General features: G+C 37.0%; 4 protein-coding genes and 1 long non-coding RNA gene across 13 annotated transcripts; 1 reads left to right on the forward strand and 4 right to left on the reverse strand.

Moving 5' to 3' along the window:
* Positions 1 to 7,683: 7,683 nt before the first annotated feature.
* Positions 7,684 to 11,912, forward strand: LOC107826606 (protein trichome berefringence-like 7). The gene is made up of 4 exons (XM_016653599.2): positions 7,684 to 9,270; positions 10,008 to 10,166; positions 10,397 to 10,705; positions 11,612 to 11,912. Exons 1-4 carry the CDS (start codon positions 8,441 to 8,443, stop codon positions 11,628 to 11,630), a joined length of 1,317 nt encoding a protein of 438 aa, XP_016509085.1. The 5' UTR covers positions 7,684 to 8,440; the 3' UTR covers positions 11,631 to 11,912.
* A 583-nt stretch (positions 11,913 to 12,495) lies between these two features.
* On the reverse strand, positions 12,496 to 24,644 carry LOC107826605 (chromatin assembly factor 1 subunit FAS2). Of its 2 annotated transcripts, XM_016653597.2 has the most exons (12): positions 24,299 to 24,644; positions 22,523 to 22,634; positions 21,481 to 21,507; positions 21,276 to 21,348; positions 15,595 to 15,698; positions 15,297 to 15,508; positions 15,119 to 15,215; positions 13,635 to 13,707; positions 13,428 to 13,516; positions 13,204 to 13,342; positions 12,960 to 13,060; positions 12,496 to 12,863 (listed from the first exon to the last, which is right to left on the reverse strand). In XM_016653597.2, the coding sequence occupies exons 1-12, from the start codon at positions 24,410 to 24,412 to the stop codon at positions 12,658 to 12,660; spliced, it is 1,347 nt and encodes a 448-aa protein (XP_016509083.1). In that variant the 5' UTR covers positions 24,413 to 24,644; the 3' UTR covers positions 12,496 to 12,657. The 2 variants fall into 2 exon arrangements, with proteins under 2 accessions (XP_016509083.1, XP_016509084.1); XM_016653598.2 differs by lacking the exons at positions 22,523 to 22,634; positions 24,299 to 24,644 and adding an exon at positions 20,249 to 20,832.
* Positions 24,645 to 25,258: 614 nt separating this feature from the next.
* LOC107826607 (uncharacterized) lies at positions 25,259 to 31,242 on the reverse strand. 8 transcript variants are annotated; one of them, XM_075228345.1, is made up of 6 exons: positions 30,928 to 31,068; positions 29,655 to 29,738; positions 27,919 to 28,001; positions 27,037 to 27,231; positions 26,850 to 26,954; positions 25,259 to 26,333 (listed from the first exon to the last, which is right to left on the reverse strand). In XM_075228345.1, exons 4-6 carry the CDS (start codon positions 27,218 to 27,220, stop codon positions 25,588 to 25,590), a joined length of 1,035 nt encoding a protein of 344 aa, XP_075084446.1. In that variant the 5' UTR covers positions 27,221 to 27,231; positions 27,919 to 28,001; positions 29,655 to 29,738; positions 30,928 to 31,068; the 3' UTR covers positions 25,259 to 25,587. The 8 variants fall into 8 exon arrangements, with proteins under 8 accessions (XP_075084446.1, XP_075084448.1, XP_075084444.1 ...); XM_075228347.1 differs by having other exon boundaries at positions 27,037 to 27,252; XM_075228343.1 differs by having other exon boundaries at positions 27,037 to 27,273.
* Positions 31,243 to 33,050: 1,808 nt separating this feature from the next.
* On the reverse strand, positions 33,051 to 43,030 carry LOC142167900 (uncharacterized). The gene is made up of 2 exons (XR_012698150.1): positions 33,484 to 43,030; positions 33,051 to 33,318 (listed from the first exon to the last, which is right to left on the reverse strand). It is a non-coding gene; the product is annotated as an uncharacterized LOC142167900 (long non-coding RNA).
* A 4,736-nt stretch (positions 43,031 to 47,766) lies between these two features.
* LOC107826608 (cell wall / vacuolar inhibitor of fructosidase 2) lies at positions 47,767 to 48,632 on the reverse strand. Its single transcript, XM_016653606.2, has one exon. The coding sequence runs from the start codon at positions 48,488 to 48,490 to the stop codon at positions 47,930 to 47,932; it is 561 nt and encodes a 186-aa protein (XP_016509092.1). The 5' UTR covers positions 48,491 to 48,632; the 3' UTR covers positions 47,767 to 47,929.
* Positions 48,633 to 72,089: the final 23,457 nt, after the last annotated feature.

A 72,089-nucleotide genomic window follows, 5' to 3' on the forward strand; every position in this document is an offset into this window, starting at 1 on the left:
ACATTCCAAATGTACCCAATCGTAATAATGACCCAAACAGGAGAACCATTCTGCAAGCTCGACAAGTACCACCCCGACGCAATGCTAAGAACCCATCACACACCGCAGAACCATAACATACGAATCTTACACAAGGGATCATATTTCCACATAACTCTGCTACAATACGCGACCCTATCCAAATACTGGTCCATATGAAACACCTCAAGCCACCCTGCTAAAATCAATAACCATGTGCAATTCGACATCAAGTACCCAAAGTGCATTACTATAACCACAGAGAAGCAAACGACACCATGCCACATAAAATCTGAAAGAACGTGACCAATACGTCATCAACCAAGCAATATCCAATACTATTCTCGCTCAAATTCCGCTATAAGGCCATAATAGAACCGCACCATATGTGCATATAACCAACGAATCACAACTCTTCGTAGCATAGAAGAGTAACTCACAGATTATTCCAGAACACGAATAAGCTTCACATCAACCGAATGGCACATCCTTCAACAATAGTAGTATGGAGCCAATCAATCCGGCTCGGTGTAGAATACACGTCCTAATTGGGCCTACCAATGGGCCCCGAATCAACTATGGTTAGCCACCAATAGATAAACAACCTCCGAAAGTCCACAATGACGGAATCATAACACCTTCTATCATCTGGCTAGCTCCGGCCACAACTTCACAGTCCACACCCATGAAACAATCTGCTAATGAGAACTCCCAATCTTCAATTCCATAGAACACATGAATCACCCTATTTGATTCCACCTCCACCACCCGAATGCCTAACACCTCTTTTATACACAATCCTCCCACGAGAAATACTTTGAAACTTCTTCCGTGCCACCTGGCAAAAATTTGAATATCAACAGTCGATCAATCAGGAGAGTGCCGCAATACCAGCGAAGTACCCATAAATCAAAACACACTGCCCCTTTTGAAATGTACAGTCTCATCAAGCTATACCAGATAGTAATATCATTTACCTAGTCATCGGAAACCATTCATGCTGCCTAAGAATTTATGTCCTTCCCTTCAAAACTGAACTGTGACCTTGTACATGTAAATCCTATTCCCGCACAACACACCACATATGTTATGCCATCATGTGACAAGCATAAGAATTCCATTATCAACTCTGAGTCACTAGCAAACTACATACCTTATTAGCCAGAAACCTCTTTCTTGCTTCTTTCTAGGAGAAAATCATAACACACAACACGCTCCGTACATCGGTAGAAATTATCCGGTTTAAACCATGGTAGAACCCATCATGAACACTTTGAAATCCATTTGCACATAATCAAGCTATCTGAACCGAATTCCTCTAACTTCACCAAGCCACACAGGTTTCCAAATCCGGGAGCATTGCCACGAAACACCTGTAGATACTAGCCACGTCATAAGTACACAAATAACCGATCATACCCATTACTGTGCTACCCCAACCTACTTCCAAACTGTCCTATTTCCCCAAGTCCTTTCCAAATTGCCTTCAAATTGCTATTTTTATTTCCTTATTAGAACACTACTATCCTTAACTAAAACTGGCCCCACGAACTCTAGCATAGAACCACACCGCCCTAAGGCTTATAAGCCGCCAAATACCCTTTTTATGTATTCCAAAGGTTCCACAACCAAACATGCTTACTCCGAAGAGACTTTATAGGAACCTAAAACTGTTTCCTTCACCTTCTTGATATTGAGATGCATAATTCACAATGATATGAGATGCAACGAGTCTCAACACCGTTCAATGCAACTCCCAGTTTTCTAGCCATATTTATAAATCTTGAATCCATTGTAACAATTCTCGAATTAACCGACCAAACAGACCGAAATGACATGTGCCCCATTAGCACATTAACACCCAAGGGAATAAAGAGTAACCCTCACTCCTACGCAACCGAGAAAATTCCCGCTCCATGTATTCTACATTCTCTGTGAATAAACACTCAATTATTTTTATGGTCCTCCCATAACCATAGAGTGTAATACAACTTGTATCCAGAAATTCCTTTACCCGAGTCATCCTCGATCTCGACCTCTGCAAGTCATAACTGATTCACCGATATACCCTGAACCGAAACTAATACGACCCATAACTGTGCAATCAACTCGTCGATAGCAGACTCCCCCACTTAGCCTTAAGCTGCAATTATATAAAAATAGAACCCGTAAGGATTTCTCCTTCTCAATTACCAAGGTCTCGCACCGTTAACCTGCCAGACTTCTCGAAGTCTTTTATTAAGCCTTTCATGAACATTCTGAATCTCCAGCTAAAATTACACACGCGACCTCCCACCGGGTAGCTAGTAATATTCCTCACAAAAGCTTCATCAACATCACGCCACCGCTAGCTGCACACATGAGATAACCCACATGTGGAATTCCTTACCGACATCTCCCAATGGCACTGCACTGAGTGCAACGACCATGAAATTCGTAAATTCTCCTGAGTTCATGCTCACCCACCATTTATATAAGTCTGCACTTTCCCTATTGACATCAATTGTACGTCAACAATACTTTCCGAACTCAAGTCATATTGCACCTGACACAATAATCAGATCTTCACGCCTCTATTCATTTCAAACACACTCATTTCTGCCTTCTTTTTTTTTGTACACTAACCATCACTCCAAATAGAGTATGCAGGTTGATTCACATATTAACACGATTCCAAACCATTCTACACTTTCTCAAGGCGCACGACTACCCTACTAGTGAATTCATATGCTAATCTGCCACTCTTACTTCGGTTAAATCATCTCCTTTAAGAAACTTCTCAACCTCTACTTCTTCTTCTTGACCTGCTAGTACTTCAACCACCACGAAACACTTCCCTTCATGTCTTCCCTCATACTTTGCTACCCAACTGCTGCATCAAATCGAAATGTATTTATGTCGCACCGGAACTAATAAAATGTTACCGACTCTAAGTCTCTTCAAAGATTATCTTTCCCGAGTCATCAACATCAAAATACCCATTCGCAACCACCATTACTACACAACCACTTACTCTTCTTGAGTTCAACTCATTGACAGACATGAGAATTTAATTTACCCCAAAATTTAACAACATGAAAGATCCTTCAAAACATTCACACTCGAGACGGTACGTCGCATCAAAACGAAAATCAAGCACCCAATACATTTAAAGAAAACACTTCTCATCAAGTTCACATAGTCTTAATACTTCCCGCAGTTACGTCATACTCACCACAAAGCCATTCCACTGCTCATCGAGCCACAATTGAACTCGTAGGGACATTATCGGACATATGAGTTCAAATGTATAGGTTACAACTTAAGCTACCGAGCCAAAACTATGGTTTAAACCTGGCCTCAAGTCCTCCAGACTAGCCCATCACCAAAACACATAATACACATCTCAAACCTCGTTCATAGAATCACAAACCGACGATGCAAAACAGATACCGAGCGCTCATGTGCGCATACGAGATGCGTGGAAGGAATTCAAAGAGTTATGTCTCAAGCTGAATCATTTTTGCGCGATAGAATACAAGAAAGTAAAATTTTCCTAATGGTTCTGCAGCTTCCTGAAGATAAGTACAGACGTCTCCGTACCGATCCACAAGACTCTACTAAACCCGCTCATGACTCATGAGACCTATGTAACCTAGGCTCTGATACCAATCTGTCACGACCCAAACTAACCTCTGTCGTGATGGCGCCTATCGTGGGACTAGGCAAGCCGACTCATTTCCAAAACAAACCGATATTTTCATTTTTAAAGATAATTCCAAGATTATTTAACATAAAACCTCCATTTAAAGGGTTCAAATCAAAGAAAAATAGAAGTGCGGAAAAGAAAAGCCCGACATCGGGGTGTCACTAGTCATGAGCATCTGCTACAATCTGTCTATCAATATCAAGGCTAACTCAGCCTGAAAAATAGCTAAATACAACTAGAGGAAGATAAGAGGGAGAAGAGCAGGGGCTGCGATCGCCAAACAGCTACCTTGTTATCTCCAAGAAAATCTGCAACCAGAATACTCAATAACCGCTATCGTGTTCGGCTATACCTGAATCTGCACACAAGGTGCAAGGAGTAACGTGAGTACGCCAACTCAGTAAGTAACAACAATAAATAAAGGCTGAGCAGTAGTGACGAGCAATAAAGCATAAGACGTTCATATCAGGAAATCTCAGTAAAATACCACATGTTTTTAAAAATCAGGATTTGAATCAAACATCTCGTTTAAACCTAGTTCCAGTAAAAATCATTTAAAGATATTTTTCCAACAGTTTTTCAAACGAAGGCTCAATGCAAAAGTGAGCAAAAATGATGAAATCATAAACAGCCCCTCGGGCAAACCTCACAGTCACTCGTGCCACTCGGGCATACCTCACAATCACTCTTGCCACTCGAGCATACCTCACAATCACTCTTGCCTCCCAGTCACTCAGCACTCGGCACTCGGGTGTGTACAGACTCCGGACGAGCTCCTTCAGCCCAAGCGCTATAATCTGCACGGACAACTCACGTGCAATAATAATAAAGTATACTACAGGCGGGCAGCCCCGATCCACACTCATCCTCACAAATCAGGCCCTCGGCCTCACTCAGTCATAAAGTATGCTGCAGGCGGGCAGCCCCGATACACACTCATCCTCACCAATAAGGCCTTCGGCCTCACTCAGTCATAAGTAACTTAAGCCTCTCGGGCATTTCAATAAAACAGGGCATTCGGCCCAAAATATTTATATGCATCAAAATAGAGTCATAAAACTGAGTTATGCGGTAAACAAGTATAAACATGACTGAGTATAGATTTTCACTCGAAAACAATGAGAGGATGGTAAGAAACAGCCCCTAAGGGTCCAAACAGCTTTGGCGCAAGGCCCAAACATGGCATTCAGCCCAATTTACAGAAATTCTTTCTAAAACATATAAGTATCAAATGATTTCAACAAAGTATGCAACTTTACAGTTGCTACGGGACGAACCAAGTCACAAATCCCCAATAGTGCATGCCCATACGCCCGTCACCTAGCATGTGCATCACTTCAAAATAGTAGAATGATACGAAAATCTGGAGTTTCATACCCTCAGGACTAGATTTACAATCGTTACTTATCTTAAACTGGTCAAATCTCTATCCCGCAATGATCTTGCCTATGGACTCGGCCTCCAAATGCTCCGAATCTATTCATAATCAGTACAATACCATCAATACGCGCTAATGGAATGAATTCCACAAGAAAAACTACAAAATTAGACCAAAACCCGAAATTGGTTCAAAAATTGCTTGTGGGGCCCACGTCTCGGAACCCGACAAAAGTTACAAAATCCAAAAGCCCATTCAATCACGAGTCTACCCATACCAATTTTACCAAAATCCGACCTCAACTCGACCCTCAAATCTACAAATCTTATTTCCAAATTTCTAAGTTCCAATCTCCGATTTACACCTCAAAATCATGTAATTTAGTCAGATTATTCGATGATAATTCAATATTATGGAGTAGAAATTATTACAAGGGACTTACCTCAAGTTTTCCTTGAAAATATATCTAAAACATCGCCTCTCCTCAAGCTCCAATTTGTCAAAAATGGCAAATGGGACGAAATCCCTATTTTTTATAATTCTGCTCAGACATCCTCGGTTCTGCCTCGATCTTGGCCTTCGATCGTGACCCTCGACCCTGAGCTTGATCATGGCTTTGATCGTGGCCCTTGACCCTGGGCTCGATCTGGGCTCGATTTCTGAGAGATTTCTGGGCTCGAATCTGGCAGAAGAAATTTCTAACAGAAGAAAATTGCAGTAGCTGTTCTAGTTCAATTTTTGATCCGTTAACCATCTGAAACTCACCCGAGGCCCTAGGGACCTCAACCAAATATACCAACAAGTCCTAAAACATCATACGAACTTAGTCGAATCCTCAAATCACCTCAAACAATGCTAAAACCATGAATTACACCCCCAATTCAAGCCTAATGAACTTTGAAATTTTTAATTTCTACAAACAACTCCGGAACCTATCAAATCACGTCCGATTGCCCTCAAATTTTGCACACAAGTCCTAAATGACATAACAGAGGTATTTCAATTTTCAGAATCGGATTCCGACCCCTATATCAAAAATTCAACCACTCCCCCCGGTCAAACTTCTCAAAAATAAAATTTTCGGCATTTCAAGCCTAATTCCTCTACGGACTTCCAAATAATATTTCGGACACGCTTCTAAGCCCAAAATTACCATACGGAGCTATTGAAATCATCAAAATTTAAATCCGAGATCGTTTACACATAGGTCCATATCCGGTCCACTTTTCTAACTCAATATTTTTTCAATTATGACACTAAATGTCTCATTTCACTCTGAGTTCCTTCTGGACTCGAACCAACTAACCCGATATAACATAATATAGCTGAATAACACAAAAAAAAGTAGGAATGGGGAAAACGGTATTATAACTCTCGAAACGATCGGTCGGGTTGTTACATTTCGGATACGGCGACTGTTAGATCTTAGAGTGCTATCAGTTGGAGACTATCACGGTAATTGCATGGCGTCTGCTGACCTGACTCTCTTTCCTTCAGTTATTGTAATGTTCTATACTTCCAGATAGTGTTTTATCATTCAGACTTTGTATTCATATTAGATGCCCATGTACTCAGTGACACCGGATTTTGGGAGTGTTTATATCTATATTTGTGAGATTTCTTCCGCTGAATTTAATATTATATTTTTAAATTTAAAAGATATGGTATTTTATTGAGATTGTTGGCTTGTCTAGTATTGAGATAGGCGCCATCACAACAGGTGAGATTTTGGGTCGTGACAAGTTTTGACTTTTCTTCTTACCAAAAATACCCTTAACAAAATATAGTATATACTAAAATAACCGTTAAACTTAATACTTAGGATATTAATATATAAATATTTCTTATTATTTTTAGGATAGCTTTCTAATATACAGTGACTTTAGGGGTGAATACTTTTATATTTGTTGAATTATTTTTAATATATTTAACTTATATTAAAAGAGTTAAGTACTTTTAAATTTTATTTTCATATTTTACTTAAATAAAATGAAAAGATTTAATTATTGCCTGTAATAATAATTTTTTGAGATTATTTATTTACTTATAATATTAACTATTAAGTAAATCTATTTATGACATTATTTGTAATTTGATACTTAAAAGCACTTTCTGAAAAGTTTGGCCAAATACGAATTATTGCCCAATAGTTATTTTCAGAGTGATTAGTCAAACACAAACTGCTTCTCTCCAAAAGTACTTTTTTCAAAAGCACTTTTCAAAATAAGCTGATTTCTCTAACTTGACAAACAGGCTATAAGTGCCCCAATTCAATCTGAAACTCACTCGAAAATCAAACCAACCACACCGACAAGTCACATAACCACACTTGAACATAGAGGAGGCAATAAATAGGGGAACGGGGCTAAAATACTCAAAAAGGTCGGCCGGGTCGTTACAATAATATTTGAGATTTTACTCGATATACATTTGTTAGTGTATGATTTTTTTTTTTGTCATTTTTTTTAAACAAATAAACGATCTAAATCAATTAGTACACGTCCCAAATCAGATAAGAAATTCCCAAATTATAAAACAAAACAAAAAAAAAAAAAAAAAGAATAAGGAAATTGGGAAAAAGAAAATTGAACAATGGGGGGAAAGAAGAAAAAGAAAAGAAGGCCACCCGCTCTGTGTTCTGTTCGATAGTCTGCATCCCACGTACCAAATCTGCAACTAATCTCTCTTTCTTTATTCATTCAGGTGCTTCTTTCCTAAAATCACAAAAATATTGCAATTTCGATCTATACCATTTCAAGATTTGCATTCCCACTATCAAAAAAGCCGCTGTAAGTTGTCTGAATCATTTGCCAAATCTCTTCATTTGGCAAAAATATTTTGAGCGTATATCTTTGTAAATGCTCGTTTGTCATTAGATTTATTCAAGATTTTGTAAAGGTTTTTTTTTGGCCTTTGGTACACAATAAATGCTTGTTTATATGGTTCTTGATAGCATGGTTGATGCAGTATTGAAAAAGTTTTGAGTTTTTAGTAATAAAGTGAATCAAGATTCTTAAGGGGTTCTATTGGTTTTGGTAAAATGGTAGTTGGGCTAATTGTTTCTTGGATATTTACTGATGCATTATTTTCGGCTTTGAGGGATCAATGGTACTGAGAAAAATGTGTTTTGGAGGTGATTACATTGGTTCATGTAGAGTTTTATATGTTAAAGTTTGAGTTTTTATTGAAGTGAATCAAGATTCAAAGGGGTTCTACTTGTTTTGGTAAAATTGTAGTTGGGCTAATGGTTTCTTGGATATTTGCTGTTCGATTATCTTGGCCTGTGAGGGACGAATGGTACTGACTAGAATGTGTTTTCAAGGTGATTACATTGGTTATTGGAAGTAGTGGAACCAATGTCTGGAACAATAAGTACTTTCGGTAGAAGTCTCTCTCATAAACAAAGGGCATTGACAGTTAGCAGCCCTAGATTGTTCGATAAGTCCGTTAGTAGCCCTAGATTTAGTAGGAAAAGCGAGGTTTCAAGACTTTTTTGTGTACTTATAGCATTAGGATCTGTTGTTTCCTTTTTCCTGGCAATTGGAGGAGGGTATTTATATGTTCTGCCCAATCTTACAAAAGCATCTCATGAGGAGGATGTCGGCCTTAGTGTTAATGGTTCGGATAGTCTTTGTGACATATTTGATGGAAAATGGGTAGTCGATAACAGCTATCCCTTGTACAATGCCTCAGAATGCCCCTTTGTAGAGAAAGGATTCAACTGTTTGACTAACGGTAGAACCAATGGTGATTATCTGAAGTGGAGGTGGAAGCCGAGGAACTGTGAAATACCGAGGTTTGATGTGCATAATCTGTTGGAAATTCTCCGAAACAAAAGAATTGTTTTTGTTGGAGATTCAATGAGTAGGACTCAATGGGAATCCTTGATATGCCTGCTAATGACCGGGGTGCAAGATAAGGAAAGTGTATATGAAGTAAATGGGAATAAGATCACTAAAGTAATTCGCTTTTTGGGAGTGAGGTTTAGTTCCTTCAATTTCACAGTTGAGTTTTATCGATCAGTATTCCTTGTCCAACACAACTGGTCTTCCAAATATGGAATAAAGAGAGTTAGATCAACCCTTAAGTTGGACAAGCTTGACGATATCAGCAACGAGTGGATTAATGCAGATGTCCTCATATTCAATTCTGGACAGTGGTGGGTACCCGGGAAGCTTTTTGGAGTGTAAGTGCGCTTTCTTCTTTTACTGGCACAAGCTCCTTTCCTTTTACGAGTATATCTCATATAATTGCAAACTATCATTGAACTAAAATATCCTTAATATATGGATGGGCCTTTCATATATGGATTCCCCCTTTTGATTTTCTTTATTCTTTTCCCCCTGTTCTTTCTCTTTCTTCTCACATGTCTCGATTTTGTTTTGTCACTCCTACATTTGTAAATATATGCTTTTTTTCTTCCTAAAAAGTAGAAAGCCTCCTTCTTTGTATGTGCACACAGGGGCGTCGGCTGGATTTTCTGCAAGTGGTGTCAATATGTAAAGAAGTAAACAAAGAACATATCATACTAACGACATCATATGAGATGAACATTATGATGCTGAACTTGTTTTGACGGTTTGGTGTCCTTTAAGAAAAAAATCCATTCATTTCCTAAAAAATAGGAGGTAGAAGTGTAAAACCAATAAATATTTCCTTTCCGATTCATCCTTGACTTATTCAAATATTGTTTTTAATCCGATGTGCAACAAAACACTATGGAAAGATAGTGGTTCAATTTCATATTGTTTAAGGAGTTGATATGAAAAAAAAAATCAAATTGCTAACATAGAAAACAAAAATCCAGGAACTTTCATGAGCTGGATATTGTGATTGTGATTCCTTCTTAGTTTTCATCCAGAAGCAGCTGTTTTTTTTGTGTGTCGGTTGTTCTCACAATGTTCCTAAATCGTTCTTTTACAGGGGATGCTATTTCCAACTAAATAATACACTCAAGCTTGGAATGTCAATTCCCACAGCATTCAGAACTGCCCTTGACACTTGGGCATCCTGGATAGATACCAAAATTAACCCTAACAGGACACGTGTTTTTTTCAGAACATTTGAACCATCTCACTGGAGGTACTTGTTGTTGATAGCTATGCATTCTATACAGCTGGATGCTTTAAGCTCTGCATTAATAATATCAGCGAATGTTTTTTCTTTCACCGTCAAACAAACGTCGTTTATTAGTCATAGAGCTTGCTGCTTCTCCTGTTGTCCTGTTTCTCAGAGTGCATTACTTTTATTGGTTTTAGATCGAACATAGTATGTTTTTGCAACTAATGAAATACATATTGGTTTTGCATCAGCAATCTAACTCTGCGGTTGTGCAATGTAACAAATCAACCTCTTTCAGAGACTAAGGGTCAGAAGAGTAACTCATTTTCAGACGCAGCACTAGAGGTGGCGCGCGGAATGAAAGTTCCAGTTACTGTGCTACACATAACTCCCATGTCTGCGTTCAGGAAAGATGCACATGTCGGTATTTGGAGTGATAATCCATCTCTCTCTGATTGCAGTCACTGGTGTCTGCCTGGAGTTCCTGATCTTTGGAATGAAATGGTCTTTTCATACCTGCATGCTAGCTATCACCATACGCCTTTGCATCAACAAAGAGAGTAAGTTTTGATACTTGCATATAACATTTATAAAACCTGTGAGCATGTGAGGCATCTGTCCTTGATGTGTCGAACTCATGTCCTTAACCAATTGGTTGTAGCACCGTAATACTGCAAATGGTGTTATATCCTTTGTACATAGTCCAAATCACTAGTTTCTCGGCACATGCATTGCGCATGTATGCCGAGTCATGAATTAAAATTATTTGTAAAATAATATCAATAAAAAGCGTTATCCACATTTTACATGAACATTTTTCAAGATAAATGCTTGGTTCTATCTTCCTTGACTCCTCGCTTATATACCTTTCTATAAGTTTTACTTCTAAGATGGTCTCGGTAGTTTCCTTGCTGAAACCAAAAGTCTCCATTTTGACATGAGTATTTGGGTACATCATTGGTTCTCTTTATTTTTGCTTTGACGGTAGGGTGTCACAAAGGGTTGAAATGGGGCATCACTCTGCTCATGCAGGTTTCTTCGTCTCTAGATCATAGTGTAATATCTTAGGACCAGTGACAACTCGAGTTCTTTTGGGCCATTAAATTGCCTACCTATAAACATGACGGAGCTGTATAATATTGGATGAGATCAACTCAGTTTCAACCCACAATTTTGTTCGCGTCTTCAGCCCTGGCTGAATTTGGCAAGTTTTGTTGGATTGAGACTTGAGAGCAAACTGACCTTTCTAGATAAATAGCCTGGTGCTTAAGTTCTGCTTTTGCCACAATCTTCAACCATTCAACCTAGTGTTGTTTACAGTAAAGGTCAAAATTGCATTCACTTAGGTGGAAATCTGGCTTATAAAATTATCATTAGCTAAAGCGTGCCTGTAAAGCAAATGCTTTATATATCCAGATGGGCCAAAGTCACTTTCCTATTAAGTGGGGTCATTTTGTTTGATGCAGGTTCAACAACATGGACTGATGTATGATAAACAGGAACTCATACCAGCTTATGTTTTTCTATGAAGGTCAATCATTTTGCAATTCCAGCAACAACAAAAAATAAACAATTTTGAACAGAAATGTATAGTTACATGGTGAGAAGAAACTCTTGTACCGGGAAATTGATTTCTTTTTCATCTTTTTTTTTGTTCGCTAAATTCATTTTGTAAGAGAGAAGGAGAAAAAATGTATATCATTCAGAATGTTTGTCTTGTACCGTATAATATTTGAAAATTAATATGCAGTTTTCAAAAATTTACTACATTGATGAGAAGTGTTGCATCTGAAGTTTGACATCTCTTGAGCTTTATTGTGTTCATTTTATTCTTGTTAAACCAGAAAAGAGGAAATTTAACACTTCGCTTTCAATCTTGTCCGGTTTGATGTGGTTCGATGTTATTTTTGAATTGTAAGGTCTGAATTGTTTGAATTTTGTAAACTCTTAAAACGATAGAATTTTTTTTTTTTATTTCATTTTATTGTCCAAACTTAATCCTTAAGAGATAGAAGATATACAAATTCAACATTTATAGCTTGGGAATGCTTTTCCCATTTGTATCGGAAAAGTGTGCTTAATACTGAATTTCCACTAATAGAATAGTCTCTAACCAAATTATGTTTATGGCGCAAAGACAACTTTGTCATTTTTCATTTTTTGGCCATTAATATACTTTTAACAGATTTGTTACACCAAAAATTAGTCAGTATCCGTAATATTTGAAACGTTCTGAGATTATTCAACTTGGTAAATATATAAATCTTCATCTATAGCTTATAGAAGACAAACTTGTCTAATTTAACTTAGAAAATAGGTCAAAGTGACTGTATTTATATAACTGGTAGTAAACAATAAGCAAATGATTTGGCTGACAATATTACTGGTATACATATATACATGAGAAGTTGTCCAAATTTTCCCCAACACTTCCGAGCCCCTCAAAAAAAAAAAAAAAAAAAAAGGAAATGGAACAAAAAGAGCAAACAAGAATTTCAGAGAACTACCAAAATCAATCAATGGCCATTGGTGTGATCCTTTTTCTGGTAGGTTTATTAGGAATTTGTGGAGTTGATATTATTGGTTCTTGTTTCAGTTCTGTTTTCTCTTCTGCTTTTCCACTATCTATATCCATGGACTTATCACTGCTAATAGTTTGTGGAACATTTGCCTCCTGTTTCTGCTCAATATTTCTATCACCTCCAGCAATTTCTTTCTCTGCAAACAATTTCCAACAGAAACAAAATTGTTAGTCAGGATGAGGAAGATAACATGGATAAAACATTAACCATTAGTTGGAGAAACATAGCAAACCTGGGCTACATAAAGTGGATCCTAGTTCTTCATTCTCGAATTCTAGCAGAGTGCAGTAACCATCTTGGGAGGATAAAGCCAGATATTTCCCATTAGCCGACCTTGACAGAGTCATAGAAATACATCATTGCATTGTTATTTAGGTCAAAAGAAAGAACGAATTAAATAATTTCTACAATGCTGCATGGGAGAGAATGGGAGTGCTGACTGCATTTGGAAAAGAATACGGAAGCTAGGAATATACCATGCTATGTCTGTTACAGCAGCGTAATGAAGACCGGCTACGATTGCTATTGGTTGTACGCTTTCCGTGTCATAGACGTACAAAGAATTCAATGTAGCCACAGCAAAAATAAGACGATAAGGGAGCTTGAAGAATGAGGCTGCAGTCATTAAAAAGGATCGTGGTGGTATCAGAAAATAACACAGCACAATCAACTAAAAAAGGAATCCAGTAGGAGAACCTACAATTGCTTGATCCTCTCAAACTAAAAGTCATGGGGCAAAAGCGTACAGCAACAACAGGTTTGCTGGCACCTGGGAGCATTAAAGCTGGCCTGTGAATATCCAAGGAAGTTGAGACGACAGTATTAGACTGTTGTGATCTAGCTTCTAGAGCGAATATAATGGAGTCACCCTAGTAAATAATATAGTACCAAAGAGAAGAATCCTTGCCTTGAGAGATCTTTTCTGGAAAACACATAAGCAGTGTTCGATGGTTCTGAAGCAGGTGTAAACTTGTAAGAACCTGAAATAGCAGAACACGTCTATATCCTTTCAATGCAGTGCTTTTAAAAGCGTAAAAAGAGATGAGGCCCATGTGGCTTGAAACGAAAAGTGAGAAGTAGAGTTCTCGTCCACCCCCCAAAAATGATAATCATAACGATAAAAGTAAACAAAAAAAGAATACAGGTAGAACGCCTTTGATCTACCACATTAGCACTATCACATGAAGAAACAGATCCGAAGAAGTCCAAGTTTCTTTCTCTAGAAGCTCTATCTCGAGTATAGTTCTACCTTCCATTGGCAGTAAATTGCAAGAAATGCAAATGAAGAGTCCAAAGATATGTAGCTTAAATGGGAATTATATAGCTTAAATGGGAATTACAACAGCTGTCATGTGGAGATTAACCTGACACTACAAAAATGTCAAGACAGTCATAGAGAGCCATGGGATGATTTTAGTCTGAATATTTGGGTGTACTAGTATTATTTTTTGACCAGCAAATGAGGTCCCAATGCTGCATTATTGGCTCACTCTGAAATGTCCGAAATTTTGAAAATTTGAAAATAAAGAAAAACTTTTTGGATATATATATATATATATATATATATATATATATATATATATATATATATATATATTAGAATAAATATTGCACAACGGTGACTGAACAGACAACAAAAGGGGTGTTCGTCGGTCGGTACGGTATTTAGACATTTCGGTTCGGTATTCGCTTTCGTAAAATGCTATACCAATACCGTACCTAATTAAATTCGGTATGGTTCGGTTTTTCTCCTTTCGGTTTCGGTTTATTCGGTTCGGTAACTTCGGTTTATTCAGTTTGAATACTAACTAGTGCATAGAGTTATAGACGGTAATATTCTTAATTAAAGTACTCAAAAATACAAAACTAAAAACGTTTGTTGACAAAAGTTTTGTCCAAAACCAGCATATACCAACCTAGAGAGAGAAAACTTAGAGAAATGTCCTGTTACTTGCTTAGAGTTAATTGATGAATTTAAAGAATAAAGTAAAATTTTAGATTTCTTATACTTATGTTATAATTAATAAAATGTGCATTGTGTAATATAATATATATTTCGGTACGGTATCGGTTTTTCATTTTAAAATACCAAATACCATACCGAATACCAAAATTTTCGGTTTCGATACAGTAATTCGGTATTTACCAAATTATGCACATCCCTAGTCACCAATGTCACGTCATTGCAAGAACGAAGAAATATGTTAAGTCTTCAAGATAAAAAGAACACATGAAGGCTTGATAGATCTTTTTCTTTTTGTCTCTGAGGATGGTTTTCTTTTTCTCTCTTTTTTTTTTTTTTTGGTTGGGAGCAGGGGAGAAGATGTAGAAAGAGATGAGATAACTTTAGGGAAACAAGTCAAAAGAATGATCAAAATGTCAAGGTTGTACCTGCAGGCACAAGCAGAAAGGAACCATCAGGGGACCAAGATAATCTTCTGAAGAAAGATGGTAGTGTCTCATCAAGAAAGAGATGATTTTTAGTAGACTGCACACATTTGCATGAGCAAAAGTTATTATGTATGTAACATTAACTTATACTGAATAAGGAACTGATATGATATATGACCTTGGACTCATCCGGCTGTTGTGGTTCAACCTTCATAATGACATGTTGACACACAAAATTCAACTTCTCAACTCCTTTTGTTTTAGATGGTCTGTTGATGTAAATCCGGCAAGATCTATCTGAACTGAGTGAGGCAGCATACTTGGACAATGGATCCCACGTCACACCTTGCACGTAGTGCAAATGAGCATCCAATATCTGATGAACTGAACCTGATGAGGAAATGGCAGACTGTCAGTATAAAGTTTATTTATCTCTACTTAAAAATCCTTCAGTTAGATCCTCATTTATTTCTTACCTTTGTTGACATCCCATATGATGCATGAATTATCAACAGAACCAGAAATTAGAAAAGAACCATCAGTAGACCACTCCAAGTCCAATACATCCTTACGATGAAATCTGAGAAAGATCAAGTCTTGAGTACTTGTATCGAATAAGAAATAATTTCATTAAAACAATGATTATGCTCCTTTTGTTACAGCAACTCAAAGGCAATAGGTGAAATATCTTATCCATGACTATCGCAGTTGACAGTTTAAGCACTTCCTCGAAGAAAAACTAAGCTGGAAAGTTATGACCAACATTCGGGAAGTCTGTTTAATATGGACTATCAGAATATTATGGATTATTTATATTGGGATTACTTATTATTTAGGGTAGACGTTAGCAAAATAAATTAATATATATATATATATATACAATAACATTCTTGTTAAAGTTTGATTAGCACATAAATCCGATTCTTTTCCTGTAAAATCAGTGATTATATAGTGCATATGCTGGTTGATTGCAACATTCTGCATAAACCAAAAAGGTAGCCCGGTGCACAAATAATCTTGCAGTCACGCAGGGTCCGGGGAAGGGCCGCACCCAAGGGATGTGATGTAGACAGCCTACCCTAATGCAAGTATTAGTGGCTAATTCCACGGCTTGAACCCGTGACCTATAGGTCACGCAGAAATAACTTTACCGTTACTCCAAGGGTCAATTCATTTGGATAATATTTTGGTTTAAGCAGAATAAAGGGGAGCCTACATTTGAGATGAATTTAACCCTTCACCCGCCATTCACAAATGGTTCACCTCTAGAGTCTAGATGGAAAGTAACGGCTGGACTCACAATTACACCCATGGACCATAATCTCTCTCTTTGAGTTCCCCTCAAGACAAGAGGCAATGAGAATCCTAGCAGGTGATTGGTTTTGGAATGATCGCCATTTAACTTTAGAATGGTGGTCACCGGCAACTGGTTCAACCTTAACGAACCATAATCTCTCTCTTTGAGTTCCCCTCAAGACAGGAGGCAATGAGAATCCTAGCAGGTGATTGGTTTTGGAATGATCGCCATTTAACTTTAGAATGGTGGTCACCGGCAACTGGTTCAACCTTAACGAACGATCAGCCACACTGGGTTAAAGCCTTTGGTATTCCTCTTCATGCATGGTGCTCGAGTACTTTCTGCACCATAGGAGAACTCTATGGTGGGTTTGTCGATACAGACCTGGACACCAAGTATAGAACGCACCTTCTCTGGGCTAGAATTTGTGTGAAGGATCCTATAGGCCAACAACCTGAGAAAGTAAATATTGAGGTTGGTGACTGGAATTATGAAATCACTATTCTGCCAGATAAGTCGGTAAAGCTCAGTCCAATCGGGAAAAGTGATGCCGGCGAAAGCTCCTTGGGCTTATCGGAGAAGAAGGTATTGTCGACGAATGGGGTTGGTACATCGAGCCAACAAAAAATGACTCCTACTGCTTCAGGGAGTAGGCATGTGGGAGAGCAGGTGACTTCTTTTAATCCATCGGTTAAAGCCAACTTAAGTTTTAATCAACTGAGCCAGAATGTGGATCAAAGCTACTATATGGTCGACCTAAAGCATAAAGCCCAAGAGCAAAATACCAAGTCTTATTGGAAAAGGGTGGACCTAATTAACACTACCCATTGCTCCAATCAATTCAGTGTATTATCAAAGGAGCCCATATCCAAAGCGGCAGCTGGCGATATAAACTCTAATAGAAATATTAGAGTCCCTCCACCAGCTAACTCTCGTCTCTCTACTATCTCTGATGCGGATGACGAAGCCGACCCAGAGGCAGTGTTTGAGAAAACTACTAAGTGTGGTTCCAACACCAGAGAGGTCTCTCACTAGTCAATCCGACTCTGACTTCTCTTCTCCTTCTGATTTTCTATCTCTCCCATGGCATGAGGAAGGGCCGATTCCTCAATTTATATAAAACCCAGTTGTGGCCGAGACATCACGATGGACCAAAATGGTGATGGTGAAGGCTAGCAAAGTCTTCGGAGTCAACATGGCTAGATTCGAACATGAGTTTTTGGACATTATTCCGGAGGAAAAACGGCAATTGCAAATACAACAGAAAAAATTATTAAAGAAACCAACAAAGAAGAAAAAGTCAAAGGAGACAGAACTAGAGAAGCTAAAACTTTTGGTGAATTATGAGGGTGGAGAAAGTTCAGAAAGAGGGAGCACTAGTATTGAAAGGGGCAGGATTCACAAACTCCATTCAAAATGAAATTACGAATTCTGAGTTAGAATGTACGGGAGCTCAATGAAAGGGAAAATAGGGGAACTTTGAAGTCTTTAATTCAAAGTTGGAGAGCTGATATTGTATGTATTCAGGAGACCAATGAATGGCCAGATTGTCTTTCATAACATTTGATGGGGTCTAGATGGGCAGAGATGCAAGCCATTGACAACAAGGGTGGGGTGGTAAATTTATGGGGTAAAAGGAATTGGAATTGCATAGACATTCATCAGGGATCCTATACAACTTCTAATATGTTAGAAAGTGCCCATGAAAACTTCAGGTAGTGTTTTACAGGGATCTATGGCCCACACACAAACCCTGAAAGAAGGTATTTTGGGATGAACTTGCAGCAATCCGAGGGTTATGGAATAATCATTGGGCGATTGGGGGTGATTTTAATGTATGCAGATACGAGCATGAAAGGCTCAATTGCAATAAACGATCAAAGGCAATGAAAAACTTCTTTGATACAATTAAAGATCTTTGCCTTATTGATTTGCCTCTTCATGGTGCTACTTATACTTGGACCAAGGGTGAGAACATACATCAGGCTTCTAGAATTGACAGGTTCCTCATAGCTAATGACTTGAGTGACACCTTCAAGAAGGTAACTCAGATGGTGCTCCCTAATGTTATTTCAGATCATAAGCCTATAATCCTGGAAAGTGGAGACTGGAAGGTTAACCCCTCATACTTTAAATTTGAGAACATGTGGTTACAAACCGAGATATTGCAATGCATCATTCATCGCTCTAATTCCAAAGAAGAAAGGGGCTATGGAACTCGGAGATTTTAGACCAATAAGTCAAATAGGAAGTGTGTATAAAATAGTTGCAAAGCTGTTTGCTGAAAGATTGAAAAAAGTCATTTGGAAACTTATTTCTGGGAAGAAAAATGCTTTCATTAAAGGAAGGCAGATTACAGATGCATCTCTAGTTGCTAATGAGATTTTGGATTGGAAACTTAAATCAGGGGAAGCAGTTCTCTTATGCAAACTGGATATAGAGAAAGCTTTTGACCAGCTAAACTGGAATTTTCTCTTTATGATGCTGAGGAAAATGGGTTCTGGAAACAAATGGATTAAAAGGATAAGTTATGCACTACCATAATTCAAGCTCAACCGGCTTCTTCTCTCCTCAAAAGGGTCTTAGGCAGGGGATCCTCTCTCACCTTTTCTCTTCATCATTGGCATGAAAGGTCTCAGTAACATGCTAAATAAAGCCAAGAATTTACAATGATTCAAAGGCTTTGAAGTTGGTAGCAGGTCCGGGAATAGAGTGATTGTCTCACATCTGCTATATGCAGATGACACCCTAATTTTCTGTGGGGCTGAAGAATCTCAAGTGCTGCATTTAAATCTGGCCTTGCTTATTTTTGAAGCTCTTTCAGGTTTACACATTAATATGATAAGAGTGTCTTTTGTCATGTCAATGATGTTTTTAATCTGGAGGGCCTGGCTTACATTCTATGTTGTAGTACTGGCACACTACCAACTACATATCTGGAGCTTCCACTAGGAGCAAAGTTCAAGTCATCTAATATATGGAGTGGAGTCACTGAAAAAATTGAAAGAAGACCAGCTAACTGGCAAATGCAATACCTTTCCATGGGAGGGAGACACACACTCATCAACATCTTGGATAACCTTCCCACCTATCTTATGTCTCTATTTCCCATCCTAAGAAAGGTGCTGAAGCACATAGACAAATACAGGAGGAATTTTCTATGGGAAGGATAAGGAAGCAGCAAACTCATAAATTCCACTAGGTTAATTGGAAAAAAGTAACACTACCAAAGTGACAAGGTGGCCTAGGAATTAGAGATCTCACAGTCCATAAAAAGAGCATGCTTATGAAATGGCTGTGGAGATATTCACAAGAGGATCAAGCCCTTTGGAAGGAGGTGGTAACTGCAAAACATGGCAATAAAAATCACTGGAGTACCAAGGTTGGTAGATCACCATATGGAGTAGGACCTTGGAAGTATATCAACAAGCTAGGGGAAGAGTTTTATCACCAATGCAAATTTAAGGTAGGCAATGGAGCAAAAATAAGGTTCTGGGAAGATAAATGGCTGGGGGACTCAACATTGCAAGCTGATTTTCTGAACCTTTATTCAATATCCACAAGAAAACAGTCAACTATTTCACAAAACAGAGTTGATTATTCCTGGAACCCTTTATTCAGGAGGAACATACAAGATTGGGAGCTGCAAGATCTTCTCAACCTACTGGAAAGACTAGGGACAGTCTTAATTAATGATCAGGCATCAGACAGACTCATTTGGGGGAATAAAGCCGATGGTAAGTACTCTGTGAAGGCAGGCTACTACACGCAATTTACTCAAAATGAAATGTTAATCAATTGGCCATGGAAATTAATTTGGAAAACTAAGCTACCTCCAAAGGTGATTTGCTTTAGTTGGATAGCCCTCTATGAAGCCTTGCTCACTCAAGTCAATCTTAGCAGAAGAAGCATCCCCACAGTCAACAGATGCTACATGTGTCAACATGCCTTAGAGACCAATAGACATCTTTTTTTACATTGTACAGCTGTTGCAGATGTATGGAACATGCTCATCTCAGCTTTTGGTCTTGACTGGGTTATTCCTGAGAGTGTTAAAGATGTCCTGGTTAGCTGGAGCTCATGGAAGGTTGGGAAATCCATCAGGAAAGTTTGGAAGATGATCCCTGCACCCTGCTTGTATTTTCTGGTGTGTCTGGACAGAAAGAAACACCAGATGCTTTGAAGGAATTACTACTCCAAATTACGTTCTTAAGGCTAGATGTTTAACAAGTTTTTGTAGTTGGAGTAATCTCTCCCCTGTCAATTCCCCTGAATCTTTTTTGGACTTTGTTAGCTCCTTAACTTTAGATTAGACCTTTTGTAATAGAGCTAACATTGTCTTCTATTTTTCTCTATTCCTTTGCTCTGTAAATTCTGAATTCTGCATCTTCTTGATGCCTTCTATGAAATACATTAACTGATCAAAAAAAAAGAAAAAACATTACTTGTTATCTCACACTGCAACTGTTTCATGTGGTTAAAATATCCTATAATCCCAAAAGCAAAACCCTCGTCTACCTACCTGCATCCACTAAACAAAGTCAGGCTACTCAAATGCCAAATAGAACTATTACTTTCTTCGAACATCAGGCTAAAAATTTATTTGACAAGCATAAAAGATAAGGATCAGAATACGAAAATGCAGGACAAGAACCAAACAGCATTTTCCGATAAATCCCTGGATAAACCATAAAACTCAAACCAGAAAAACAGTAGCTAATGTTTCATTTTCGAGCCAGTGCTCTCAAATGTATTATTTTCCAGTTCCTTTCAGCATTTAAAAAGCAGCAAGCACTCTATAGCTATCCCTAAGAGTGCTTAGAAATTCAATATGACAATTGGACCAAATCAAAGGCTTACGATAACGTCTTCAGGACTTTCCATGTTTTACTGTCATCTGAAGAATGAAGCTTCCAGATGATGAGCTCACCACCTACATCAGTAGTAGTACTCTTAAAATACAAAGAGACATAAATAAAAAGTGGAAAAGAAGAAAATGCAGCAGAGGAAAGTTAAATCATTTGATCTTAGGCTAAATGGAGAGATTTATAGGACAAGTCTATACCATCTGCACCAGAGGCCAAATGCTCTCCTGCATATTACAGAAAATGGTATTCAGTTTTTTGACTAACTAGATAGTACAAGTATATTATCTAACAGATTAATAAATCAGACAGAGGCATGCATCAAAAGGTCAGTTATAGTAAAAACTTATGGTAACTACAAAAGTTGCTAAAATGAAGTACCCACAGTCACACAGTTAGCAGAAACTTTAACTTTTTCAACAAAATGATCAATCCAGAGAGGCAAGATAGGCTTGTAATATGAATTGACTTTGAAGTAAGTCAAATAAAACTACATTTGTTTCATTCGTAGCAAGAGCAACCTTCTCTCTCTACACAGTCCAAGGTAATTGATGATTTCGTGAACCTCATCACAACTCAGTATCCAACACGTCTGACTGCAAAAGAAGTTCCACACTCCACTCTGTATTTCCAGTTCTCAAATTAACGAGATCTCAACTGGATATCCAGCAAAAAGATTCTCACTACAGGAATTTCTGAATTTATAGCAAAAATTCCAGAAAAATCATCTAATAATATCTAATAGCTGATAATCTAACTTTCTAGTATTAATCTTCTAAGCACCACAGAGGTCACCTGGATAAAAATACATTTTGCAGAAATTAGTTCAAGAATCTGGCTAACAAGCCATCAGCTTGCTGAAATTAAAGGAGATGAAAACCTACAAGACTAATTCAACGATAGCAATATTTGAAAAAAAAAAAAGCTAAAAGAAAAAAGAAAGAACCAAGTTCACAGCCCAGTGCAGCTTAAGTAGAGTCAGCAGATAACTATATCAAATGCCGACCCTCTAGAAAACCAATATTACATTTTGCCTCACTAAAGTATACAGAAACATAGAGAAGAAAGTCAGTCATTCAAACACCAACATACACATAAATTGCATGAAACAACCTACAGCTTCAGAGGAAACTCCAACAACCCACAGAAGATAACCATGTATGAATTCTTGCCTCGTAATAATGCTTTAATCAATGTAAAATTCAAAAATAGATACCACAACCTTTTAACAAAGCCAATTACCTGAAGGAGAGAACCGAAGTGCATTAACAGCAGAACTATGGTAAGAAAGGCTAGTCTGGTATGAAACTGAAGGCGCTTTCTTCTCATTTTCCCCAGAATCAATCACCCACATCTGTTGAAAATTTTATGAACCCAATGATGTCATATTCCATTCCACATAAAAATGGTATCAATAAAGTAAATATGTTAGTGCTTTATATATCAGCTAATTAGAAACTAGTGGTTAATACATCAACATGGTACAAGAAATGTGTCCTTAATACTCCTTGTGGTATGATTGAAGGTGCTAATTGTGCCTTTAGGAATTAAGGAACGTGGAATGCAGTATTGATTTTTTGTGCTCAACACAAGCACATTAGGAAACCAGGGGATCAAAATTATGCTTCACTGGTGGACTTTCTTGACCAAGCTGGGTAACTACAAGAGGCAGTGAAAGTCGTTGAATAATGCCAATGCAACAAATTCAATTAGCTTTGAATTGAAGAAAATAAATTTTCAGCTTATGTGGGTGAAAAGGCTTATTAGTTAGGATCTGTTAGCCCAGGCGTAGTGCGACTGCTTATAAATATCACGAAGCTACCAAACCTAGGAAAATGCTTACACACCAACATGTTGAGGTAAAGATATTTCACAACTAATACCAGACAGAGGAGAAGCCAGATGTAGCAACCTCTGTGAGCATTCATCTGCTGTAACAACAGAAAGATAGCTGGAGGCCTATTCATTCAGGAAGAGTGAAATTTTTATTCTTATAGTTGTTGGAAATTCGCACTAGCATAACTGATGGAATTGTCACTCCTGTTACATCATTTCTTTCAACTTTTAGTAGCATAAAGGTGGACCAACCTAAGATAAGCACGGTGAAAATAGTAAGGTCTGTTGCTGTCATTCTTTTAGTTGGATTATTTTGTCTGCATTGGACAATAAACAGATTTGGTTGGACGTTTGCATTAGTTGTGATGTTCCTTTTAATAGGAGTTATCCTGCAGCTGCAAATAAAAAAGTCGTTAAAAGGAGCATATCCACACTGCGGTTATTCAATTAAGGCTGTGTTTTTATTTATGGTCTGTTGCTCCTCCTCTCAATGGTTATGAATTAGTCAACAAAGTAAAGAGTTTTTCGAGCCAGTGCAAGGGATCATAAACTCCCTGAAGAGAAACATTGTAGTTGCTTGGTTAACTGGATGAGTACATCTGGGCAGTTAGATATTACTCTAAAATTCATGAACAAGTTTTCTAATTAGACTAATGTGGGCATTCATCGAAATGATACTCAATTGGTAAGAATATCACATGCTAGGAATATTGCATCAAATGCCTATCCCCAACTCTTGCATGATGCTGCAAAGAAGACGATACCCTTGCTGACCTTTCAGAGCCAATTTTTGCACTTTCATTTTTCGATATTGTCTTTTTAACATGGATCATTCTACACGACATTAGAGATGTGACGCACCAGAAGTAACTGACCATGATTAATGATGCATGGCCTTGCCGCCTTGGAGATGGTGTTTACTGTATTTTCATTTCCTTTGAACTTTAAAGGTTGTTGTAGCTCGAATTTTACAATATCATAAATATACTTTGACGGATTGAGAAAATCAAGATAGAAACTGTAAACTAGTGAATGAAAATGCAAAAGAGAATTCCGATATCTCAGAGGAACCAACTAAAATAATTACTAAAAGCAAAATTCACCATGCAAGAAAAATCAAAGCAGAGACAAAATTTAGAAGTACCAGAGGGAAATGAAGAAGGGTAAAATAGTAATTTTAACCTTGATGTCATAGTCGGCGCCACCAGTAGCAAGAACGCCGGAGAGGTGGTGAAAATCGAGGCACAAAACGGGCTTCGTGTCGTGCCAATTGATCTGAACTGTACCTCCCTTCATTCTTTATCTTCCTTCCCTGATCTTTTTTCCACTCTTTTATTTGAATTTATTGTTTTTTGGGATTGAAGAAGGAGGTAGGGTTTAGAACTTAGAAGAGCAGCTGGACGGTGAGTGATTTTGTGGGATAACTTTGAGATTTGGCGGGAAATTGAGGGCGCCTTAATTTCCCTTTTTTCTTTTCTATTTTTAATAATTTTTCTCTCTCTTCTCTTTTTCTTATTTCTATCTGTTTGGTGGATTGATCCGAGCAGGTTTATTTACAAATCCCCTACTTTGGACTTGAATCATGATATATAAATTTATTCTCAAAATATGGATAAGGTTTGCGTGGTCCCACTTCGTACTTCATTTATTCCGTACTCAACTTTGAATCCAAGTTTTTGTATCTGGTAAGACGGAGTACAATAATCCCACTACGCACTTCATTAACTCCATACTCACAACTTTAAATCCAAGTTTTTGTAACCCGTAAGACAAAAGTACAAGAAAATATCGTTTAAGAATTACCACGGGTGACTTCAGAAAATGTTATACTAAAATAGGAATGCTGCAATTGCATTTCTTTACTTTCTGTTTTTGTTTTTCTAAATATAGTAGTAGTCTAGTATTTAGTACTAAGAAAACCACATAATTAGTATGAAACAAAAATGCATTTTCTCGTATCTTATACCCCACCAGTCTGCCTGCTTTAATCTTAAGTGGGTTAAATTTCAGTTTCCCATCTTTGGAAATATCATAAAACAAGTTTAAAGTGATATCCTCAACGTTGAAAAAAAATCCCCTTGACAGAGAGAGCAGTAACGCTTGCCATGATTGGTTTGCAGGTGAGAAATATGATCAAACTGCTGAGCAAACGTCTATTTTATAACTTCGAATAAAACTCCTACATGTATGGACGACATGAACCATTTTTACATGTTCAGCAATACATGAAGCAATCCTCAAACTCAATCTACTACTTCTACGAACGTTCTCCAAATCGTTTCGTCAAACATTATGAACAGAAAACAGAATGGAATAGATGGAGGTAAGGAATAAAAACATAAAAGGAAGGGGAAAAAAAACAGAAGAAACCCGAGAAAAGAGCATTCCCATATCATGAAGCTTAAAACCAATCAAGGGAATGAGAAACATAAGATGGAGGCAAACTAAAGAATACACAACTCTAACCGCGCCTACAAAATATTTGGGAGCTGAGCATCCAATCTTTGTTGCAGCTCCTTGACCTTGATTGATAACTCAGCAGTTTGCTCCTTGTAGCTCCTGATCAGATAATCCTTCCCTTCAATCACTTCTTTTAACTCATCTTTTTCGCGCTTCAGCATTTCGAACCTTTCCCCATCTCCTCTTCCCTTATCTGAGGTATCCGAATTTCTATCAATTTCCAGGTGACCATTTGTGTGACCGTTCATATGACCATATCGGACTTCAGCTGGCCATACAGGTACTGTTGGGGACTTATCGCAAGAACCCACTTGTCCAACGCAATGATCTGCAATTGCCTTCCTCAACCTCTGTATCTCTCTCTCTGAATCAAACAGATCCCTGTTTGCAGCGTCCAGCAATGACTGCAGATGGGCAGAATGCGACAGCTGAGTATTGAGAGAACCCTGCAACTCTACAATCTGCTCTTGCATCTCTAATATTGTTTCGTCCCTTCTCTTTAACTGTAGTCTCAGCTTTTGTATCACTTCTCGCTTGCTGTATATGTCAGAACCAGATTCTGAGACGCATGGCGACTCGGAGCTGTTCGAGTGATGAAATGGTTTCTGTGGCAGTTCAAGACGGTCAGGAGAGCTTGACCACGGCCCACCATTCTCTTTATTGAATTCGAGGGCAGGAACAGTCACAAGAGGGAGCACCATTTCAGGCTCAGACCCATTAAATTGCTGCTGCTTTATAACCCCCAATCCTCCAGCTCCTGTCTTGTAAAAATAGCAAATGTTCATTAACTGCACTAGTTATTTGGTAAATCTCCTGTTTTTGTAGAAAACTCAGCATAGAAGATAAAAACTGATCCTAAGTGGTAGCTAGCGCAACATGTATACCAAGAAAAGCATCATATTGATCACATGAATTCTCCTTCATTATGTTTCAATCTTTCACTTGACATCACCATAACCCTCTTAAAGCAAGTAAGATAACTGTAAATAAGTCTAATTTGTCAAGAAGACCGTGTCTAATTTTTCAAGTTAGAAGGCAACCACAAAATCAACATTAACATGCATAAGTTGTTTACAAATGATAGTTTCGATGCATACAACTATAATTAACTTTACTAGTTCAAATTATTTTCTCACAAAATCGGGAGTTTAAAAACTGAACAGGATCATTGGAAGAAGATGATGCCAATATCAAATCACTAGCCATGTTTTTTACTCCAAAAAGAACAACGTAAATTCTAAAAACTCCAAAAGGATGGCAAGAGTTTACGTACCTGTATTGCAATTGTAGCAGCCATCATCATCTTGGGCAAAATAATAAGTACTTGACTGCAAATGACCATTTCCTAACTTCCTTCCTTCAGGAGATTTTTCGTTTCCTGCATTTTAAGCCGCTTCTCATATCTAAGAGGGCAGAATAATTTCACAAGACAAACCAAAATGCTTTAAACAATATTGGACCTTTTAAACTGCTGGTGGTCTTGTTCTGTTGTCTCGAGTCAAGCACCTGCTTCAGCTTGTAGCCTAAGCGAACAGATAATGTACTTAATAATGCACTGCCTGCAATTATGACCCAGTTTGGCCCCTCACTCTGAACACCTTTGGACCTCTGGGACCTTGGCCCCACATTGGTTCTTGGTTTCATTTTCGGAATCACTGAAATGGAAGATGGAGAAGCTGCAGACCATCAAAGTAAGCCTATATATGAAATGCAGTATAACGTCAATTTATGCCACGAGAAGCACAGTTTTCTGATCACTCAAATCAAGTGCATATAGGCTAATTGAAAAGTATTAACAATATATAACCACAAGAATTTTGCAGGTAAACAAGTCTAACACAGATATTTGATAGGGAAAAATATCCAGAAAATCCAAAGGTAAGCTGTCAAGATAAAGTCGCCTGGTATCTGTTGAACTCTGATTATCGCCAACATGAGGGGATTTCCAGAGTCATGTTTATTTATAATATTGCAAACACTTTAGTTATTAAAAGGCAGAAAAGCAAAGTCTACAATGGCAAAACTATGTGGAGCTCGATCAGACTTTGAGCGAAGGGTAGGGCTTTTTCCCTTTGATAAAGAACAAGTTATTTGAAGGAGGAAGCAATTTTCTATAAAACGTATAAGTCGACATATAAAATTAAATTGTTCTTGCTAGTGTGGTTCACATTTGCACTTTATTTCCTTTTTTTCTAAAAGATACCAGAAGAATAAGTACCAGAGTGTAGAACAAGCAACAAGATTCCCAGAAGAATAAGTGCCGGAGTGTAGAACAAGCAACAAATTCCCAGTTCCCAAAAGGAAAGGTAACTGCAATCATGCAATTCTAATAGCATAAATACCTTCACATCAAGTGCTGGTGCCACACTTTCATGAATCTGACTATAGTAGACGGTACAATGACAGTAGGACCTCAGGAAATATTCTGAAAGAAAATGCAACGAAAATCACAGCACTTATTATCCAGAAGAAACAGAATAATAAGGAAAGAAGTAGTTAACTAGAGTACAAACAGAATTAGCTCCTGTAAACATCCACTGACATTGCAATTACAGTAACCTGTTGCATGCTTGCTCGTGTAAATAAGTTGTATGTGTGGAACACGCTGCTCAATATTTAGCACTCAGAATCTTAAAATCTTACATTCACTTACATCTATTTACTAAAAATACAGTGGAGCGCAATCATTCCTGCTCAAAGTCTAAGACTCTAAGGGGTCATTTGGTACGCGGGAGGTGGGATAAGGCGTAGGATTAAATTTATACGATCAATCAAATATGGTATAAATTTAATCCCAGTCTTAATACAAGATATCTCACCTTATCCCACGGTATCCCATCAAACTTGGGATTATATTATCCCACCCCCAGGTGGGATAAATTAGTCCCGGGATTATAATCACAGGATTATAATTCCGGGATAATTTTGTCCGCGTACCAAACGACCCCTAAAGGCTCGTTTGGTACGAGGGATAAGGGATAATTAGTCCCTGGATTAAATTTGAGATGAGTTTATTCCCGCGTTTGGTTGGGATAAAATCGCGGTATAACTAATCCCGGGATTGTAGTGTTATTTTTTATCCCTATGGGAGGGTGTGATAACAATCCCGGGATAATTAATCTTGGGATAACTTGTTTCCCAACCAAACGACCCCTAAAAGTTTCTATGGGTAAAGCAAAGAAGGCAGAAAACAAGAACTAAAGAGAAGGTTGATGTGTTGTAGAAGAGTAGAAGCTGTAGGCCACTTCCAACCTCTTGGTGGTGGATTGGGATGTCCATCATTAATTGAACATTTTGAAAAATAAGTAACACAGGAAAGGAATTCAATTCAAGAAAATAATTTTTTAAGGCGGGAGAAGTAAGCTGGTTATGGAGAAAGCCACCCAAGGAAAAAGGGCGACTATTATTCATCAAAAAAAAATCCGAAGAGAAGAGAGAAAGATTTATTTAAAATCAGCAGAGGAGGTGTAAAATTCCATGGTGTCTTTCTTCCCCTGGGAACGTTGAAGGCACACTTTCACTCTCCTGTTTACCCAGTGAACTGACAGAAAGAGTCCTAGTTCTAATGTCATTATTGCACCCGATGAAGTAAAATCTCAGACTTGGATCCTTTCACTTAAAATGGCTAATTAATACTAAGACAATTGTAATGGACAAGAACTAAATATTTTGTTTTAAGGCAGAGTAATATTCCAACCTTGAATAACACAGCAATGTATAAGTCACACAATATACATACACTCACAGACAATATAGGATAGAAGATCTGAAGTGAAAATGTGAAATGGACAACATAATTCCCGAGTCACCTTTTCCATGTAAAAGAAGCAGTAAGTCTATCAGAGCCATCAAATGAATGTAAAGACTAGAAGATTATAGCAGATTCAGAATGGCACCGATATAAGGAAATTGTCAATGTATCAAAGTCTTCTTTGGTCAGATGAGGAAAGCTAAGATCTTAATGAGGCAAATTCGTAAAGGTGACAAGAAAAAGAGTGAAAGAAATGCCAGCTTTTCTGCATGAGGGCACGGCAAATGATAAGTTTGACATCATTTACGTTTGAATTTGATGACTAACCTAACCCTGTAATGCAATTATCCATTTACTTGTCCTCCATCACATGATAGCCTGCTAACTCATACTCTTAAACATGATCCAGAACTGCCAGAAAACCAGATAAATGCACAACAAGCAGTTTTCAACAGCCCATGGCTGAGCGTTAAAAGTATTAAGGTAGCCACTAAAAAGATAACTTAGAAGTTGCTTTCTAGCCTAATGAGGACCAGGTTAAATACTGGATGATGGTTTGACATACAAAAGTTTTAACAAGCAACACGCTAAACACCAAAAACAAGCACCATTTTCACATGGCTGAATATCGATTCCTGCTTGTGAGATAAATTGTAACTCTTTCAAATAAAATAGAAGTCAACCTCGAATATATAAGACGTAAAGTATGACATCCGCCAGCATGTTACCAGCATACGCTGCCTATTATAACTAATTGAAATTGACATATGCCCTTCACTTGAGGCAGCAAATAAGACATTAGACATGCATGACCATCTCTTTTGAATTTCCTCCTTCCAAATAATTTTGACCTCATTGGTCATGTAGGATATCAAATGGCTCATTGAGGTATAGGTGCATTCAGAATCACAATTCAATTATCCACCAACTCTAGCTATCTTTGACTTCCCATAATACAACAAAACGAAACCCGCAGAACTTCTATTTTCACAAAAACAGATCTGTCATACAAACCCACAGATTCAATCACCAAAAATGGCCAGAACGGCGTAAACAGCTAATAGGTGGAGACAGGGATAAATACAATTTCTCCCTTGTTACGTTCCCTTGTTTTTACTTACATGATCAAACACAAAAATATGCATTGAAATGAATAAACGCCAGTACAAAGACACAACATCAACAATAACTGCTGCGCTCAGCCCCAAACAAATTCGGGGCAGCTATATTACTCCATTTAAATTCATCTCATTATGCAAATACAAATAAAAGTATTAGAAGAAAATTTCTCGTTAAGCTAATCTAGACTGCTAAATGCACATAAAACACACAAGCACACAAAAAAAAACATCTATTTTGCACACACTTAACAGGTCATAGCAAATTTAAGATGAAACTATCCATAGAAAATTAGAAATGCAAGACCCAAGTATCAAAAAAACACAACAAACAAAGAAAAGACAAAAAATACAAAACCCAAATGCCACCAAACACACAAAGACACAAACCGACACAAACCCACTAATTTCTACACATTACAGAGACCATAGCCAATGTAAGATGAAATTCCCCAAAATGAAAAGGGCATATCAAATAGTACCTGATTAATGTGGAAGATGCATCTATTTGACCAAGAACTGATAAATAAAAGAAGTTTCTGGCGTAGGGTTTTGTGGAATTAACAAACACTAATATTACTGAACCTTCTAATACAGGCGAGACTGGCTTAGGTGAGTGGGGGCGTGGCCAAAAAGAACCAGCTAAAGCAAAAGCGGGATTTTGCCCCTTTGGTTATGGGAGGGGTGGGGTGGGGATTTTGCCTGTGGATCAAAATTCAAGAATTGGTGGAATTTTCGGGGGAAAAGTACAAAATATTTTGCACGTCGTACAAGTATCGGATTCCACGTTGTCGTCTGACTATGAAAATATGTGGACTACGAAATCTGGGGCCGTTAGAACGGAACTAACGGACTCAGCGTTAGTGATGCTTATCTGTTTTCCTAAAATTATGATAAAGCAATATTTTTACATTTTTTTCCTTTTATATTTATAATAAATCAAGACCATCAAAGTATGTGATGGTAATTGGGACGGATAAGATCAATCTACCACTATCCAAAAATATATTCGAGCTTAAAAGTAAAAAAACTATGTCTAGGAATGGAGAAATTTCAGTAACGTTTTCCTTAAACAAATCTCACATCCTATACCATACTCGCCACGAATATAAATTAATCGATCAAAAAGTTTCGTATAACTGATTGTTATAAAAAAAGAAGAATTTTATTTAGTTGAAATTTTATAAATCAAATCAAAAAAGTGAAATACTTTTAAAACTGTATGCAAAGTAACAAAGAAACAATGGGGCTACAATACAATATGAAAAAGGAGTGGAGTGTATTGAGAGACCAATTTAAGCTTTCATTGATAATGAAAATCTGGGGACAATTTGAAATTAACATTACAAAACCCAATGAATAGGAAGTTGATATAACATGTTAGCCTTTTATTAACAAGCTAAAACAGCACAGAATAATAATACTTTATGTTGTACAGTAGATTTTAATAGCACATTAAATGAGAGGCGTTAGAAACTATGTGCATCTTGAAAAAGTGCTGCTCTTTTTTGCTCCCATAAGTAGATTCAAAACCTTTGAGAAATATGAAATTGGATAGTTCAAAATTTTAAACTAAAACTTTACATATTTAGAAGCTTTACGAAATTGTTCTCTCGTAATTTTAAGTTCGACATAGATAAAAAAAAAAAAACGAACGAGCAATAGTTTGATGAGTTAAGTACTAGTACACTTTAAAAAGATGTCTCAATGCAATAACAAATGAAAGAAATAAAAAAGGAAAAGGAAGTAAAAAGAAAAGAAAAGAAAAACAACAACAACAACATACCCAGTATTATCCCACATCGTGAGGTCTGAAGAGGGTAGTGTGTACGCAGACCTTACCCCTACCTTATGAGGATACAAAGGTTGTTTCCAATAGATTCTCAGCTCAGGAAAACATAAGCTAAAGAAAAGAAAAAGTAAAGTAAAATTACTTCTTTTTTTTTTGTACAGAAGCAAGAAAATGGTAGAATTGAAGAAAAAGAAGAAAGAGCAAAGGCTTGGGGAAGTACATAAACAACTACTCTTAAGGTTGCTATTAAGGAATTAGCTAGTACTAATTTTGTCCTGAAAATTTGAATTAAAATCAACAATCCAAGATATTTTTGTCTCGAAAAATTAAATTAAAAATCTAAAATTCAGGGCATTATGACTAATTTCTAAATAGATGTCGTTTAGAGTGACCACCGGACGACATTTCTACCAAAAGATTTCGTTGCTTCTCTAGCTTCCTTAAAAAGCATCCTTGTAAAAGTTTCAACTTTCAACTAGAAAGAATAAATGAAGTACCAAAGAGGACATGCTATACACAATTTGCTGATTTTAGAAGCTGTTATTGGTCCCAACAAAAAGCCCCACTACACATAACTCGTAATTATTATATTTGTTCTCTTGATCTGGAACTAAGAAATTAGACAAAGTATTGTAGTATTGTAAAGAAAAATGAAGAAGAAGAATTCTTTATCTTTGGGGCGTGTGGTTGAAGATAGAGTAAAGTTTTACTTATCGGCCCAAGAAGGCTCTTCGTCTTCTTTTGAATGTGGGTTTTTTTTCTTTCTTTTTTTCTTTTAAATATATTTTCCCACTATATCAAAATGGAGTTTCATTAGTACAATACAAGGGTAGAGCATACTCTACAAAAGATAAGGCATGGGTGATTATACACTAGTTTACCAGTTTCCTAATAAAAAAGTGTCTAGCTAACAAAAAAGGTGGCATTGTCATATTTGGTTCTAATGCTTGGCATCTGTCTTTTATCCGGATGAAAAGGCCCCTTAGCTTCCCCGGGCAATTGTTGGTTAGAGTAGAAGAGAGCAGCCTCTTGAGATTTTGCAGCCATTTTTACTAAGCAATCTGCAAGTTGGTTTGCCTCCCTATAACAGTGCGAAATCTGGATTTCAGAGTTGTTTAAAATATGTCCAATCTTGTATGTAATCTGACTAAGCCTATATTTAGTTGTATTCTCTTAACGAAGGATATCTACAATGTATAGAGAGTTCAGATATAGGGTGACTATCGTAAAGCCATTTTGAACACACCAGTAGATACCAATCCACGATGTATATACTTCTGCTAAATTGTGATTCTCGCATATGTAGGGGAGTGAAAAAGCCATAATAGTGTCACCATTCTCATTTCTAAGTGATCCACCTACTCCTGCCTTTCCTTCAACTTTGAGATAGCTCCAATCTGTATTAATCTTGACATTGCCCATGCATGGTTTGATCCAATTAACCACGATACATTTCTGAGCAGGTTGTAATCTTGTCAATATGTCACAGAAGGTGTTCCAAAGCATTCTGAGATTTCATTTAGGACATGCCTTGTTGATTGTTGCTTCACACTCCAAGAGATTTGATGGTTCAATCTATACATGTTGAACTTTTTTTGATCTTCATACCTTGATAAGTATGGATTTTGACCACTTATTAGCAACTTTTTGCTTTTGTTTTAAGTCCGAAAGTATTGACTTATGTTCCCAAAGCAAATAAAGTGTAAAAATTACAGGAATATCTAATGGGGTGGGGATGATAGGTTATACCAAGAGCATTTTCAATTAGATTCCAAACATAACTAGCAGCATGTCCTTCTATGAATGCATGATGCATGCTATCAGTAGTAGAAGTTAGACAACAGTTACATTTAGAAATCATTTGCTTCCCAAACTTGGTAATCACCTAATCAAAAGGTAACTTACCTTTCCGCAATCTCCAAACCAAGAAAGACGTTTTGAAAGGGATACTAAAATACCATACCTTGTTGATGAATTGCACTCTAGGACTAAACTTCCTTACCAGATTCCAAGCACTCTAATTAGAATATTTACCACTATCAAAAAGATCTCAGAATTGATTGCCAATATCTTGATTGCCGATGACAATGGAACTGATGAGATGAACTAAGTGATCTGGAAGGATGTCCTTCAATTTGCAAATGTTTCACTGACCATTAGTAATGAACTCCCCAACCAAAGTCCCAGCACTCTTGGGAGTGTTAGGGACCAAGACTGCAAGAGGGCCCTTTAAGTACCAATTATCCCACCAAAAGCTACTAGACTCGGAGTTTACCTGCCAAATCATATGTTTCTCTACAATATTCCTCACTTTGATAACATGACTCTAAGTATGAGAGTTACCTGGAGCCATTTTCTTAGAGGCTAAGTGGGCCCTCACACAATATTTGTTTTTGATGTATGTAGCCCATAGAGATAATGCGGACCTTATCCTCCACCATCTTTTCATGGCTAACGTGTCACTTATATCCTCCAATTTCCTGATGCCAATTCCCCCCTCCTCAGTAGGAAGAGCAAGATTATTCCAAGAACTCCAATTGTATCGTTTATGATCAACAGAATTGCCCCAAAAACAGTTAGCAAAATGCGTTTCAATTAATTTAAAAATACCTTTTAGGGAGGACATAACAGACAAAGTATGAATAGGAACACATTGAGGCACACTTTTAATCAAGACAACCTTACCACCATAAGATAGAAACTTACCCTACCAACCATTGAGCTTTTTAACAATTTTGCTAACCATGTTGTTATAGTATTTAATTTTTTTCCTCCACACATAAAGAAGGCACCCAAGATAATCAAGAGGAAAATTTTTATCTATAAAACCAGAGCAATTCCTAATTTTATTGATTCTGATAGCAGCAGTATTAGTGGTTGTTAAGAAGAAACTTTTATCCCTATTTACTAATTGACCAGAACTCCTCTCATATTAAGAGATAGTTTTCATGACAAGTTTAACAGAGGCAGAATTATCACTATAAAAAATAACTATATCATCAGGATAGGCTAAGTGGTTAATCTTTGGGACATTAGCAAGCATGGATAAGGAGATGAATTTAGGATTCATATACATAGAATTAAGAGATATAGACATGACTTCAGCTGCTATAATGAATAAAGAAGGGGAAAGAGGATCCCCTTGTTTGAGCCCTTGAAAGCAGGAAAAAAAAACCTTGCATTGTACCATTAACAATGACAAAATACTACACATTAGAAATAAGTTTGTGAATCATATCAATCCAATTATCAGAGAAATCAAACTTCCTTAAAACACCATAGATGAATTCCAAGACATTCTATTATACGCTTTAGCCATATCAAGTTTAATCACAACATTACCACCTTTATTATTATCAGCAATATGATGAATAATTTTCTTAGTAAGCAAAACATTTTCAGAAATCAACCTATCCTTAATAAATCCACTTTGATTACGAGAGACTAATTTGTACAGGAGAGTATTCAATCTTATAGAGATGATTTTAGAAATAATTTTGCTAGAAAAGTTAGAAAGACTAATAGGTCTAAAGTCAGAAAATGTAGCAAGATTATCTACTTTAGGAATTAAAACAAGACATGTATGACAGTAGAATTTAGTCAAACCTTTTCCCCTTAAGAATTCCATCACAAAAGCAGTTAACTCCTTATAGATGATGTCCCATCAATTTTGAAAAAATGCACCATTGAAATCATCTGGACCTGCAGTACTATTTGCACTCAGGTTAAAGATTGCTTCTTTGATTTCTTTATCATCTGGCATCCTACCTAGTGATGTATTGTCTTCTTCGGTGATACAAAGTGTGATACAATCTATAATAGAAAGATTAATGACAGGAGGAGCAAGGTTGGATATGGATTGGAAATGACTGACAGCTTTTCTGGATACTTTCTGATCCCCCTTGATCCATTTACAATTAATATTTTTGATTCTGTTTATCTGATGTCTTCTCTTTTTTCCCTCCGAATGGAGTGAAAATATTTGGTATTATTATCCCCCTCTTCAAACCACTTGGCCTATGATTTTTGTTTGAGCAAAGAGTCTTGCAGACTTAGCCATCTGATATACTTAGCATGAGCTTTTTGGACATCCTTTCTACGTTTTTCATAATTCTTCTCAATATCACTGTCCTCCTGATATTGGAGTCTATCTTCCTAACTAATGACTGCTCCATTAATATCCCCCTGATCATTCCTGGACCATTGACTCAATCTCTTACTGAGAGCCTTGAGCTTGGATTGAAGGATCCATATAGGGTTGGCCATCACATTCATACCCCAAACTTTCTTGACAATGTCAAATAAACCTTCGTGGTTCACCCAACAGTTAAGAAATCTGAAGTATTTGATAAAATGCTAGTTGCCATTCAGATTTTTCATGAGTAGAGGTCTATGATCAGAACCAGTTATAGCTAGGTGTCTAATAGAGCATCTTTGAGAAAGTTGATCTCACAAGTCATTAACTAAAAATCTGTCAAGCCTTTTCCAAATTCGTTTGCTTAGCCTTCTGTTATTGTACCAAGTATAGTTAGGACCACTATACTCAATATCGGTAACCCTACAATTGTTCATACAAGTTTGAAATCCAAGCTCATATGCATTATGTGTCGCTTGCCCCCTAGTTTTTCATTAGTATCCAAGATAACATTAAAATCACCCCCAATGCACCAAGGGATATCCACATTTTGATTGTCTTGTTCAAGAGCACACCATAGGTCCTTTCTAGTATGAGACTTGCATTTGGCATATACTGCAGTAATGCAGATGTCTTGATTACCAATAACTTTATACATCATGATAGTAATATGTTATCACTGTCAGTAATAATCTCTGTGGAGTTGTAAGCATTCCAAAAATATCAAATTTAACCGTTGTTGTTGAAACAACAATGCTGGTACCCAAGGAATTTTTTGTAGCCATCAACCTTTTCTGTAACGACCCGGCCGGTCATTTTGAGTATCACAACCTTGTTTTCCTATTTACTGCTCAAATTGGGTTTTACAGTTGTTGTGTGACTTGCCAGGGCAATTGCTTCGGGTCCGGTGAGGTTTTGGAATGAATTGGAACACTTAGTTCCAAGGTTTAAAGCTTAAGTTAAAATAGTGACCGGATGTCGACTTATATGTAAACGACCTCAGAATTTAATTCTAATGATTTCAATAGCTCAGTATGGTGATTTTGGACTTAGGAGCATGTCCGAAAAATTATTTGGAGGTCTGTAGTGGAATTAGCCTTGAAATGCCGAAAGTTGAATTTTTGAAAAGTTTGACCGGGGGGTTGACTTTTTGTTATCGAGGTCGGAATCCGATTCTAAAAATTGAAATAGCTTCGTTATGTCATTTATGACTTGTGTGCAAAATTTGAAGTCATTCCGGATTGATTTGATGTATTTTGGCACAAGATATAGAATTTGAAAGTTGAAAATCCATAGGCTTGAATTGAGGTGCAATTCATAGTTTTAGCTTTGTTTGATGTAATTCGAGGCTTCGACTAAGTTCGTATGATGTTTTAGGACTTGTTGGTATATTTGGTTGAGGTCCTGAGTGGCTCGGGTGAGTTTCGGGGTGGTTTCAGATCATTTCTAGGCCATTTTTAGTTGATGGTTTCTGCCTACAGAGGTGTGCATCGCGATCACGAACATTTGGTCGCGTTCGCGAAGAGCAAACAACAGTTTGGAACCTTGTGAATCGCGATCGCGGAAGCTCTTTCGCGATCGCGTAGAATAAAATCTCTGCTACACTGACTTGACTTTGAAAGCTTATATCTCGCAATCTATAAAGAATTTGGAGATGATCCAAAAATAAAAGTTGTAGCCCTTGGTGTCTAATTTTCAGAACTGTAAACCATTTGTCATTTGGAGTTGTGTACAAAACGTTATGATAGATATACTATAGACTGTCTGGGAAGAGTTTGAAAAATCTCTATTGCACAGGGCTGACTTTGGAAGCTTATATCTAGAAATATATAAGGAATTGGGAGATGAGAAACAAATGAAAGTTGTAGCCCTTGGTGTCTAGTTTTCAGAAAGTTAAACCATTTATAATTTGGAGTTTTATAAAAAGTAATAACCAATATACTATAGGCTGTCTGGAAGAGTTGAGAGAGTTTGTTCTTCGCGATCGCGAAGATCAATTTTGGGGCTGAAAAATTTTGTGCTTCGCGATCGCGAAGAGTAAATGCCTGGACAGAAGATATATTTTGAGGTTTTGTCCATTTTAACACATTTGGAGCTATGGAGCATGGATTGAAGCGATTTTTGAGGCAATTTTCACAGTATGGATTGGGGCAAGTGATTCTAACTCGTTTTTGGTTAAATTATACGAATCTATTATTGTGTTTATCAACGGATTAGTATTTTGGGTTGAAAATAGTAGAAAAATTCATAGACTTTAATTGAGGATTTGAAGGCCGAGTTGTGGTCGGATTTGAGTAATTTTGGTATGGTTGGACTCGTCGTTGAATGAGAGTTTGGATTTTATGAGTTTTATCGGATTTCGAGACGTGGGCCCCACGGGTATTTTTGGGGCGTAATTTTGGATTTTTGGAAAATATTAGTATTTTGATATGGGATTAATTTCTATAATTTTTGTGAGCTGAATCAAATTAGTTGTGACTAGATTCGAGCCGTTTGGAAGTTGATACGCGCAGAATGGAATTTCTGGAGTATTTCTTAGCTTGCTCGATATTGAATTTGGCTTGTTCGAGGTAAGTAACTCTTCTAATCTTGGAGCTGAGAGTATGAACCCTGAATATATGTATTATGTGAATTGTTGGAAGGTGGCACACATGCTAGGTGACGGGCGCGTGGGCGTGCACTATAGAAATTGTGACATAATTGTTTATGTGAAATTTTGTAGTTAAATGATCTTGGCATTTTTCATGCGGTTTTATGAGTTAAAGATATTGAGTTGAAAAGCATATTAAAAATCATGTTGAGGCTATGTGCTAGTATTATTGAGACCCACAGAGGTCATATTGCTGTGAATTATTTATTTTAAATTGAAAATCCATACCCAGTCATTTCATTGCATATCATATCTCAGTCTCTGTTGTTATTTATTGATACATCATATCATCATTTTTGGGCTATTTTCATGACATTGTGAGCCCGAGAGACTGGAGAGATTGATGACTGAGTGAGGCCGAGGGCCTGATTGTGAGGATTATTATGTGGATCAGGGCTGCCCGCCTACAGTATGCTTTATATACTTTATTATTATAGCACATGAGTTGTCCGTGCAGATTATAGCGCTTGGGCTGAAGGAGCCCCTCCAGAGTCTGTACACATCCCCAGTGAACGCAGATACCTACTGAGTGCGAGTGTCGAGTGCCAAGTTCTGAGTGACTGGGAGGCATGAGAGATGGTGAGGCATGCCCGATGGGCTGTTTACGAGTGATTGTGAGGTATGCCCGATGGGCTGTTTACGAGTTATTGTGAGGTAATCCCGAGGGGCTGTTTATGATTTTATCACTAAGTTGCATCGCATTGGTATGCACACATGACATACAGGCATAGAGATGTATTTTTCTCATGCTGTACAACATCACATCATTCATAATTTCTCACACATTTTTGACAGATGGGCATAGTGATGCATTTGTTTTACATGGGTTATCTGAAAAAGAAAATGAAACATCTCATTTATTATTGAAAAGATTTTTGGGAGAAATTATTATTTTCAAACTTATTCATATTTTGACAACTTCGGCAAACGATTTGGGTTATCACTGATATATTTGAAAGGAACTATTATTTTTTTAAAATCATGATTTGGCTGAGCATTTTATCTCTGAGTTATTTCTGGTATTATTTGCTTTATATTATTATGGACTGTTGTGGACTAGTGGTTTTGGATCCGACCTTGGTAGAAGCTCGTCACTACTTTCAACCTAAGGCTAGGTTGCTACTTACTTAGTACATGGGGTCGGTTGTACTGATACTACACTTCTGCACATTGCGTGCATATGTTGGCTGCTGTTGTTGCTGTGCTAGATGGTTGCGGGATTTGAAGATGTACTTGGGTTCCTGTTGTAGCTGCCTCTTGTTCAGGGTAGCATTAGATTTATAAAAGCTCTGTTTATATATTATTCAAACAGACTATGTATTTATTTCATTTATGCTTTGTATACTCTATTCTTAGAAGCACATGATTTGTACTACCAGTTCTTGGGGAATGTATAAGATTAAGATCTTTATTTAATTAAATTGCTTTAATAATTATTATTGGAATTGGATAATTGAAAGTTGGCTTACCTAGCGGGTTGGTTAGGTGCCATCACGACTAGTTGGATTTTAGGTCGTGACATTTTTCTTAGCACAAAAAGGTTCAAAGATAGCCACAAATTGAGTATTGTTTAGGTCGATCAATTTCTTCAGCCCATGAATGGCTTTTTTGGATCTAACCCCCCTAATATTCCAGAAAATAGCACTAAATTATCAGAACATCTTGGGGTGAAATCCTCCTTTTGACTCCTTCTTAGAGAAGGTTGAGTTTTGTTTCTGTGTCTTCTACCACTTTCCCTGGTTTCGCTTCTTCCTCTTTTTGTCATATGTTGTTGTTCCTCATTTTGATTTTGAGAGTCAGTCTCCTCATACCTCACCTAATTTCACTGTGAGTATGTTCAACCATTTGAATATTGTTACCGTTCTCTTCCACCAGGCTAGTGTTGTCTCTATTCTCCTTGCTCCAATACAGATCCACAACTAGTTGCAATCCAGGCTGATTCCTTCTTTCAGTAGGAACAGTCGAGGAGCTTGAGTCACATCAATATTGTTCTTGATCTTCTTTTCTATGATCTTGCCTTCCTGGCATGTAATCTCTCGGGAGTTGAGTTGGTCTGGATGCTGCTTGGTTACATTAGAAGTCTCTTCATTGGTTATGCTATCTTCATTATTGAATTCAAACCCATTGCTTTGATCAAGTTGTTGTTCTCTGCCATTATTAACTGGACTAAGAAAACTTTCCTCTATAACATGCACAAAATGTTCATTCTGCTTGAAAATAGAGGCAGTTGTTTCTTTTCTTTTGCTACTGCTTTGCACAGGTTTGAAAATCACTGTGTTTTTCTTTTTTGGCATCTTTTTAGTCTTCTATTTCCTGCTCTTCTTCTTGCTAGCCTTCTTATCATTGATGCTAACTGTTTTTGTATCCTCCCTAATCTCCTTATATTAGTTTTGATCACTCTCCAAGCTTGGAGAATTTTGTTTTTCCTTGTCCTTAGTAACAACATGTAATCTCATTATCCAATTGTGTTTCCTTCTCTAACTCTGTTCTTTCACTTTCTTCCTTGAGTTGCTCCGGTTTTTTCTTTTTCAGAACCCTGTAATTGATCATATAATGGCCTATCTTTCTACAGTGCTTACAGTATTTAGGAACCCCCTCGTACTCTAATTTTTATGTGTAACCCTTTAGTGGAGATTCCTCATATTCTTGACCAACAAAAACACTATGTGGCAGAGGTTTGAGCAGATCTACTTCCACTCGAATTTTGGCAATGCTAGATCTTGTTCTCCTAATCGTAGCAACATCTAGGGCTAGAGAAGTACCTACAGAGATCAATAGTTGCTTGATGTAATGCCAATCATGCATGTGGAAGGGCAAGCCTGGTAGTAGCACCCAAGCCCGTGCAACTAGTAAATCCTCCTATGGTTTGAAATTAGGATACCAATTGCACCCACATCTGCATTCCATTGATTTCAAGAACCCTTCGGAACCAAACTATTTTCCAATCCTCCTTATTAAACAAATCAATAAATACATTGTGATTATCAAAAATCTCCAATTCTAACTGATCCCTTAAGAGAAATTATTTCTTTGAATCAAGACCTAATTCGGTCAATTTGGGGGCGAGGTCTTAGAAACCTTCCCACAATAGTGTACTTACACGATTCATCCATAATTTCATAGTAATCCTAAGCTTTGAAAATTACGGCAGGCATACCGTTGTGGGTTGTCTGTCTTGCTATCATTTTCTCTTTCTCTTGACGGAAGGTATTCGGAGAGGAACTTGACAGAGATGTACTCATGTTAGCATAGGAATTTACCTAGGAAATTCTCATTCATGGTAGTAGTCTCGCCTTTAGGGTGATTTTGGTCTTCCAAATGCGCCGGACGGAGGCATTCCGGCTGCTCAATGGAGTAGAGTGTGGTCAGGACGCGCAACAGAAAGATCCGTCATAGAGACGTTGTAGAGAGAAATTTTTTAAGCTATTTTAGTTTAGTAAATGTGGGTTCAATTGATGATAATAGTTGTAATTATAAACAAACTCATAACTGAACCAAGAAAATATTCTTTAACCAAATTAGCAAGTATAACTACTGGTCGTTGGTAATCCGACTCTCGGATGGACCTAATTATCCTCAAATTTGGATGCAGAAAACTAACTTTAGCCGCCCTCTCTTATGAACAAGTGTGTCTCTCGATTGCCTCTGTACTAAGCTTAGGACGAGACCTAATGGACCGACTAATTAGCTAGCACCCCTTATCGGTGGATCGGGCCCAAAAAGTTATTTTTTTCAACAAAAAACGTATTACACATTGAAATTCATATCATAGCTAGAGGGTAAGTAACACGGTAGATTTTTGAGTTTTCGACATTGATTATTGGTTGAACCACTAGAATGAGATGAAACTACCCTCAAACAGTGGCTGAAGCAGGATTTTCACTAATGGAATTCAAAAAATAAAACAAAACAAACACGCAAAAAAGCTAAGAGGATTCAACACCTAATATATATATAAAGTAAAAAAATTTAACCTTATATATACATTGTAATTTTGGGTCTCTTCTGTCCCTGAGCTCCGCCCTAGTGGTGGAAGTTCACAATTCTTCACATATTAAAAATTTGGTCTTTGTCATAGCCACAAGCTTTTTCGAGATAAGGTATTGGGGGAATTGTAATCTATGAAAAGTCCACAATAAGCAAAGAATCATCCTACATCAGTAAAAGGTTTACTACCCGCTGATGCTCCCAAATGGATAATGTTTTCACCTAATCATTGCAGAGGTTCGTTGTCTATTCCAGTCAAATACTTGGGAATTTGACTATTGACTAGAAATCAAAGTCGTTAATTCATTTTGAGATTAATTTGGTGGTTCAGTTGTAATTGCATATTGTCGATAGCAAATGTGATGAAAATGCAATATGAAGCACACTACATACTGCATAGTTCAATGCTTCAAAAGGTCTCCTATTTTCAGTCAAAAATAATTATTTATTGCATCATTTAGAAGTTTTACAAATATTAGCTAGATGAACATTGATAGTACTGAAATTTATCCACTTCAATAATAAAATTTAAAAGTAATTTCTTATCACATTAAAATAGTTTATTTATGTTCTACCGAATGGTATCCATCTTAGGACAAGCGCTTAATAGTTGCTTGAGTTGGATGTTGATACTCATGATCTTCATTCTTCTTATTTCCTATTTCATTACACATTTTTTATGGGTTCAAATTCGCATTCTATCACATTCTATCTAATTTAAGAAGTTTAAAATTTAACAATATATGATCAAAAGCTAAAGGTTGAGATGAACCTATAGCCGCTGTACTGAATACGTCCCTGAGTCTTTAGACAAAGTCAATCGTTGTTTTGGGTTTTGCATAGTTACTAAACTGTAGAAGATCTTGTTGGGTTTGCCAACCTTCAAAAGAAACTTCTCGTAATAGGCCATTTTTATAGCTTGGGCCAACAGAGGAAGGAAATGTAGAATTGACACCAAGTAGCCACTCTAAAGGGTTATTGTATAGAAATTGGTCACTGCATTTTGAATAGGGTTGTAAAATGGTTAAAACAAAATAGCTAATCACTTATATTATCCACTAAAATATGGGTTGGATAATGAATTTTTTAAAAACGGGTAAAATATGGATAAGAATCATATTATCCATTTAGAAAATGGATAACCCATGAGTTTAACTTTTACATTTGTAAAACTTCAAATTTGGGGTTTCTCAAGTTTGGGAGACTAGGAATTCTCCCAAAAGTGATCATATTCATGAAGCCATGGATAATATGGTTACCCATATTATCCGTCGGTTAACTTATTTTTTATCCGTATTAAATATGGGTCGGGTTGGATAATTTATCCGTTTTTTCATTACCCGTTTTCGATCCGTCTCATATCCAATTAGACTCGACCGTTTGCCACCCTTAGTCTTGAATTTTAGTTTTTCAGTTCAAATTTTTGAGACAAAAATATCCTAAATTATCCTGAAATTTAAATTTTTAATTTAAAATTTCAAAATAAAATAAGTACCGACTAATTTTTAAATAACATTCCTGATAATAGTTATTGTACACTTGCCCCAAAGGAAATGCACAACTTGGGCCTTTCGGTCCAAATCTCGTGCGCGTGAGTCCAACTCTTCTATTTCCTTTTTACTATTTCACTAGTTGGATGACGATTTATTCACTGAAAAAATGTTAACTTTTAATCGACGAGAGACTCTTTCCTTTTGAAATACTCCACTATTTTCAAAATGTATATGTATGATAAAGCAATTTGTACTAGCAATATCTTGCTTATTTGTTGCAATGCATTTCTTTAGGTCATTTCGAATGAACTTCTTATAATGCATTTACAATCACCTTATTTTGAAAAGTATTTTTCAAAAAGGTACATTTGATAAAAAAAAAAATACTTTTAACCATCAATTAGCGTTTGACCAAACTTTTAAAAGTATTTCTAAGTATATTTTTATCAAATGTACTCAAAAAAATACTTTTGGGAAGAAACTATTTTTCTTACTTCTCAAAAACTATTGTTGCTTCTACTTAAAAGTATTTTTTTCCTACTAAAACTTGGGCAAATACCTTAATTCTGGAGGAAAAATACTTTTAGCAAAGTTTACTCTCTCCGGTCCACTTTAAGTAATTTTTTGGTTTTTTTACACATATTAAAGAATTCATCTTTTAGCATTAATTAACAATAAAATTGACCATATTAACTTTAATTTGCTCATTGAAAATATAACAAACTACTTATAGCTAGACTCTTTACTCCGATGACAACTTTGAAAAGAAGAAGTTAATTAATTTTTAATATTTAAAAAAATCGAATATTATGTGGACATGAGGGAGTAAATTTTAATATAGTATGATTCTCGTTCTTTTTTCTTTTTCCAAGGTTCCATATGCGAAAAACAAGTTTTGCCCAACAACATGGTTGGTGATGCTCGTTTCCATGCAAGGACAAATTAAAGTAGCTGCGTTTTTGAAAGTTGCATGGTTTAATGCCTATTTAGAACAGTCACCAATGCATATTTTGAAATTACAGGCTCATCATTATACAATTGCTTGATATTTGTGAGTTTTGATAAGATAAAAGATTACTCCCAATTATACACATGCTATGGGGGCTTCTCATGATAACTTGAAGGCTTGAAAAACTAAAAAAGTCATATTTTTAACCTTTCGATAACGTTAATGTTTGAATCTAACTTACAAATTAACCTCAAACAATAGTGGTAAGACCAGAATGACCACGTTATAGTAAAACACTTTTGTCTAATCGAATTGATAACATGCCATGATTTGATTGGCGTGATTAATTCATATATAGGAAATAGGATAGCAATTTTGGGATTAGTAATCCCACTATTAAAAAGGTGTCAAAAAACGTCAAGAAAAATCTACCGAAATTGATCGGAATCGAACAAAAAACGATCGATTTTTGACTGTTTTCAATTTGCCAAAAAAACAATGATCGGTAATGGGGAGCGACCACATACGGTCGATATTTCCGACCGAATTCGGTCGGTAATTGTTGAAATTAATTTTTATTTATTTTTAAATTAGCGACCGACTTCGGTCTGAATTTTAATTATTCATTTTTTTAAAATTGTTCAATTCCGATAGAAATCGGTCGATATTATTAAAATATTTAAAATCTAAAATAAAAAATTTCGATCGAAGTCGATCGGTATTATTAAAATATTTAATATTTAAAATAAAAAATTCCGACCGAAGTCGGTCGGTAAATTTAAATTTCTGGAAAATGAAATGAACATTTTCAATCGACTTCGGTCGGTTTTCTGGGTAAGTTTTTAGCAGAATACAATTATTTTTGGCAGACATCGGTCGAAATTTGTATATGTGTCAGACGTAGCATTGTTTCTTTATTGTGGGACCACTATTTTCGACCGGTGGTGGTCGGTATCTTTGTGAGAAATATTTTATTTGACTTTTGCGACCAATTTACCTATTTTCCGACCGATTTCGGTCGGTATTCTGTGGACGGATTTTGACAGTTTTCTAGTAGCTAGTGTCCTGGAATTAAACAATAAAATGATACATTTGTTTATCTTCAAAACTCTTCTCCTGAGCTAATTAACATTGAAAATAAAAATTTATCCCACTTTATTTAGTTTAAATCAAACAAGTATTTATATTATACATGCAGATCCCATTTTTAGTCTAATAAACTAAACATCTACCAATAAAAATATACCTACTAAATAATCTTATCATGATTAATCCTAATATTATAATTCCATTTATTATTAATCCCAGAATATAGAATACCAAAGGTTATGATGGAGTGATACTTATTCATTCATTCTTAACGAGAGATCTAAGATTCAAGTCGTATTTGTTAAGGAACACTTTATTCTCTAAACGTGGAACTTTCTGATGTGAACCCGAATTTGAGTCGGACTCCAAAGTTAATATAGATACTAATGAGAAACTACAAAGAATCCCAAATATTGTTCACCAACCAAACGAGCCGTGAGATGGGAGCATAATTATACTTTTGTTTGGAAACCAGAAATTGGTGTTCATGAGAGGAAGAAAAACTAAAAAATTAGTAGATAAAGAAGCTAAGTGAAAAAGAAACAGTTTACCTTCTATATATTGTTTTAGTTTGGAAAGAAAAAAAAACATTTTTCATTGTTGGAGTGTCAAAGGAACTGAATTTTAGTGGACACGTAAATAAATTAAACTAAAATGAAAAGATTTATGTAGACGAGATATCATAAACTCTCAATTCTCTAGATTTTCTTGCATGCGTTCAGTAGGGTGGATTTAATGATTCAACAATTATCCTTTAATACATATCTCTTATATATTATCATTCTTTTTTCTCAAAAAAAGAAAAAGAAAAAGAGAGACGATTAGCCGTGGAAAAATCTTCCCACTTTTTGCTTTCATCATTTCCTTCCTTTTTCCAACTTACTCCAATTGGTTTGATAAACGAAAAAACACACAGTACTCTCAAAAGAACAAATTCTATCATCATGACTATTGCCCTTTGATTTTACTTGTATATATTGATAGGGTTAAAATATGCACTTAAATCTATTATAATAAAAAATCAATTTTATTTTTAAGGTTACTAATATTAATATTATTTATTGTGAATAATTAATTTCAGTTTTTTTCCCGATACTAATCTTACTTTTTATAAATAATTATTTATAATTAATTTTTAACTGATCTAATTATGTAAAAGTTTTTTCGACACTTATTAACACTTTCAAGTTTCAAGGTATAGAAGGTAAATTCTAAAGAAAAAAGAGTAAACAAGGGCAACATCCAAATACTCATTTCTTTAAATCTACACAGACAAGACCACCCAAACAGAAAATTAAAAATAGGAAAGTTTACAATTCACAATATCACGTGAAAGAAGCAAGAAGTCCCATGAAAAAAAAAATAGTAAAAAAAGAAAGATAAAATATATCACCAACCAAGAGCATCAAGAATACCTAAAACAACATCACAAATATGCTTAAATCCATCTTCTCTAATAGCAAGTTGAGGAGGATAAACAACTCCAGGATTTCTCTTAAATCCATTATGACAAACATTAGGGTAATCAGCAGCAGCCATAACATGCATATAAGCATAGTCATAAACTTCATCATTCAAATCTTGAAGAGAAGATTGAAGAGCATTAGCAGCGAAACCATACTTTTCAGCACAATCTTTAAGAAGTTTCTTCATTAAAATTGTATCATTATTTGTAGTGTTGTTATTACTAATAGTGTTAAGTAGTAATTTGGAAGAAAGGTATGAATTTGTGGCTGTGGCATTGACCATTCCAACTTTAATCATAATTGTTGCTAAGCCTTTTGTGTCTGCTTTGAGGCTTGTGGAATCAGATTTTAAAGAGGATATACAAAGATCATAGTATTTTGTGTTTTTGCATGTTTTTTGGATCAAATCAACTGATGATGAGGAAATTGTTGGTTGAATTGAAATCAAGAAAACAAGAATCAATAAGAAGTAGCAAGAAGACATTCTTGATTAAAAGGATTTGATTTCCTTTTTCACTTTCTCTTTTTTTTGGGGTTTTGAAGAGGGTATGGGGTTAGGGGATAAAAAGGAATTGAACTTGAGATGTTAGATTTCTTTGTCTAGTAAAGGAAGCATAGTTGTATGAAAAGGGTTGCTTTCTCTTTTATACTAGGGAAAATTTCTAATTAGGGAATAGGAAACCAAGAAATAAAAATATGGCAATTAACTTTTCATAAATTATTGAATGGGGAACAAAGAGATGGGTGTATTTATAAAATATCGCTGGAAATGAGGAAAGTTGATAATCTCATTTCCTGTTATAATTATTTTATATCAATAATAATCTATTAATATTAAAGAGAGTACAAAATAGTTGACTGAAAAATTTCCCCCAAATAAGACGTTCCAAATTGTGGATGTTATTCTCCCCCGTTGTAATTTTCTTGTTAATTACTTATTCAAGAACTGAGACCTAGCCACTAGTCCTTTGACCTAACCAGTTGCCTAGTTTGGCACTAGTAAGACCCCTTGCTCTACCAAATGAAGCATAGTATAGTGTGAGAGAGAGGCTTCTATTTTCTTTTTATGTATAAAAAAATGAGATTCTTTTAACTATGCAAACTGAAAAACTGAAAAACTGGAAAAATATTTCAAAGATTCATATGAGAGATCTTTAATGAAGAAACACTGGTTATTCATAACGAATGCAAACGGAAATTTAAGTAGAAAGAAAGAAATTCGAAATATATACAGATTAAAAAAATCTCCAAGTACAGAAAACTGTAGAAACGAAATTACTCAATAGAGAATGACGAAATGAGACATAAATCTTTATTACCTCCTTATAATAGATTTAAAGATTTCTTGTTGCCTATTTTAAGAACCTTTTAATCTAATTTTTTTTTGGTTATGTATTACTCCCTTTTGCTGGTCCGAATACTAAAAATATATTTTTACTTTTACTTGTTCATTTTAGCAAATATCAAGAGAAAAATAAACTGTTTTTCCTGGTTTATCCTTATCAATAGTTTCCCCTTCCCCAAATCATTTTTCAAAATCTTTTGAAATGCTATAATTATTACTGGTATTAAGATAAAATATATACATTCAGACTTTATCTATAACAACTATCCTCTATAATAACACTTCACTATAATAGCTAAATTTTCTTTGGAACCATTCTTTATGTTAAATTATAATTCATTATTTATAATAACACTTCACTATAACATTTTAAAAATTATCGAAACAGATGGAACTGTTATAAAAATATTTGATTGTATTTTATTTATTATAATATTTATTAAATAAAGTGCAAAATTTATTATGAACGTAAAAAAACAAAAAGAGTATTTAATAATTTCGTCCTGCATATATGGTTTGGACTTTGGATAGTGGTCTTGGTTTGTCACTATCGAAATCTGGTACCATAAAGTATGGACTTTGAGTTGTTTTTTGTTGCTTTTCTCCTAGTTGATTGTAAGGGTCTGTTTGGCAGGGACAGTAACAATTAATAGGCCCTTTTTGGAAGTTTCCTACCATCCAAAATGAGTTCACGGGAACATTGATAGAAAATATACTTATTGCAATATGGACCCCTTCAATATTAATGTGGAATATTTGTTTCTTTTAGACTAGGCTATAGCTACTTAAATTCACATGTTCCAACTTCCAAGTACCCATATATGTCTTTTGATGTCTAAATTTATTGATATCTTGACATTTTCTTTATTATCGCTTCGAATAATGGAAGGACTTTAGTAGGAATTATAACAAAAGAATAGTGTACCTAACTCTTCGGACCTTCTTCAACTCCGGATAAGATGAGTCGGACATTAATGTGTCAAACGATTCCGTCGATAAGAACTCCTCCATTCATTCAGACAAAAGCCATACCCCTTAACAAGTTGTACTCTTATCGGACTTCGAAAAGCTTGGAGATCACCGTTCGAGGGGTCAAGAGCTTCAAGTATCAGAAACATTAAGGGTAAACAAAAAACAGTAAGAAAGGAAGATATATAAGGGTGCAAGTTGAAACATACAATAGTACAAACATGGTTTCATAATATATATCAAGGTATTTTGTTCTTACTTGTTCACATTTATGGTTTGTGAACTTTTTATTTCTCGGTAAACTTGGTTAGTGCTTTTATATACATAAATGTGAATATTATGTATATATTGGTGACATCTTTATAGTTTCAAGGATACAAATTTGTAAACTTGTATTACTTTTATATAATTTGTAAAATTATGTTACGTGTGCAATTAGATACAATCAATTCATGTCTAATCTTCACTTCAAATCGATTACATTGGCCAATCTTCAAAACAAAAAGCATCATGCATGTACAAACTCGTCTTTTTTAATTTAAAATTCAATTTCTTATCCAACTTTATCACATTATTCAAGGAATTGTTGTGAATTGTGAAAGTGAATCAATGCATGTATTACGTATTCCATCCTTGCAGAGGAAGATTGTCAGCACGTGAATTGCCAAATCAAAGTCAATAAAGATCTTTTCAGCCTGGTGAAAACTCCACCACATCACAAGTAGCAGCCAGTGGCGGATTTAATTAACAGGAAAATGTTTAAATAGGTAAAAATTATATTTTAAGTATACATATTATGTATTGAATCTCTTTATACGGCTCAACAAAATTGATGGCCTCGAGCAAAACTTATTAAGAGACCTTAAGTTATTTTGCCCAAAAAAAAACTTTCACATATGTATTTTTATTTAAAGTAAATTTTCTAACTTTTTAAGATGCAAAATTGTTAATAAAATTTTACAATCGATTCTCTTTATATATTTTTTTCAGTTTACAATTTATCCAATTCATCTCATTTTGCTTAAGGCATTGTTTAAATCGCTCCTTTTTTTAGATTGTATTAAAGTTCAGCTTTCCCCCTCTCTTTCTTTTTGTGTGTGTTTTGAGTAATCCGATTTATATATTTTTAGTTGATACATCTAAATTCTAATATTCGATAAAAGTAATATACACATGTAAGTAAAATTTACCAGATGTAAAATTTAGTTATAAGATAATAGAAAGTTAGAATAATATAACCCAATTTTAAAAGTTGATAACTTGATATTAGTACAAGATTTCACTGCTTTAGTTCGCATGTTTCAAGACTTGAAAACTTCAAGAAAAACAAAAGAAATGCATAATTTTATTTGTTCAATGTCCTTGCCCTTATTTTTGAGAGAATAGATAGCTTAACAGAATGAAAAAAGAAAAGTGCATGGTACAAGTTTTATTACTTACGAGAAAGGAGAAGAAAAAGAATATTGATATTAGAATGAAAATTTCAACCGTCACCATCAATCTCATGGCTATCTGGTTCTCTTTTATTTTTTAATAAAAATCTTACACGGTACTTTTTTACCATACAATAATCAAAAGAAAATTTTGTTAAGAAAAATTAACTATAAAAACTACATTATTAATTAAAAATGGGTCCTCAAAAGCTAGGGCCCTAAAGACTTTGCTTTACTGTGATGACCCAAAATATCATCTTTAATTTAAACATTTATTACTGTGTTCTAAGACCTCGAAAAACACTACTCATTATTCCTCGACTTGCGTGCGTAGTCCGTATAATTTTTCTAGAAAGTTTTTACGTGAAAAATAGATTAAAATGTGAAATAGAACTTCAAAACTCAATTAAGTTGACTTCGGCCAACATTTTGAGCAAACAGATCCGGATAAATATTTTGACAGTCCCGGTAAGTCTGTATCGTGATTTGGGACTTGGGCGTATGCTCAGAATTTAATTTGGAGGTCCTTATCTTGAGTTATCGCCATTTGTTGAAAATTGAAAGTTTGAAAGCTTATAGATTTCAAAGTTTGACCGCGGATTTAACTTTATTGATATCGAGGTCGGAACCCAATTATGGAAATTTGAGTAGCTTCGTTATGTCATTTATGACTTGTGTGCCAAATTTGAAATCATTCCGGATTCATTTAACATGTTTCGGCAAAAGTTTTGTAAATTGAAAATTTTAAAACTCATAAGTCCGAATCGAGGTGTGAATTGTAATTTTGGTGTTGTTTGACGTGAATTGAAACCTTGAGTATGTCCGTATTATATTTCTGAACTTGTTGGAATATTCGGACGAGGTCCCGAGTGGCTCGGATGAGTTTCGAAAGAGCCACAGAGCAATTGGAATCTGCTACCCAGTGTTGGTTCTGGTGCGCCGCACCTGCGACATTCTGTGCGCAGGTGCGTGGTCGCTTCTGCGACATTGGACAACCCTGCTGAGCTCCGCTTCTGTAGAGAAATTAGTGCAGGTGCGCAACCGCTTCCGCGATGGTCGAGCCGCTTCTGCGGTCACTGGAGCGCTTCTGCGATGTCGAAGGTGCAACATTTCTAGGCGCAGATGGGGCCACTGGACATGCTGCCCTGTTCCGCAAATGCGAGCTTTGTCTCGCAAATGCGTGTCCGCAGGTGCAAAAATAAGTCCGCAAATGCGAAAAATACTGGATAGAGTGCTTGAAAACATGAGTTACCCATTTTTACCCATTTTTGAGTTTTGAGTCTCGGATTTAGGCGATTTCAAAGGGATTTTTTACGATTTTCGACTTGGGTAAGTATTCTATATCCGAAAGAGATTACATTTCATAAATCAATGTCAATATTCATCGTTTATTTCGGATTTAGATGGAAGAGATTGGGATTTTTATAAAATCTTCCAAAAATATAAAATGAAGATTTGAAAGCTAATCCGGTGTCGGAATTCGATAAATTTTGTATGGCTAAACTCATATCGGAACGGGTATTCGGTTTTCTTATGTTTTTTCGGGATTCGAGATGTGGGTCCCATTGTCGATTTTAAAAATGAATTTCGGAATTTAATCTGGAAAATTAGTAATTTCATATGGAATTAATTGCTACGATTTGTATTGAGTATATTGAATTGTTTATGACTAGATTTGAGAATTTCAGACACGAATTCGTGAGGCAAAGGTTTATTGAAATCTTGAATTTGGTTGCAAATCGAGGTAAGTGTCGTGGTTAACCTTGACTTGAGGGAGTATGCCTTATTTGTCTATTTGCTACGTGATTAAATATGCGGGTACAAAGTATATGTGAGGTGACGAGTACTTATACATTGTGGTTGAGTCAAAGCATGCAGGTAGAATTTGTTTATTGTGAATAATTGCCTATTTAATTAAGATATTCCTGCCTAAGTTATTATTATTTATTTGATCATTTTCATGAGATTATTGTTAGTTAAATTATTGTTGAATATTTTGGAAGGTGAAGTCGGTATTCTGGTATTGAATTGATTGATAAGTATATATCCCCGCATTTAAATACTCTTCCGAATTTATATTATTATTTACATGGTAAAGAAGAGTGTAAAAGCACGAAGTATGATGCCATACCAATTTCACATTATTATTTATTGAATTATGAAGTGAGGAAGAGAGTTAAAGCACGAAGGGTAATGCCGTGTCATTTTTAAAGAGTGTAAAAGCAAGAAGGGTGATGCCGTGCCAGAAGAGAGTTAAAGCACGAAGGGTGATGTCGTGCCTAAAGAGAGTTAAAGCATGAAGGGTGATGCCGTGCCAATCTTATTATTTATTTATAAATTTATGGGAGAATGAGAGTAAAAGCACGAAGAGTGGTGCTGTGCCATTTTTATATTATCAGCTGCTCATTTTATTGTTAATGAATTAATTGGTTGTTAAGTGACACTTCTCCTGCTGAAATTTCTATATTATTCTCCTTCGCATGTCCCCTCCCAAATTGATAAATTGTTAACTATTGTGTTATTGTTGCTTCGTATTTGTATATGCTTATACAAGTTGTTTACGTACGTGTTTTGTCATAACCTCGTCACTACTTCGTCGAGGTTAGGCTCAACACTTACAGAGTACATGTGGTCGGTTGTACTCATACTACACTCTGCACTTCTTGTACAGATTTTGGAGTTGGTCCCAGTGGAGTACCATAGACTTGCTCGGATTCAGCTACTTAGAGGAGACTTGAGGTATTGCTGCACATCGTCCGTAGTTCTGAATTCCCCTTCTATCTTTTATTAGTTGTGTACTATCTTTCAAACAACTTGAATTTTATTCAGACCTTTATTTGTATTATTCTAGTAGCTCGTGCACTTGTGATACCAGATTCGGGGATGTATTTTGATGATTCGATAGTTATGGTCTTCCACACTTTATTTTAGTAATTGACTTCCGTTTAATTTAATTTGTTTAAAAATTATTAAGATTATTTTAACGTTGGCTTACCTAGTAATTGAAATGTTATGCGCCATCACAGTCCCTAAGGTGGGGATTTCGGGTCGTGACAAGTTGGTATCAAAGCACTAGGTTACATAGGTCTCACGAGTCACGATCAAGCTTAGTAGAGTCTGAAGGATCGGTACAGAGACGTCTGTACTTATCTCTGAGAGGCAATGAAGTTTAGGAACAATATCACTTCTTTCTTATTCTATCGTGCACTTTTATTCTATCATCTATGATTGAACCATTCTATTCTTATTCTCTCGCATATGGCGAGAACACATAATACATCTATCGACGGACATGGACCAGAGCCCCCAGTGGCAACTATGACTAGGGGTAGAGGCTAAGGCCGAGGTCGTGCCAGAGGCCGATGTAGAGGAAGAGGCAGAGGTCAAACTAGAGCTCGAGCAACAACACCCGTAGTAGAACCTCAGGTGGATCTTCAGGAGGACGTTCTAGTTCATACTGTACCGGTTGGACCAGTTCAGGTCCCGGAAGGGTTCATAGCTACTCTAGTGCTTCAGGAAGCTCTAGTCCGTTTGGTGAGTCTTATGGAGGGCGTAGCCCAGAATGGTACATTTCCAGTGGCACCAACCATTTCACAGGCTGGGGGAGGAGCACAAACTCCCACTACTCCCGCTCCGGAGCAGATGAATCCACAGTATCAGGCTTCATCAGCCCCGCCAGTTGTGATGGTTCAGCTGGTTGTTGCGGTACATGCCGGTGATAGGCCCGCCATGTCTTCTGAGGCTTTATTGAGGATGGACAAGTTTACTAAGCTCTTTCCAGTTCACTTTAGTGGTACACCTTCTGAGAACCCACATGATTATCTTGACCGCTGTTATGAGGTGAATATGGGTATAGTTGAGACCAATGAGGTTGATTTTGCTGTATTTTAGATGACGGGTTCTGCCAAGAGATGGTGGAGAGATTTTATGTTGACCAGATCATCTCGGTCTCCTACACTAACTTGGGAGCAGTTCTCAAGGCTATTTCTAGAGAAGTTCCTCCCTATCACATTGAGAGAGGATTACCGCAGAAAATTTGAACGTCTCCAGCAGGGCAGTATGACTGTTACTCAGTACGAGACCCATTTTGTGAATCTAGCCCGTCATGATCGCTTTTTACTTCCTACTGAGGGAGAGAGAGTGAGGAGGTTTATTGAGAGACTTACACACCCTATCAGGCTTCAGATGGCCAAGGAGACAGGAAGTGAGATTTCCTTTCAGGCGGCTGCTAATGCTGCTAGGAGGATCGAGATGGTTTTTGCACAGGAAAGAGGGCAGGGGTCTGATAAGAGGCCTCGTTAGTTCGATGGGTTCAGTGGTGCCTCGTATGGAGGCAGGGGAAATTTTGGTAGGGGTCATCCTCCAAGGCCGTTTCATTCAACGCTCCAGACATCCTACAATGCACCACCAACTCCTATCAGTGCACCTCCGATCCTAAGCTTTCAAGGTGGTTACTCAGGACGACAGGGACATTTTCAGGGTCAGCAGTCACAACAACCGAGGTCTTGTTATACTTGTGGTTGTCCGAGGCACATTGGTATATTCTGGCCTAGGTCTTAGGGCATTATGCAACATTAGGATTTTCGTGCTATGATTCCAGCACCGGTTGCTTCATCCCCCGCCTAGTTAGCTAGAAGTGGAGGACATGCCATTAGAAGTGGAGGTCAGACCGTTAGAGGTGGAGGCCAGCCAATTAGAGGTCGTTCCAGGGACGCAGTTCAGAGTGGTTGGGCCCAACCCCAATTTTATGCTTTTCTAGCAAGGCCTGTGGCCGAATCATCCGATGTTGTGATTACAGATATTGTTCCAATTTTCCATAGAGATGCTTCAGTTCTATTTGATACAGGATCTACTTATTCCTATGTGTCCTCTTATTTTTCTTCATATCTGGTGATGTCTCGTGATTCTCTGAGTGCACCTGTGTGTGTGTCCACTCCGGTGGGAGATTCTATTATGATAGATCATGTCTATAGTTCGTGTGTGGTTACTATTGGAGTCTTGAGACTAGTGTGGATTTTCTACTTCTTGATATGGTAGATTTTGATGTCATCTTAGGTATGGATTGGTTGTCACCTTATCATGCTATATTGGATTGTCATGCCAAGAGAGTGACCCTAGCCATGCCGAGGTTATCTCGATTAGAGTGGAATGGAACTCTTGGTCATTCTACCAGCATGGTTATTTTTTTATATGAAGGCTCGGTGTATGGTTGAGAAGGGGTGTCTAGCCTATTTGGCTTATATTCGCGATCCTAGTGCGGATGTTCCTTCTATGGACTGAGTACCAGTTGTTTGTGAATTTCCAGAAGTATTTTCTGCAGATTTGCCGGGGATGCCACCCGACAGAGATATAGACTTCTGTATTGATTTGGCTATGGGCACTCAACCCATTTCTATTCCACCATTCCGTATGTCCCCGCCAGAATTGAAAGAACTGAAGGAGCAGTTACAAGACTTGCTTGATCAGGAATTCATTAGACCTAATGTCTCACTCTAGGGTGCACCAGTGTTATTTGTAAATAATAAAGATGGCTCTATGTGGATGTGTATAGATTTATCGGTAGTTGAACAAGGTCACTATCAAGAACAAATATCTGTTTCTAAGAATCGATGATCTATTTGATCAACTTCAGGGTGCCAAGGTGTTTTAGAAGATTCACTTGAGGTCTGGCTATCATCAGTTAAAGATTAGGGCATCTGATGTCCCTAAAACAACTTTTCGGACTCGGTATGGTCATTACGAATTCCTAGTGATGTCATTTGGGCTGACAAATTCCCCAGCAATATTTATGGATTTGATGAATCGGGTGTTCAAGCCCTATATGGATTCATTTGTGGTTGTATTCATTGATGACATCTTTATTTACTCCAGCAGTCGAGAGGAGCATGAGCAACATCTTCGTATTGTGCTTCAGACTTTGAAGAATAATCAGTTTATATGCCAAATTTTCAAAATACGAGTTTTGGTTAAACTCAGTTGCCTTTTTTGGGCATGTTGTATCGGCATAAGGCATAAAGGTGGATCCTAAGAAGATTGAGGCAGTTCAAAACTGGCCTAGGCCTACTTTTATTTTTTGCAATCCACTAGGCAAGGTGCCTAGGGCTAGTTTTTATATATAAATAAAATAAATAAATTACATAAACTTGTAATGTCTTTCCTAGTTTATCTACTATAGACTTGATGATAACATAACTTCCAGTACCAATATTGAGTAATAGATACCCAATTATGGTAGTACATTTTGAAGTAATTAAAAACTGATATGAAAATAAATAATACACATGATGAATAAAAGTCTCGGCCTGTGGAAGTGGTGTTATCCTCAAACAATTACCCTGCCCATTAACGCTGCCTGAGCAGTGTTCCTTGCTTGGGGTAAGCAATTTAGTATCTTGCATTATCAAGATTCGTGTTGATGAGCTCAAGATGCAACGATCATTATTTCCTTCGTGCTGTAAATTGTACCAGCTGAAGCACCTTGTGATCCACTGCAACTGTCTGTAACAAAGCAAAGCCAAAAAGAATGTCTCCAATACTGCCCAACACCAGCTCCTTTTGCATTTTTGCGTCAATATTTTGGACATGATCCTTATGTTTAACCCTGCAATCCCTCCCAAAATATCCGCCTTGTACATCCTATTTGTTATTTGTGCTATGCTGCTCCATTTAGTACGCTGCAATTCCCCTGTAGGATCCTTTGAAAAGCACTGCCTCGTATCTATAAGCATTCAGCTGCACTGTCCGGTACTGCATCAATGCACTATATGTGAGCTGGTCGATAAGGCACAAAAACTTTGCCATTGTGATCCTTGCCGTCCTCAATAATCCATTGATATTCTCCAGCTCCATGCTTGTGCGTATCATTGCGTCACCTTCAAACTCGCATGTCACGACTGATCATCGAGCACCTAGGCAGTAGTTGTTGTTCCTCCTGAGTATTTCTTATGGGGTGAAAGTGAAACTGTATTGTATTCATATCCATCATTTGATAGTTGCATCTCTCCTTTTGTTTGGTAGGAAATTCCTGTTTGTTAGGGTGATATTGAGGTGTTGATCTGCACACACTAAACACCTCAAATGCTCTTGTATTTAATTGCCAACAGTACCTGCATAAATCAGATGGCAGCATCGTATGCTTCGTTAAATCTATGCTTTTGCCTACCATTAACTTCCTCCCAGTTGAATGAGTGCATTGCACTAATACTACTAACTGAGAGTCCATCACATAGTAGGGCATAGGGACAATAGCTTTTCCTACAAAAAAGAAAACATTGTTAGTAAACAATCTCATCACCATGTTCTCCTCCATAAGGATTTGAGCATGGTGATCACTTGTGTAAGCTTCAGTTGTCTCCTCTTCTATACTTCTCTCCTCCATATGGATTTGAGCATGATGATCGAGTGTGTTCCCAGAATTCCTCCTACTCCAGCTGTGTGTTGTTGTATTTATTGTGTGACACCATTCTTGGAATGTACTGAGATGATTTCCCAATACCTTCACTTTTTGTTGATGCCAACCAATGATCCTGCCATGCACCAAAAATCTGGGTAGCCTTCTCTTGCATCTCCAGTGGTGCAAATTCCTTCTTTGTACCTTCCTGTAGCAGGTACTACTGCTTATATCAGATGTTCGAAAATCAAAATTCCAAACCCTAATTTCCTTCCTTAGACCACTGGAGACTCTCCATGCTTTCATGCTTGTGGTCACCACTGATTTCACTACTTGGAAATGAGCACATAGTGCTAATACCACCCATAGAGGTTTAGTCAGTTGGTGAGGCATGTTTACAGTAATGATCCCTGCAAAAAAGAACACGATGTTAGTGAAAAAATAGTGCACTTTGATCTCCTTTCTACAGATTTGATCACAGTATTCCTATTGATTTCCTTTCATCTCTTTGATATCCATCTGTTTCCCGTCTAGTTCTTGGCAGCCTTCACCCTTAAATAAGGACATTGCAATTTATCTGAATTCACAATCCTTCTACCTTGTGAGTCAAGTTGTGCAAAACAATGAGCCTCAATATCCCCACTATCTAATGCACAATTGGCTAAGTGATCTGCTAGACTATTTCCTTCCCTTAGAGTATGAGAAACTCGAAAATTGCATTCCTCCATTAGCATTTTGATCTCCTTAACATACTCATTCACATTCCAAGGGGCTACCCACTTTTCTTCTAATACATTCTTTAAGATCATGGAATTTGTTTGCAGCATAACATGCGTTACTCGATGGTCAACGCAGTATCTCATTGCCTCCAGAATTGCAATAGCCTCTGCCTCATTATTTGTAGTTTGTGGTATCTCCCTTCCTAGTGCAAAAATTACATCTCCTTCCTCTTCTCTCAGCACATAGCCTATGGAACTCCTTCAAGGATTTCCCCTACTCGCACCATCTGTATTGACCTTGATCCATCCTTCAGTAGGGAATTCCCAGATTACTTTTGTTACGTTCGTAACTGGAGTATATTACTCCAATTTTTGTATTAAGTCAGGCCATTTGTGAGGCACATTTTGCAGAGTAGGTTTCCTTACTTTGACAAGTGACTGTACGGTAGTAGAAACCTGATTTATAACTCGACTAATTGTCACCACCTCACCATATTTCTGACTGTTCCTTCTTTTTCATAACTCACACACAATGATTGCATGTGATGCTTGTAGAATAGGCTGCAGTCGTGGTATAACTTTTGATGTCCAACATCTAACAATTGCCTGGTGTACTGTCAAACCTTCCATACTTATTCCTGCATTTGTTAGGAAATAAGTCCATACTTTTGTAGCTGCAACTGATGTAAAAAAACAGATGAGGCAGTGATTCCTGCTCTTGAACACAACACCAACATTTCGATGGCATAAAATATCCCAACCGTCTCATCCAATCATCTAGATGCAACTTTGCTTTCCAAACCTTCCACAAGAAGAAAGATATTTTAAAAGGAAATCCCTTTACCCACATTTTACTGTATGACATCGCAGGATCATTCCTTCTCTTCAAAAACTCCCAACCAGATTTCACAGTAAAATCTCCTCTTGATTCCAACATCCAGTATGTTTTGTCTAGCACATCAATAACAGCTGGGGGTTTAATATTCTCCAGTATATATACTGCTAACTCCTCAGGCAAAACGTCCATCAATCTATCAACATCCCATACACAATCATGCACCACCTCATATACATTATTGATAGAATCATCAATGACAAATTCTGGAGGTACGACAAAATATAAAACTCCAAGCCCTGTCCAGTTTTCATGCCAAAAGTGAGACGATCCCATTTTTAAATGCCATCCAATTTGATGTTCGACAAGATCTCTACATTCTAACATCTTCTTCCATATATGTGATCCATATCGCCAAGGAACAATAATAAGATTGAGCTTCTTACAGTACTTTTGAATCATGAATGAACTTCATAAGCTAGGTTTTGTTCTAGAGTTCCACCATAACTTACAAAATAAAGCTTTGGAGACATCATGCAGTGATCGAAAACCTAATCCTCCCTCTTCACATGGCAGGCACAATTTGTCCCAAATCGTCCATTGTCTACTCTTTTCACCCACAATACTACTCCAAACAAATTGAGCAAACATCTTGTGAAGCTTGTTTATAATATAGGGAGGGGGATTGACAACTGACATCAAGTGGATTGACATACTTTGTAAAACATGTGAAATCAATATAGCTGTACCTCCAATTGATAACAACTTTCCTTTCCAAGATTGTAGCTTATCCATGACTTTGGTGATGAGACCTTGATAATGATCCATTTTTCTTCTAGTGTAGAATATAGGACGACCAAGATATATAAATGGAAAATCTTGCCTACTGATGCCAGTTATCCTTTAAACCTTGTTCACTACTCTCTCAGGTGCAGAATGATGCATATAAACCGTAGATTTAGATTTATTAATTAGCTGACCAGAAGCAACTTCATACACAGATAACACTTCCATTATCAATTGCAAAGATGTAGCATCATAGGAGGAAAAGATAATAGTGTCATCGGTGTATGCGAGATGGTTGAATTTTGGATTCTATTTATGCAATCCAAATCCACAAAAGTACAAATTCAAATGAAGTGCATTCAAACCTCTTGATAGTGCTTCAGCTGCCAGGATAAAGAGAGTAGGAGATACTGGATCTCCTTGTTTCACTCCTCTAGTCGACTTGAAGAATCCATAAGGCTGCCCATTTAACAACATAGAATACCAATTGTTTGAGATGATGCCAAAAACCAAACCTATGAATCTTTCTCCAAATCCCATCTTCATCAGAACCTTAGTCAGGAAAAGCCAAGATAATCGATCATAGGAGGCTTTAGTCATGTCTAATTTCATCACAACATTAGGCCCTGCTTTTGTCCTCATTCTAATATCTGCGATTATTTCTTGACTTAGCAACACATTCTCAACGATGCTTCTCCCTTTAACAAAACCCGCCTGCTCGTCTGATATTAGATTAGGAAGTATACCAGCTAGCCTCTCATGAATAACCCTCGAGAAGACTTTATTTTTAAAATTGCTAAGGCTAATTGGTCGCATATCAGAATAAGTATTAACCTCTTTCTTCTTAGGTAATAATACCAAATTTGTGTGAGTCACAAACTTTGGTAAATTGAGCCTATTGAAGAAAGCTCTAACCATGTCATACGCATCATCTCTGACTATATCCCAACATGTGTGGAATAAACACCTAGTGAAACCATCAGGTCCCCATGCACTGTCCCCATTGAGCCCAAACACTGCCTCTTGCACTTCATCTTTGGTAGACTGCCTCATGAGTATTTTATTCTATTCATTATTCACCATATGTGGCACATGATGCAGTATCCCAAATGCTTCAGGAACCTTATCTTCATGAAATTGAGCTTTAAAAAATTTCATAGCTTCATCTGCCATAGCTGCTGTATCTTCAATCTAAGTGCCCTCGCTATTTTGAATTCTCTTCAATTCCAACCTTTTCCTTCTTCCATTGACTTGAGCATGAAAAAACTTTGTGTTCCTATATGCATCTTTGAACCATGACATTCCAGATTTATGCTTCCAGAATTCCTCCTCCAAAGCTAAATATTTTATGAAATCTGCTTGAACTTTCATAAGCCTTTCTCTATTCTGAAAAGAAGGATTCAATGCAAACTGTGCTTCGTGGACTAAGACAACCTCTTCCAAACTAGAAATCTTTTGAAAGATGTTTCCATATGTATCCTTGCTCTAGATTGAAAGGGCCTTCTTCACCTTTTTGAGCTTGTGATTGAATAAAGTGAAAGGGTTAGCATGAAAATCACCAATCCAGTTCTCTGCTACAATAGCTTTGGAAGATGTATGCTTGGTCCAGAAATTAAGAAATTTGAATGGTTTCTTAATTGGCACTGTCGAGGCATTTACACTCAACATCATCGGGCAGTGGTCTCAACCTATCTTAGATAGATGAGTAATCTCTTATATTGCGAATATCTGTTGAAATTCTACATTGGCTAAACATCTATCGAGTCGCTTAAAAATGCAGTCATCTTCACCTCGCCCATTCCACCAAGTGTATATACTCCCTTTAAATACAAGATCAAATAAGTTGCATGTATTTACACAATGCCTAAAATCAAGAACATCATTCATATACTCGGGCAGACCACCAAACATTTCTTCTTCATCCCAAAAAATATTAAATCTCCTCCGACTAGACAAGGAAGAGACATGTCCCTTGCAATTGTATATAAACTGTCCCACGGCTCAATTCTTTCAGTAGAATCACATTTTGCATAGACAAAAGTAACAATGAAAGACTTCTGGGTAACCATGTTTGTCAGTTTAAGGTCAATTGTTGTCCCATATCAATGATTATATCAACTCCATGATCTTCATCTACAAACACCCAAATTTTATTCGAGACATTAACGAAGGCTTGTGGCATTCCAATCTTTCTTCTGTACCTTTCTACCTTGATTTTTACATTGGTTCCATGATCCCTATGAATTGAAAATAATGTTGCCTCTACATATTGACAAGCCTCTCAAAAGCTTTCTTTGTATTCACCGATCTCACATTCCAATTTATAGCATTCATCATTGATTGTGCGATTTAGATAGGGTCATTCTTGTTTGAATCCCTGATGGAACTACACTTTGATTCTCTATGGATTGCTTCTTCTTTCCTCTCCCAGCAGATTTTCCTTTCTCAATTTCTCTAGGTGAAAGATCACCTTGCCTTGCCACATTCATAAAGTTCCGTGCCGTAGATTCTTCATCCATATCTCTCCATTTGCCTCCCACATTCTCATTATTACCATGATCCTTCTGTTGAGCTGCCAGCTGATTTCTCATGGGAATGAGGATTGGTGATTTTTCAACTTTAGCTTTCTCTTCATTGCCTTTTTTTTCCCGCAACATCCAATGGAACAGTGTTTGCAATAAGCTCCTCCTCCTTTTTCTATTGCCCATTCATATCGTGTTTTTCAATCTCAGTAGAGTTTGGCTCATCACCTATACCACTTTTATCTCCTCTAGTACCCCCAGGATCATTCAACAAATTATTCTCCACATTAGGTTGGTCATTAATCCTATTAGGAGTAGCTGTAGCTACAGGGGAATTCTGTATCTGCAACTTTTGTTTCTCACTTTCTTGTACAGTTGGAGCTTCAAGAAGTTACTGGTTGTCATTGCGTGCTGTCACAGCTTTTACATCTTGTCTATTCACACTTTGTTCCTCTTCTCCATGTTGATCATCTTCAGCTATGTCTTGATCATCACTATCTTCCTCATCTCCCCGTAGTTCACCCTTCTCTGAATCCTCCTCAATTTGATCACTCCATAACTTGTCATCGCCCAACTGAATTTTTCCAGAATCTTTTTAACAAAGTATTTGCATCGAGTGAGTCTTGAGATGGGATTTCCTTGCATGATGTTTTGATAGCAACTAAAATTACCACCAAAATTTCTTTGCACCCATTGTGAGGTAGACTCTTTATTTGTTGCAAATGTGTCCTTAACTTTGTCGATCGAGTTGCCATTATTACCCTCCTTAGACACTCCAGTCCCAGGAGACTTAGGATTAAATTTTGGTGCTGCTGCATTAAGTGTTTTCCCAATAGTAACTGGACTAGGTATATGAGTTCGATTATTACTATCTTCTACTACTACCAACTGATTGTTGGCCTCATTATCTCCCCCCTTTTGTGCACTACCACAACATTATTAGCAGTTTGAATCTACTTCTGTACCACAGTAGTATTTACATGCCCATCTTCCTCAACTTCAAAAACTGCAGACTTGTTTCCCACTTGCACCTGCTGTCTTTCATCTTGATTAACTGGAATTATTTATTTTCCAGTAGTTGCTTGAATTTCCTTCTGAATAACATCCTTCTTAGTACGATTATCTCTCACATTTTTCCATTATTCCTTACCGTTAACATTCACATTGCCTACCACTTTTCCGCTCGACAAAATCATTAAAGGCCCATGTTGATTTAAGTTTGCTGCTACAGAAGCCTGCTCATCTTGTTTAGTAACTTCATTCACAGCTTGTTGCTCAGCAATGTTAGTATCCATTAGTTCTGGATGAATCCTCCATCACCCAATCATGTCATGGGCCTGTAACTTACACTCTTTACAGTATTTGGGCAAAAACTCATATTTAATGGTTACTCATTCAGTCCTCACAACTCCAGTTGCTTCATTCTCGATATTCATTCTTAGGTAAGTCAGCTAGTAAATCAACAAGGACTTTCACTCGTGCACAACTAGGCCTCGTTTTATTAATAGTATCCATATCAAGAAGAAGAGGCTTACCCACAGCTGACGCCAAGGAAAATAGACACTCTTTGACGAAAAATGTTGGTAACAAATTTGGAAACGAAATCCACGCCATTACCTTTGATGTTTCCTCCCCGACTTTGAATTTTGCATCATAAATCAACGTTCTTAATTGATATTTATAACCCGCCTTATCTTTCACATAATATACACTCTTCGATGTAAAATAAATAAAATCTTGCCATAACATCAATCTAATTAATACGTGTCTGTCGTGAAGATATCCAATATTACACTCGCCTTTGATTCCACATTGAAGAGGGACAATTCGGCATAGTTTATTAAGCTCTGTCCATCCTTATGAGAATTTACAAACTACTGCATATTGCAATCCTTCAATCGCATTTATTCGATCCACCTCTGCATCGGTAAACTTAACAAAAGGTTGTCCATTAAGCAAACTAGCTCGACGAAGTGCAATTGGTTCAACAGAATTGGCTCGTTCCTACATAGGACTGTTCAGAGTTGAAGGTTTCAGGATTTTTGAGAAATCTAAAGGCTGAGGATTGGATTCTATGGTCGTATTTTTTGGAGCGATGGAGGGAGAGGGCTGACCAGCCAGAAAAGGTGGCTGGCCGCCAGCCATTGTGGCCATTGAAGCTCAAAATTCCAGCGTTTCTGCGATTAACAGTAGCGAATCACTGTTTCATTGGATGAATAGTGGAGCATTGCTACGCCTAGGCCTATTTTAGTTACAGAGATATAGAGTTTTCTTGTTTTGGTGGGTTATTATCGCCAATTCGTGGAAGGGTTTTCATCTATAGCAAGCCCATTGACCAGACTGACCCAGAAAGGTGTTTCATTCGGATGGTCAGACGAGTGTGAGCTAGTTTAACTTCGGCGCCATAATTGTTATTACCCACATATTCAGGATCTTATACGGTGTTTTGTGATGCATCTCGTATTGGGTTTGGTGCAGTATTGATGCAAGATGGCAGGGTGATTGCATATGCGTCGCGACAGTTGAAAGTTCACGAGAAGAATTATCTTGTTCATGACTTAGAATTGGAAGCCATTGTTCATGCACTGAAGATTTAGAGGCATTACCTTTACGGTGCCTCGTGTGAGGTATCCACCGATCATCATAGCCTACAATATCTATTCAGGCAAAAAGATCTCAATTTGAGGCCGAGAAGATGGTTGGAGCTGTTGAAGGACTATGATATCACCATTTTGTATCACCCCGGAAAGGCGTGGCCGATGCTTTGAGTAGAAAGACTGTGAGTATGGGCAGCCTTGCGTATATTCCGGTTAGTGAGAGGCCGTTAGCCGCAGATGTTCAGAATTTGGCCAATCATTTCGTGAGGTTAGATGTTTCAGAGTCCAACCGGATTCTAGCTTGCATAGTCACACAATCTTCCTTGTATGAGCGTATCAGAGAGCGATAATATGACGATCCTTATTTGTTTGTCCTTAAGGACACGGTACGACACGATGGTGCCAAATATGTTGCTGCAGGGGAAGATGGAGTTCTGTGGATGCAGGGTCGTATTTATGTGCCTAATGTGGATGGGCTTCATTAATTAATTCTGGAAGAGGCCCACAGTTTCATGTATTCTATTCATCCAGGTGCCGCCAAAATGTATCAAGATTTGCGGCAATATTATTTTTGGAGGAGAATGAAGAAAGATATAGTTGCGTATGTAGCTCGGTGTTTAAATTATCTGCAAGTCAAGTATGAGCATTAGAGATATGGTGGTTTGCTTCAGAAGTTAGAAATTCCCGAGTGGAAGTGGGAGCGTATCTCTATGGATTTTATTGTTGGGCTCCCACGGACTCAGAGAAAATTTGACACAGTATGGGTCATTATGGACATGTTGACCAAATCAGCACATTTCATTCCAGTAGTAGTTACATATTCTTCAGAGCGGTTAGCAGAGATTTACATCCGCGATATTGTACACCTTCACGGTGTGCCCGTGTCTATTATTTCTGATCGAGGTACACATTTCACCTCGCACTTCTGAAGGGATGTACATCGTGAGTTAGGTACGCGGGTTGAGTCGAGTATAGCATTTCATCCACAGACAGACGGACAGTCAGAGCACACTATTCAGATATTGGAAGATATGTTTCGCGCTTGTATTATAGACTTTGGAGGATCTTGGGATCAGTTCTTTCCACTTGGGGAGTTTGCCTATAATAACAGCTATCAGTCGAGCATTCAGATGGCTCTATATGAGGCATTATACGGAAGGCAATGTCGTTCGCCAGTTGGCTGGTTTGAACCGGGAGAGGCTCGGTTGTTGGGTACCGATTTGGTACAGGATGCCTTGGATAAGGTCAAGATTATTCAGGATCGACTTCGCACAGCTCAGTCTAGGCAAAAGAGTTATGCCGACCGTACAGTTTATGATATTGCATTCATGGTTGGAGAAAGTGTATTGCTCTGAGTTTCACCTATTAAAGGTGTAATGAGATTCGGAAAGAAGGGCAAGTTGAGCTCTAGGTATATTGGACCCTTTGAAATTCTTGAAAGGGTGAGTGAAGTAGCCTACAACTTGCACTACCACCTAGTTTATCAGCAGTTCATCCGGTGTTTCATGTGTCTATACTCTAGAAATATCATGGTGATCCGTCCCATGTATTAGATTTCAGCTCAATCCAATTGGACAAAGATTTGACTTATGAAGAGGAGCCGGTAGCTATTTTAGCCCGTCTGGTCCGACAGTTGAGGTCTAAGAGTTATCCTTCAATTCGGGTGTAATGAAGAGGTCATCTCGTAGAAGCATATACTTGGGAGTCCGAGTAGGACATGCAGAGTATATATCCATATCTTTTCACCAGCTCAGGTATTTTTCTAATTCCGTTCGAGGACGAACGTTTGTTTTAGAGGTAGAGAATGTGATGACCCAAAATGTCATCTTTAATTTAAACATTCATTACTGTGTTCTAAGACCTCTAAATGCACTATTCATCATTTTTCGACTTACGTGCACAGTCCGTATAATGTTTCGGAAAGTTTTTATGTGAAAAATAGATTAAAATATGAAATAGAGCTTTAAAACTCAACTGAGTTGACTTTGGTCAATATTTTGAGCAAACGAACCCAGATCAGTATTTTGACAGTTCCGGTAGGTCCGTATCGTGATTTTGGACTTGGGCGTATGCCCGAAATTTACTTTGGAGGTCCCTAGCTTGAGTTATCGCCATTTGTTGAAAATTGGAAGTTTGAAAGCTTATAGATTCCAAAGTTTGACCGCGAATTTGACTTTATTGATATCGGGATTGGAACCCGATTCTGGAAATTTGAGTAGCTCTGTTATGTCATTTATGACTTGTGCGCCAAATTTGAAGTCACTCCGGATTCATTTAACATGTTTCGGCATAAGTTTTGTAAGTTGAAAAATTTAAAACTCATAAGTCTGAATCGAGGTGTGAATTGTAATTTTGGTGTTGTTTGACGTGAGTTGAAACCCTGAGTAAGTCCGTATTATATTTCTGGACTTGTTGGAATATTCAGACGAGGTCCCGAGTGGCTCAGAAGAGTTTCAGACGAGCCACAGAGCAATTGGAACCTGCTGGCCAGTGTTGGTTCTGGTGCGTCGCACCTGCGACATTCTGTGCGCAGGTGCATGGTCGCTCCTGCGAAATTCCAGTCGCTTCTGCGACATGGGACAGCCCTATCGAACTCCGCTTCTGCGGAGAAATTAGCACAGGTGCGCAACCGCTTCCGCGATGGTCGAGCCGCTTCTGCGAGGCAGACCGCTTTTGAGGTCACTGGAGCGCTTATGCGATGTCGCATGTGCGACATTTCTGGGCGCAAATGCGGCCACTGGAGAGACTACATTGTTCCGCAAATGCGAGATTTGTCTCGCAAATATGTGTCCGCAGGTGCGAAAATAAGTCCGTAAATGCGAAAAATGCTGTACAAAGTGCTAAAAATGGGAGTTAACCATTTTTACCCAATTTTGAGTCTTGAGTCTCGGATTTAGGCGATTCCAAAGGGATTTTTCACGATTTTGACTTGGGTAAGTATTCTATATCCGAAAGAGATTACATTTCATAAATCCATGTCAATATTCATCGTTTATTTCAGATTTAGATGGAAGAAATTGTGATTTTTATAAAATCTTTCAAAAAATTTAAAATGAAGATTTGAAAGCCAATCCGATGTCAGAATTCGATAACTTTTATATTGTTGAACTCATATTGGAAAGGTGTTCGGTTTTCATGAGTTTTTCCGGGATTCGAGATGTGGGTCCCATTGTCGATTTTTAAAATGAATTTCAGGTTTTAATCCGGAAATTTAGTAATTTTATATGGAATTAAATCCTACGATCTGTATTGAGTATATTGAATTGTTTATGACTAGATTTGAGGATTTCAGACACGAATTCGCGAGGCAAATGCTTATTGGAATCTTGAATTTGGTTGCAAATCGAGGTAAGTGTCGTGGTTAACCTTGACTTGAGGGAGTAAGACTTATTTGTCTATTTGCTACGTGATTAAATGTGCGGGTATAACGTATATGTGAGGTGACGAGTACTTATACGTTGTGGTTGAGTCAAAGCATGCAGGTGCATTTTGTTTATTGTGAATAATTGCATATTTAATTAAGATATTCCTGCTTAAGTTATTGTTGTTTATTTGATCATTTTTATGAGATTATTGCTAGTTTGATTATTGTTGAATATTTTGGAAGGTGAAGTCGGTATCCTGGTATTGAATTGATTGATAAGTATATATCCCCGCATTTAAATACTTTTCCGAATTTATATTATTATTTTTATAGTAAGGAAGAGTGTAAAGCGCGAAGGGTGATAACGTGCCAATTTCACATTATTATTTATTGAATTATGAAGTGAGGAAGAGAGTTAAAGCACGAATGGTGATGCCGTTCCATTTTTAAAGAGTAAAAGCACGAAGGGTGATGCCGTGCCAGAAGGGAGTTAAAGCACGAAGGGTGATGCCGTTCCCAAAGAGAGTTAAAGCACGAAGGGTAATGCCGTGTCAATCTTATTATTTATTTATAAATTTACGGGAGAATGAGAGTAAAAGCACGAAGGGTGATGCCGTGTCAATCTTATTATTTATTTATAAATATATGGAAGAATGAGAGTAAAAGCACGAAGGGTGGTGCCGTGCCATTTTCAGATTATCAGCTGCTCATTTTATTGTTGATGAATTAGTTGTGTTAAGTGACACTTCTCGTGCTGAAATTTCTATATTGTTTTCCTTCACATGTCGCCTCCCAAATTTATAAATATTTAACTATTGTGTTATTGTTGTTTTGTATTTGTATATGCTTGTACAAGTTATTTACGTATGTGTCTTGTCATAGCCTCGTCACTACTTCGTCGAAGTTAGGCTCGACACTTACGGAGTACATGGGGTCAGTTGTACTCATACTACACTCTGCACTTCTTGTGTAAATTTTGGAGTTGGTCCCAGCGGAGTACCATAGACTTGCTCGGATTCAGCTACCCAGAGGAGATTTGAGGTATAACTGTACATCGTCCGTAGTTCTGAAGTCCCCTTCTATCTTATATTAGTTGTGTACTATCTTTCAAACACCTTGAATTTTATTCAGACCTTTATTTGTATTATTCTAGTAGTTATGGTCTTCCGCACTTTATTTTAGTTATTGACTTCCGTTTAATTTTATTTGTTTAAAAATAGTTAAGATTATTCTAACGTTGGCTTGCCTAGCAAATAAAATATTAGGCGACATCACGGTTTCGAAGGTGGGGATTTCGGGTCCTGATATTTAGTAGCATGACACTCGAGCCGACCCTGCTATTTATTCGTGTATTTGCTTCTTTAAATTTTGATATTTCTTAATGAAAATTCTAGCTCCGCTACTGTAGTATGCTAATGGCCCATTGCTGCATAAAGTTGCAAGGTGCTTGAAATTAACCTTGACTCTATCAAATTATCATAAAGATAATTAAAAACAACTATTTTTATTTATAAATTAAAATTATTTTCATGTGGCCTATAGGTCATGAGTTCGAGCTGTGAAACAGCCACTAATGCTTGCATTGGGATAGGTTGTCTACATCACACTCCTTGGAATGCGATACTTCCCATGTCCTGCGTGAATACGAAATACTTTGTGTATCATACTGACTTTTTTTTAAATATTAAAAAACAAGGCCAAATAATTTTCTGCTATGTGTTACATCTGCTATGTTTTGTTCCTTTTACGGGCAACGACATGTAATCATTTATTTCAAATTGTGCTCTTTATAGTTTCTTGAATATTGTCCATTTTACTCTTAAAAATTAAGATGAGAAACAAGCTGTACCGCCTTAAACTTAGAATAGGAAAATAGTCTTTGGTCATAAAATGACAAAATTTATGGTGAGATTGAGAATACTACAATGAGAAGTTGAATAAGAAGGCCTTAAAGTTTTCATAACGAATAGAAGTTCTTTTATTTGGAAAAACTTTTAGGTCCTTTTAATTTATTCAATTTTCTCATTGTAGTATTCCCAAATCCCAAACTCATTTTAGTTTCCTACTCTTAAGCTTTTCACTCACATATATAAATCTCTGTCCAATTTAAGTTTCGAAGGAAA

This window comes from Nicotiana tabacum, chromosome 13 (assembly GCF_000715075.1).
Source record: "Nicotiana tabacum cultivar K326 chromosome 13, ASM71507v2, whole genome shotgun sequence".
Lineage (NCBI taxonomy): Eukaryota > Viridiplantae > Streptophyta > Magnoliopsida > Solanales > Solanaceae > Nicotiana > Nicotiana tabacum.

Bases quoted from the DNA above. Each gene is read 5' to 3' on its own strand.
- LOC107826607 (XM_075228342.1), bottom strand. From the start codon at position 27,220: ATGAAACCAAGAACCAATGTGGGGCCAAGGTCCCAGAGGTCCAAAGGT. The intron at 26,955-27,036 runs GTCCAATATTGT...CTTAAAATGCAG, and splicing joins GACCACCAGCAGTTTAAAAG to GAAACGAAAAATCTCCTGAA. The intron at 26,334-26,849 runs GTACGTAAACTC...TTTACAAGACAG, and splicing joins CTGCTACAATTGCAATACAG to GAGCTGGAGGATTGGGGGTT.
- LOC107826608 (XM_016653606.2), bottom strand. From the start codon at position 48,490: ATGTCTTCTTGCTACTTCTTATTGATTCTTGTTTTCTTGATTTCAATT.
- LOC107826606 (XM_016653599.2), top strand. From the start codon at position 8,441: ATGTCTGGAACAATAAGTACTTTCGGTAGAAGTCTCTCTCATAAACAA. The intron at 9,271-10,007 runs GTAAGTGCGCTT...GTTCTTTTACAG, and splicing joins CCCGGGAAGCTTTTTGGAGT to GGGATGCTATTTCCAACTAA. The intron at 10,167-10,396 runs GTACTTGTTGTT...GTTTTGCATCAG, and splicing joins TTTGAACCATCTCACTGGAG to CAATCTAACTCTGCGGTTGT.
- LOC107826605 (XM_016653597.2), bottom strand. From the start codon at position 24,412: ATGAAGGGAGGTACAGTTCAGATCAATTGGCACGACACGAAGCCCGTT. The intron at 22,635-24,298 runs GTTAAAATTACT...AATTTTCAACAG, and splicing joins GCGCCGACTATGACATCAAG to ATGTGGGTGATTGATTCTGG. The intron at 21,508-22,522 runs GTAATTGGCTTT...TGTAATATGCAG, and splicing joins ACTTCGGTTCTCTCCTTCAG to GAGAGCATTTGGCCTCTGGT.